The 68,896-nt window shown below is 52.6% G+C and overlaps 3 protein-coding genes across 4 annotated transcripts in view; 2 read left to right on the top strand and 1 right to left on the bottom strand.

Annotated features, from left to right (window-relative positions):
* The window catches only part of Rab3il1 (RAB3A interacting protein like 1), a 22,060-nt gene extending 15,985 nt beyond the window's left edge, over nt 1-6,075 (top strand). For both annotated transcript variants that reach the window (XM_042676420.1, XM_042676422.1), the window contains exons 6-10: nt 148-276; nt 367-485; nt 1,293-1,392; nt 4,486-4,552; nt 5,041-6,075. In XM_042676420.1, the coding sequence (XP_042532354.1) occupies nt 148-276; nt 367-485; nt 1,293-1,392; nt 4,486-4,552; nt 5,041-5,123 (498 nt within the window). In that variant the 3' untranslated portion in view covers nt 5,124-6,075. The remainder of the gene's footprint in view (nt 1-147; nt 277-366; nt 486-1,292; nt 1,393-4,485; nt 4,553-5,040) is intronic.
* A 7,890-nt stretch (nt 6,076-13,965) lies between these two features.
* Fads3 (fatty acid desaturase 3) lies at nt 13,966-29,891 on the top strand. The gene is made up of 12 exons (XM_042676020.1): nt 13,966-14,208; nt 22,621-22,731; nt 23,205-23,402; nt 24,915-25,016; nt 25,138-25,260; nt 25,537-25,597; nt 25,920-25,996; nt 26,463-26,560; nt 26,899-26,995; nt 27,168-27,247; nt 27,446-27,571; nt 29,563-29,891. The coding sequence occupies exons 1-12, from the start codon at nt 13,981-13,983 to the stop codon at nt 29,612-29,614; spliced, it is 1,353 nt and encodes a 450-aa protein (XP_042531954.1). The 5' UTR covers nt 13,966-13,980; the 3' UTR covers nt 29,615-29,891.
* A 5,307-nt stretch (nt 29,892-35,198) lies between these two features.
* Nucleotides 35,199-65,831, bottom strand: Fads2 (fatty acid desaturase 2). The gene is made up of 12 exons (XM_042675871.1): nt 65,579-65,831; nt 60,436-60,546; nt 59,200-59,397; nt 58,993-59,094; nt 51,117-51,242; nt 44,100-44,160; nt 43,781-43,857; nt 38,339-38,436; nt 38,082-38,178; nt 37,728-37,807; nt 36,168-36,293; nt 35,199-35,949 (listed from the first exon to the last, which is right to left on the bottom strand). The coding sequence occupies exons 1-12, from the start codon at nt 65,789-65,791 to the stop codon at nt 35,898-35,900; spliced, it is 1,341 nt and encodes a 446-aa protein (XP_042531805.1). The 5' UTR covers nt 65,792-65,831; the 3' UTR covers nt 35,199-35,897.
* Between the last annotated feature and the right edge of the window lie 3,065 nt (nt 65,832-68,896).

The following is a 68,896-nucleotide window of genomic DNA, read 5'->3' as shown; positions in this document are numbered from 1 at the left end:
TTGGGTGCAAAGGCAGATGGGAAGCCTTGGTGTCCTTGTCTGCATGGCTGCCAGCCACACAGAAGGCCCTCCCACCTCTCCCCTTGACTGGCCCCTCGACTGGCCCTCGACCTTGACGGTCCCCACCTTTGGCTTACCTCCCCTTAGGTGGACACAACCCTATTTGCAGAGTTCCAGGCCTGGAGGGCATCGCCCACCCTCGACAAGACCTGCCCCTTCCTAGAAAGAGTCTACCGAGAAGATGTGGGCCCCTGCCTGGACTTCACCATGCATGAGGTGAGGTGGGTCGGGGTGGCTGCAGGGACCCCGCACACACCCAGAGACCCTAGTCCTCACCACCCCACTTCTCTCCTTGGTCCACCACAGCTCTCCGCCCTTGTCCGGGCTGCTGTGGAAGACAATACACTGACCATCGAGCCCATTGCTTCGCAGACACTCCCCGCAGTGAAGATGGCCACTATTGAGTGTGGTAGCTCCAGCAGCAAGTAAGCTCAGGGCCTTGTCCACTCCCTGCCCATGCACGGACGCCCAGCCTGGAGTCTGTACCCAGGGGTTGGATGGGCTGAGTCTCAGGGCTCCTGAGTCCTGGTGTGGGGCCCGAGGGTGGGCAGGTTCTGTGGCATTCAGCCCTGGGGTATATGAGCTAGCCTGGCAATGCTGAGACATAATGAGAGGGCCAGGTAGCATTTTTGGCAGAAATGCCTGCCCGTCCCCGCTCCCCCAGTCATGGACTTTCCTCTCCCCCCGCCCCCCCCACCTCTTCCTGCAGGCTTTCCAGAGAGGCTGGGAGATGTGTGTCTCTTTCTGACCAGCCTAGCGCATGTGTGTTGGCTGTCTCCCCGCTGCCCCCCCCGCCCCCCCACGCTCTGTCCTATGAGAGTTCTGGGCCCTAATTGTCAGTGGTTGGCTGTGTTTCCTGCCAATAAATATCCAATGATCCTTAGTGGGGCTGGTGGGCAGGCCATTGAGTACTCTGGAGGGGCTTGATTTAGAGTCAGCTGAGTATCTCAGTTCCTGCACGGGTGGGGAAAGAGGTGACCAGGTCTGAAGCTCCCAGTAAAAGAGGGGGAGACAAGGGGTTTGGCCCAGGGTTTAAGGTCTGCCACATGGATTCCTGAGACCACCCTTCAACTTGCCTGACCGTGGGCTCCTTCAGAAGCTGGGTGGGAAGGCAGGCCGGCCGGCCACCCCTTGGATGCCTGTTCTTGCTGCCATCTCCTCTCTGTGAACCGGGGAGTGGCGGGGGGGGGGGCAGTCTTGTCAGTTCCTGCCGCCACCTCTGCCCCCTCCAGCACGTGTGCCCTGAGCGGGCTGGCCCGCACCTGTCACCACCGCATCCGGCTAGGGGACTCTGAAAGCCACTACTACATCTCGCCATCCTCCCGGGCCAGGGTAAGTCACACTTTGGGGCCACACCAGGGTGGGTGACTCCGCCTAGATCTGCAGGGTGTGAGATTCAGGCTCAGAGAGGGACAGCGATGAATGTGAGCCACAGCGAAGTGAGGTGTCTTAGTCTGCTACTGCTGTGTGACAGACATAACGTCCTGGACATGATTGCTGTTCCAGATGCAATGGCTCTCTCACGGGCCCCCTGGGCTAGGAGTGGGGTTTTACTCAGTGACTCCATATGGCTGTAGCCAGGTGTCCAGCAGGGCTGGACTCCCTTCTGAGCTCATGTGGTTCAGGCTGGGCTTAGTGGTCAAATTCAGTCCCACGTGCTTGCAGGATGGGGTCTTCGTAGGGTAGCGACCCCTTCAGCTGCTGAAGGTTGCCCACAGTCCTGCCGTGTGATCTCTCTGGACAGAGAGAGACCCCAGCGTACAATCTGGGTGCTTCTAGCCACCACGTCTGCGCCCCTTGCCCCGTAGATGGCTGTCCACACCCTTGTTTGGGAGCCACAAGTCCCCTCACTCTTAGTATTTTATTTCTTTTATCTTTTGGTTGATGGTCCTAGGGCTTGAACTTTGGGCCTGGGTGCTCTCCCTTAGCTCTGAAGCTCAAGGCTAGCGCTCTACCACTTGAACCATAATGCCACTTCTGGTTTTCTGAGTGGCTTATTGGAGATGAGTCTCACGGACTTCTCCTACCAGGCTGGCTTTGAACCTTAATCCTCAGATCTCAGCCTCCTGAGTAGCTAGAAATATAGATATGAGCCACCAGTGTCTGGCTCTTTTCTTTTCTTTTCTTTTCTTTTCTTTCCTCCTCCTCTTCCTCCTCCTTCCCCCCTCCCCCTTCCTCCCCCCTCCATCCTCCCCTCCCCCTCCTTCTCCTCTTCCTCGTCTTTCCCCTCCTCCTCCTTCTTTTTTGGTTGGTCATATGGCTTGAACTCTGGGCCTGAGCACTGTCCCTCAGCTCTTTAGCTCAAGGCAAGCACTACCATTTGAGCCACAGTGCCACTACTGGTTTTCTGGTATTTTTTGTGGTTTTTTTTTTTTTTTTGGAGATGAGTCTCACAGACTTTGCTGCCTGGGCTGGCTTTGAACTGCGGTCCTCAGATCTCAGCCTCCACTTTACCCCACTCTCTGCCCTTGCATCTCTCATGGGTGTCCACTACCTACCTAGTGCTGGAAGTGACCCCACCCCACCGCAGCCTCCCCTCCTCACCTTCCCATGTGGCACTGGGCTCAGTCTCACACCACCGAGCCTTGCTTCTCTAGTCTGTGGGTGCCTTACACATAGGGGCTCCTCCTAGGTGTCCTGTGGGGGCTCTTGTGGGCCCAGCTGCCAGCTTCCTCCCACTACCTCAGCTGGATTCCCTAGAGCCAGCCTGGAGTGACAGACTTCCTTGTGACTCATTTTCTTTTTGTTTTCTTTTTTCTATTTTTCTATTATAGGACCAGAAACATTTTATTGTAGTCATGAACTGTAAGCGCTCCTTATTTAGAATTTTAGTTAGCATAATCTCTGACATATAGTAGGAGATTTTTGGGGGTGTGGGGATTGGTCGTGGAGCTTGAACTTGGCCTGGGCGCTGTCCCTCAGCTCTTCAGCTCAAGTGAGCACTCTACCACTTGAGCCACAGCGCCACTTCCGGTTTTCTGATGGTTAATTGGTGATAAGAGTCTCATGGACTTTCCTGCCTGGGCTGGCTTTGAACTGTGATCCTCAGATCTCAGCCTCCTAAGTAGCTAGGATTACAGGTGTGAGCTACCAGCACCTGGCTAGTAGATTTTTTTTAAGTTGGTTGACTATATGTGTGTTTTTTCATTAAAAATTTTTTTATTGTAAAGATGATAATACAGAGAGATTACAATTATATAAGTCAAGTAAAGAGTATATTCCTGGGCTGGAATGTGGCTTAGTGGTAGAGTACTTGTCAAGCATGAATGAAGCCCTGGTTCAATTCCTCAGTACCACATATAAACAGAAAAAGTACGAAGTGGCTCAAATGGTACAGGGTTAGCCTTGAGAAGTTTAGGAACAGTGTCTAGGCCCTGAGTTCAAGCCCCAGGACTGACCACCCCCCAAAAAAGATTATATTCCTTTTTGGCCAATGTCACCCCTTCCTTACTTGCTCTCAGTTTTTCCCTTCCATCCCCACCCACAAGTTGTACAGCTCATTTTCCACATAGTGCTCGGTGAGCACCACTGCTGCCTTTGTTCACCCTTTGTCCTCCATTTCTGTGCTCCCCCTTACCCTCCCAAAGGTAGATAAATGAACAAACAAGACAAAGAGAAAACGAAAATGGCAACAAAGTAAAAAAGCCTCTCGTTTCCATTACCTGGAGTTCATTCCTATACATATTATTTTATACCATCAGAGTCACATACGCATTGTGCCTTTGTATTCCTCTCCTAAGTATTCTTCTTTGGTCTCACTGAGTTTCCTGTAACTTTTTTTTTTTTTTTGCCAGTCCTGGACCTTAAACTCAACTCAGGGCCTGGGCACTGTCACTGATCTTCTTTTCTGCTTAAGCTAGCAACTCTACCACTTGAGCCTTTTCTGTACAAATTGAACCCAGGGCTTTATGCATGCCAGGCAAGCACTCTACCACTAAGCCACATTCTCAGCTCCTCCCATAACTCTTGAGAGAGCAGAAGAAGCCAAATGGGCACAAGGAAAGGAGCCAAGTTGTGCCACCTTGTCAGATCCCTAGGGACTGGGGCAGAGCTGGTGCCCCCAGGCAAGTTGGTGGCTTTGAGTTCCCTCTGAGTTAGTCGACTGTCATTGGCTGAGGTCTGCAGGGTGGGGGTAGGGGTGCAGAAGAAGGCACCTGTCAGCTAACACCAGCCTACCTTCTCAGCATCTGGATGGGGCCTTGACCTGGGGACAGGCTCCAGTAGGTCCCCATGTACCATAAGAGGTCCATTCCCATCTGCTTGGCATCTCTGCAGATGGGTCCTTCCCAGTAGCTATCAGAATGGTGTCTCACTAGCCTCTAGACCATGGGTGGACATTAGTGGACTTCTACTCCCAGGGACTCCTACTCAGGTCCCTGGGGCTTCCTGCTCTGGTATCAGGCCACACTCTCCTTCTGCCCACAGATAACTGCAGTGTGCAACTTCTTCACCTACATTCGCTACATCCAGCAAGGCCTGGTGCGACAGGATGGTGAGCGCCCCCTGGTGGAGGCTTCGGGAATGGTGCTGAGGGGCCGGGATGGGTGGAGAGAGGCGGAACAGGGAGAGGAGGGCAGGGACAGGGCAGACAAATGCCTTCGGGGAACACCTGCCCTGGACAGTGGCAGCACACTGGGGCTCCCCCAGGAGATGGTTAAGGTTGTGGGTTAGCTTTTAATCCTCGTTGGTGCCGAGTCCCATGGGGAGAAGAGTGGCGGAAGAGGCCTGCAGCTGGCATGGGAACTGGGGTACCTGGGTCCAGAGGTACTTTCTGCCAAGGAAGCTCTATAGAAACTTCCCCATGGCTGGCTGTCTCCCCATTATCACTGAGGAGTATGTGGCAATGTGGTCACTGCTCGAGGTGACCATGAGCTCCCTCTCCCTTTTCTCTCTCTCCCCCTCCTCCTCTCCTCTTTCTCTCTTTTCCCCCCTCCCTCTCTCCCTTCTCTCCCTTTCTCCCTCTCTCCCTTCTCTTCCCAGCCGAGCCAATGTTCTGGGAGATCATGAGGCTGAGAAAGGAAATGTCACTGGCCAAGCTTGGCTTCTTCCCCCAGGAGGCCTAGCACGCATGGCCTGGAGGGGGACTCTGAGCTGGAGCAAGACACCTGCCTCATGACAAACAGGATGACAGGGTCCTGAAAACAGCCCTGAGCCAGAAGCTGAAAAGGACAAACAGCCAAGCTATGAAGGCACCACTGAGCCAGGACCAAATGTCCTTCCCAGGACAGACAGAGGGACAAACTGGCCTGGACAGCACGAGATGACCCTTTATCTTCTCCACTGACTAAACCACCAGGAGAATTTCCAGAAAGCACCAAAGACCAAGGAGCCCTGAGCCATATTTAAGGGGGGGTTGGCCCTTGGGAGAAGACACCTGGAGACAGCTGCTCCCCACCCCCATCCCAGGAGCTGCTACTGTTACTGCCACAGCTCCACAAAGGGGCTGATGGTGATATCAGGGTATCTGCCATCCCAGTCCTTAGGCCCTGGTCTACCAGCGCCCTCTTGTGGCCATCCTTCAACCTGCTCCCTGGTGGGCTTGGGTGCTGGGACTGTCCCCAGTGGCTCTTGTTATTCTGAGGGCCTGTGTGCAAGCAGGGCTTCCTAACAGCTGTCTCCTCCAACCTGCACAAGTGCTGGTCCAGGCCCCTCCATCTTCCCTGTGCATACAGGCTGCCCTGTCCCCCTGACCTTTCCATCTCATTCCTGGCCCCAGGAGCTCCTGCTCCCGAAACAGCTGGTGGACTGAAGCCCTTTTCCTTCCAGAGTGTGATACAGAGGGGGCCTCAGGACATATTCGCAGCCACAGTGGGGGGGAGGGGGAAGGGAGGGTCCCTGTATGTGGGACCAGGAGAGGTGGGCAGGACCTGGGCCCAGGCCCACCTGTCACGGCCCACTCAGAACAGACCAGGGTTAGGGGCGCTAACCTGGACATGTCCCTCACCATGTCCCGATTTCCTCCTTTGGACGGAATGTAACACAATCTCTATTTAATAAAGGAAGGCTTTGTTGGTAGGGGCTGGACAGGGGTGGCCTGCCTTCACTCCTGCGCCCTGGAGCTCTGGTCAAGGCTTGGGCATCTGAAGGAATGAAACCAAATCCTTTCCCTGCCCGCCCTCGTGCTTGGGATTAACCCCAAATCCTGCTGGTCACTTTTCCTGCTGTTATTGAAGACTTTTGGAGTTCTCGGTATTGCAGGGGTGGGGGGCAGCCTCCCTCTCCCGATCCTTACCTCGGGGTCCCTCCACCCCTGAATGATGACCTCCAGTCTATGATAGCAGCAGCCTTGGGGTCCAGAGTTGAAGCATCCAGGCTGCCTGTGGGCAGTGCAGGATCGATTGGTTTGGTCTGCCGATACAGAGGAAGGGGGAGACTGACATGAGCATGGAAGTTTAGGATCCCTCCCGCCCCCCGCCCCCGAGTCTTGGGTGGGCTCTTTGCAAGGGACAGCAGGCACGGATGAAAGAGGGTGGGGGGGGGGTGGCTAGATTCTCCAAGGACGCACAGTGGGACGGAGGAGGAGGTGTCATGGTGCCTTGGCCCTTACCAACACCTGGAGGACTGTATGCCTTCCTGGGCAGCAGGACATAGCAGCTGTGGGTTGAGTCAGTGGGTGCTGGAGCTGGAAACACCTGAGGCCCAGAATAAGGGCTGGCAGGGCAGCCCGGCTGTGCAAGTGCTCTGGGCCCTGCCTCCTCTTTACCTGACCCTTGCTCACCCCTTTGTTCCTACATGCCATCGTTGCCCCTTGTAGGTTCAGTCCCTCCCAGGCCTGGCCTCCTGTCACCCGAATCCTCCTGTCACCCCAATCCCTTCCATACAGTGGACTTCTCTGCGCTGAACCAATTCCAGGGTGCCAGGTAAAGGAAAGGGCCAGGTGCTGGTGGCTCACGCCTATAATCCTGGCTATTCAGGAGGCAGAGATCTGAGGACTGCAGTTCAAAGCCAGCCTGGGCAGGAAAGTCCATGAGACCTTTACCTCCTCCAATTGAAAAAAAACAGATGGAGCAGTGGCTTGAGTGGAAGAGCACTAGCCTTGAGCAGAGAAGTCTAAGGGACGGTGCCTAGGCCCTGAATTCAAGCCCTAGGACTATGCTGCAGAAAAGTGGGGGGCATTGGGAAAAGCACATGTGCCATGTGGGGAACAGGGCACCGTCTGCACAGCAGCACTTCTTTCTGTCGGGCACCGTGTCAACTATGGGTCAGTTGGGGGCAAAACAAAAATACCAGAGCTCTGGAGCCTCAGATCCAGCCAAGACCATGAAGGCACAAGCAAACACTCCGGAGCCCCACACCCCAGACTAGTGGGGCATTGTCAGGCCCCCGTGAAGCCATGGTGAGCAGGGACCCACACGTTGCTTTACAACAACTGCTAACAGCAGCTCATTATGGGCTGGGCATGGCTGGCTCCAAGCCCTTCTAACAACTCATTTCAATATTAGAACCACTTTCTCTGAGGTTGGGAGACTGAGGCATGAAAGGTCAGGAAGCAGCCATGGTGGCCAACGGATAAGAATGGGTGTTATGGTCCTGTGGGCTTTTATGAAATGCCTGTAGTCTGGCTTTATACAGATGGCTAGAACTGTAGCTCAAAGGTAGAGTACTTCCCAGCATGCACCAGGCCCTGGGTTCCATCCTCCGCACTGTGAGTTGTATATGTACGTTCCAGTCCTGGGGTGTGAATTCAGGGCCTGGATACTGTCCTTTAGCTTTTTCCATTGAAGCTGGCATTCTGCTACTTGAGCCATACCTCCACTGCTGGCTTTTTGCTAGTTACTTAGAGATAAGCATCTATATAGACTTTTTCTACCCAGTCTGTCTGAGAATGTCATCAGATCTCAGCCACCTGTGTAGCTGGGATTACAGATGTGAGCCATCTACTGATGCCTGGCTTGGAAAAAAAGTTCAGAAATGGGATCAGTGCATAATAGTGGAGCTGGAATTCGAGTCTCTCTGCTTCCCACGTTCTACTCCAGTCCAGCTGTTCTCAGTGGCTCTTGGAGGTGGCTGGGAAGGGCTGGCTGACATCAGCTGCACAGTTGTTTTTAAGTGAATGTTCTCGATAATGCAGGTCTCTCAATGGGCCTGGCACATAGGAACCATTTGAATCCTCCTTAGCAACGTCTTAAGAGGCAGCCCTCAGCCTGGCCTCTGTGGATGGTGGCACCAAACCCACGCCCAGAGCCTTGTGCATCCTGAGCATTCACACTTGCCCGGATCCCAGAGCAAGCCACTTCTCTCAGCCTTTTGATTTATCAGTTGGGAAAATTGGGTTAAATGGCCTCTGCAGCGCCTCTTCTTTTCTTGTTTGTCGGTCATGGGGCCTGAACTCTGGGCCTGGGCATTGCCCCTCAGCTCTTCAGTTTAAGGCTAACTCTCTACCACTTGAGCCACAGCACCACTTCAGGCTCTTTCTGCTTATGTGGCGCTGAGGAATCGAACCCAGGGCCTCATGCATGCAAGGCAAGCACTCTACCACTGAGCCACCTTCCCAGCCCCTTCCTCCCTCTCTCTCTTTCTCTTTTTCTTCCTTTCTTTCCCTCCCTTCCTCCCTTCCTTCTTTCCTTCCTTTCTTCCTTTCCTTTTTTTTTTTTTCCCCAGTCTTGGGGCTTGAAATCAGAGCCTGGGCACTGTCCCTAAGCGGCTTTTGCTCAATGCTAGCACTCTACCACTTGAGCCACAGCACCACTTCAGGCTCTTTCTGCTTATGTGGTGCTGAAGAATCGAACCCAGGGCCTCATGCATGCAAGGCAAGCACTCTACCACTAAGCCACCTTCCCAGCCCCTTTCTTTCTTTCTTTCTTTCTTCTTTCTTTTTTCTCTTTCTCTTTTTCTTTCTTTCTTCCTTTCTTTCCCTTCCCTTCCTCCCTTCCTTCCTCCCTCCCTCCCTCCCTCCCTCTCTCCCTCCTTCCCTCCCTCCCTCTCTCCCTCCTTCCCTCCCTCCTTTCCTTTCCTTTCCTTTTTTCCCCCCCAGTCTTGGGGCTTGAAATCAGAGCCTGGACACTGTCCCTGAGCCGCTTTTGCTCAAGGCTAGCACTCTACCACTTGAGTCACAGCACCACTTCTGGCTTTTTCTGTTGATGTGGTACTGAGGAATCAAACCCAAGGCTTCATACATGCTAGGCAAGCACTCTACCACTAAGCCACATCCCCAGCCTCCTCTCCCTCTCCCTCTCTCCCTCTCCCCTGTCCCTCTTTGTTTTTTTAGTTGGTTGGTCACAGGGCTTGAACTCTGGGCCTGAGCCCTGTCCCTCAGCTCTTCAGCTCAAGGCTAGCACTCTACCACTTGAGCCACAGCACCACTTCCGGTTTTCTGGTGGTTTATTGGAGACGAGTCTCACAGACTTTGTTACCTGGATTGGCTTTGAACCACAATCCTCAAAGCTCAGCCTTCTGAGTAGTTAGGATTACAGGTGTGAGCAACAAGCACCTGGCTTTTTTTTTTCTTTATTGTGGTTTACAAAACGCAAAATTTACCATTGTCATGTTTTAAGTGTACAGCTGAGTAGCATTAACCTAATCCACTATTCTGAAGTAGATCTGCAGAACTTTTGCATCTTTTAGAACTAAAATGCCATGTTGCTGGCAACGAACATTCTACATATTACCCTTTGTGTGTGTGTGTGTTTGTGTGTGTGTGTGTGTGTGTGTGTGTGTGTGTGTGTGTGTGTACTGGAGCTTGAATTCAGGGCCTCTTGCTTTTGCTTGGCTTTTTTACCCAAGACTGGTGCTGTACCACTTGAGTCACACCTCCACTTCTAGTCTTTTACTGGTTAATGGAAGATAAAGGTCTCACAGTCTTCTCTGTCAAGGCTGTCTTTGAACCATGATCTTCAGATGGTAGTCTCCTGAGTAGCTAGGATTACAGGCATGGAGCCATCAGTGCCCAGCTTGCTTTTTGTCTCCGAATGCGAACACCCTGCAGACATTTTTAAATTGGGATAATAAATAGAGTCATTGTCTTCTATGCCTTGCATATAATGTCCTCAGTGTTCATGCATGTAGTACTGTGTGGCAGGATTTCCTTTTTAGGGCTATATTCCATCGTATATGAATAACATCCCATTCCAAAGTGATTCTAATGGACAAACCTCATCCGTGCGTGGGCGTGGGTTTCTTCTGCCTCTTTGTTCTTGTGAATCATGCTGTTATGAGCGCATATGAGCACATTAATACCACAAGAGACCTTGCTTCCTGATCTTTCAGATTCCCCCAGGTAGGATTGCTGGATGGTCTGGTAGTTTTCCAATGGACAGCCTCCATACAGTGTTCCATAGTGGTTGCAACGTTTTAGAGCCTCAGCAACAGTGCACAAGGGCTTCATGTCTTCATATCCTCATCAACACATTACTTTATGGGGGGGGGGGGCGTGCGCTGGTCCTGGGGCTTGAACTCAGGCTGCTGTCCCTGAGCTTTTTCATTCAAGGCTAGTGCACTGCTATTTGAGCCACAGCTCTAATTCTGGCTTTTTTAGTAGTTAATTGGAGACGAGTCTCAGATTACAGGCATGAGCCCCCAGTGCCCAACACTTTATGGGGTTTTTGATCGCAGCCCAATCAGATGTGAGAGGGTCCCTCACTGTGGTTTTAACCTATAGCTCTGTTCGTTGGTTGATCATTTTTGCACCTTTGATGCCCATTTGGGTGCAGACCCTTTCTGCCAAGAAGTGTTCTGAGGAGGCCTACCTTTTTCTGCTTATGTGGTGCTGAGGAATTGAACCCAGAGCCTCATGCAGGCAAGGCAAGCGCTCTACCACTGAGCCACCTTCCCAGCCCATCCAAACCTTTTATATAATTCTGTAGTCTCTGCCTCCCCTCTCCCTGCCTTCCCAGAAGGGTCCTGTGTGGAGCTGATAACCAAGCTCCCCTTGGGCTGAGTTGCAACTCAAAGCAAATAGGAATGCTTTGGCTCGAGTCCCTTCTGTGTCTATGTGGAATAATTCTTTTTTTTTTTGGTCAGTCATGAGGTTTGAACTCAGGGCCTGGGAACTTTTTTTTTTTTTTTTTTTTCCTTCTCAAGGCTAGCATTCCACCACTTTGAGCCACAGCTCCACTTCTGATTTTCAGATGCTTCATTTGTGATAAGAGGCTCACTGACTTTTCTTCCCCAGGCTGGCTTCGATCCAGGATCCTCAGATCTCAGCCTCCTGAGTAGCTAGGATTTTGAGACCACTCTTTTGGATAGGCCCAGAGCCTTTTCTCAAATCTGCCCTGCCAGACTCTGGCTAGCCTGATTAGCTTGCCCAGCCTTCCTGGCATTCCATGAATATCACCTGGCTCCAGGACCATAGTTGGTAGCTCTATGTGGGGCAGTGATTTCAGTGGGTCCAGGAAGAGTTCTCCATGGCGGGCAACTGGGGGCAGAGGCTGCATTCAAGGAGTTCTCTCTCGTATCAAGCTTCCTCAATTCCCTCCCCTCCAAAAAACCAAAAACTACAGCTGGCCAGTCCCCTCCTCCCTCCGTGTGCGCCACACACACACACACACACACACACACACACAGCCTGGCCCCAGCCCAATGGCAGCTCAGGAATGTTGAGTGACGCCTCTCCCTTTCCAAGTGGTCTGAGAGGCTCAGGCTGCCCTGCCTGGAGTCCCACGTTGTCCCTGCTGTCCTGGGTTGGAAGCAAAAGAGTTTAAGGCGGTCTATGGAAGCCTCCGAGGCCTGTAGAGGACTAACACGGGAGAAGACGGTCACAATGTAAGCCGCAGGTAGACCGAGGGCCCAACCACCTGTCACTTCATGCGGGACTGATGTGGCCAGAAGGGTGGCGTGGCCTAAGCCCTGCTCTTGGCTTAGCTCCTGGGGAAATCTGTCTTCACCTTCCCCATCTCTCATGGTGTGCTAGGACACATGGAGTTGTAATCTATGCCAACCCCTGACCACTACCCACATCTAGGTTGAAACCAGGCCCGAGCCCAGGGAAGGAGCTTCAGAAAGCCACATCTGCCCAGCAGGCTGCTGAAGGCAGGGCCAGGACTCCCTCAGGAGTCCGCTGCTTCATCCCCTGTGTGCAGTGGGAACAATGTATGTGAGGGAGAGGGGGGAACAGAAGCTCCCATCATCCCCTCCACCCCCACTGTGTGCATGGGATTCAGCAACTCCCACCAGTGGCAGCTTCCCAGATCTCTCTGATGGTCCTGGCTACTCAAGGCAGGTGTTCTGGCATGGGGAGAAAAGCCCCAGAGGTTCTCCCTGCCCTTCTTCAATCCCTGCTCTGTCTGTGGCACAAGTAACTGCCAGCCTTCCGTTTCCACATGTATTGCATCCATCACCTGCAGATTCAATAGGCATCAACTGGAAATGTTCAGAAGAAACAATTCTAAAAAGCGACACTAGAATTTGCCAACCATTCACCCAGACACGGTGAATCCATATAAATGCAATAAACATGGTGCTAGCCCAGGCTCTGTGCAGTTAGGCCTAGGATAGTTGCATCTCTACTGAGCTCATACAGAGCAAACAAGCTAAGAGCACTCAGGCCCTGAGTTCAAGCCCAAGAACCAGTACAAAATAAAAATTATATACATATATACACACACACACACATATATATATATATCCACACACAATATATACACAGAAGCATATGTGCCTTTCTATACAAGGAAATTGAGCTCAAGGGGGATTTTGACAACCACAGAGTACCCTAGAAACAACCCCTCACACAATAAAATCGCGGGACCAAGATGTTATGCCTATCAGGGAAATGTGCTTCAGATTCTCGGAATTGTTTTCTCCCCACAAACGTTAGCATCACCTGGGAACTTGCTAGAAATGGGCCTCTGCTCCCAACCTGACCTCTTAAGTGTGGGGCAGCTGCTGTGTGTTAATAACTAGCCCTGAAGGCGGTTGCAATGGGTGCTCAAGTTTGACAAGTCCTGCCCGGGAACACAATGTGATTCTTAATAGGTGTGACTGCTTCACTGTTAGCACCAGGCACCTATGTCACCGAAACCCAACCATGTGGGAGTCTGTCCACACTCAGAGGCGGACTCACGCCTGTAATGCCAGCCCACCCAAAGACTCCCATCTCCCATTTACGCGGCCAGGACAAACGCTGGAAGCGAAGGTGTGGCACACGTGGTAGGATGCCAGCCTGGAGCGGAGCGGGGTGGGGTGGGGAGGCCCAGAGTTCAAGTCCCAGTCCTAGCACCAAAAGGGAGGGATTGAGTAGAGGGGGAGGGTCGGAGGGGGGGAGAATGAGAGGCGGCGACAAGCCAGCCACCGGCCAGAGCACCGGCCAGCGCTGGCTCGGGAGATGCTGGGGAGCCCTTTGTTTGAAACCTGTTTACAGTCACCCCCTAAATAATGTCCCCCTACGTCTGCGGCCGTCCAGACTTAGAGAGTTCCAGGAAGGGGCGTGTGGAACCGCATCCCGGGGCCCGAGGTGCGCGGGCCGGGGCTGGGGGTGAGGGAGGGAGGGATGGAGGGAGGAAGGGTCCCCCCAGGCGCCGCCGGGGAGCCCCGGGGAGGGGCCGGTGCGGCGGCCGGAGCCGGGCCGGGCGCGGTGGCCGCGGCCGCGCGCGGAGGAGCCAGCGCTGCCGGCGGCCCCGCCCTCCGCGGGCAGCCAATGGGGATCGGCGCGGGCGCGGGGCCGGGGCGCGGGGCGGGCGCGGCGGGGCGCGGCGGGCGCTGTCAGCGCGGGTGGGTATAAGAAAGGGAAAAGTTGCCGGCGCCGGAGCCGGGCAGGCGCACGCTCGCTCGCTCGTACGGCGGCCGCGGCGGCGGGGCGGGGCTGGCCGGGGCCGGCAGGGGCGGCGGCGGCGAAGGCGAAGGCGGCGGCGGCGCGAGTCCCCGGGGAAGGCGACCTCCTCCCCGCCGCCCCCTCCTCCTCCGCCCGCGGCGCGGACGCGGCACGCGGCAGCATCCCCCTCCCCGCGCCCCGCTCCCCACGCCCCGACCCCCGAGGACGCAGCCATGAGCGGCGTCGGGGAGCCCGGCGGGGGAGGCTCGCGGCCCCGGGAGGAGCCCCCGCCCCGCGCGGCGCCGCTGCCCGCCCTCCGCTGGGAGCAGATCCGCCCGCACCACCTGCCCGGCGACAAGTGGCTGGTCATCGAGCGCCGCGTCTACGACATCAGCCGCTGGGCGCAGCGGCACCCGGGGGGCAGCCGCCTCATCGGCCACCACGGCGCGGAGGACGCCACGGTAAGGCGCGGGGCCGGGGCCGGGGCGGGGGGCGAAGATCCGGCGCCGCCGCCGCCGCCGGGGTGCGGGGCCCCGAGCATCGCCGCCTCTTCTACCTCGGGGGCCTTAGCATCCTTCCTGCCCTGGCTGACCTTTGACCTCCGTGTTGGGATGGAGTGGGGGGGGTCGGTCGGGGAGGGGGCCGTCCGAGGTGGGCGTGCCGCGGCCTGCCCTAGGCGGGGCCTTCCCTGGAGCTCCGGGTACCCCCCCCCCCCGCCCCGGCCCCCAGCAAGGCAGGCATCGCGCCTGGTGCTGGGAGCTGGCCATGGGGGTCCCCAGAGCCGAGGCAAGGGCTGGGCCAATCCGGAGAGGCTGGGAGCTGGCAGGGCCTGGAGGTCTGTGGCTTTTAACCTCTGTCCCTCCCCCACATCTGCTCCCCCCCCCCCCCAACTGCTCTCAGGGCCAGTGACTCACCTCTGCTGGGCTGGCAGCTCCACGTGGGAAGATTTTGCCAGCCAGGCTGGGTGGGCCTCCTCAGGAAGGACAGTCACCCCAGGAGCAGGACGGTCCCCCGGGACCCTGGCTTCCCATTCCCAGCTCTAGTCATAGACCAGAAGGGGTGTGGCCAGGCTCAGCGCTGGACCGGCTGGCTGGAGCGCCCCCCTCCCCTCCCCCTCCCCTCTCCGTCCCCTCCCCTCCCCCCTCCCTCCCCCCTCCCCTTCCCTGTGGAGGGGGCCTATCAATAGCAGATTTAGCAGCCTCCCTTTTCCTCAGGCCCCTATCTGGGCAACAGGGGTTGAGGCTACCCTGCTCCATCCTTGATCAGCAAGAATTCTGATAAACCATTATACACACACACACACACACACACACACACACACATATGCCCTGTAATCTTAAGTATACAGGAGGCTGAGATCTGAGGATCCTGTTTCAAGAGACTGTCCAAGAGACTCTTGTATCTCCACTTAACCAGCAGATAAAGCTGGAAGTGTGGCTCAAGTGGTAGAGTACCAGCCTTGAGGCAGGGAAAAAGTTAAAAGGAGAGCTCAAGGTCCTGAGTTCTAGGTCAATCACCCTATGGCTTTGAGACCGGAAAGAATGAGTCTCAGGGGAGCTTTGGCAGGTGAGCAGACTCTGCTCCACCCTAGGACTTCCGCGTCCCTCTCTCTTCTCCCTTCCTCCCAGGTTGTTGAGGGACTGGGTGAGAAGGTTCTTGAACTCAACAGCATGTGGAGTCTGGAGTGTGTGTCCATATGCATTTGAGTGTGTGTGTGTGTGTGTGTGTGTGTGTGTGGTTCTACTGGGGTATGGCAGGCATTCAATGTGGCATCTCCTCACCCTGAGCCCTAGCTGCTCTGTGAAGGTTTTAGGGGAGATCACCCTGGCATAGGACAGAAAGGGGGCGCAGGCCGGGGGAGGGGCTTCAGACTGTATTTATCCATCACTTTTCCTGCTTGGGGAGGCAGGGGGCTCCCACGTGGCATTCTCAACTTTATATTTAGCTTTTGATTGTCATTGATCCACTGTCAGTGAGCCCCATTAGAAAATGAAAAGCAAGAGAGAGATCTCTTGTTTCCTTCCATATCTTGGAATTCGCACACACACACACACACACACACACACATGCACGCACACACGTATGACCTTTTTAAACGGTTTTTTTATTTTTTGATGATTTTTTTGCCTTCTTTATGTATGACGTATTCATGTCAGGAGCGTGGGGGGAGGGCACAGAACTTGAGGGAAAACCGGTGAAAAAGAGCGGGAGCTCGCTGGACATTGATGAAAGTGAACTACACAACTCTTATGGGTGGAGACAGGAGGGAGGCTGGGAAAGAGCGAAGGACAGAAGATACTGGATGGAAGGAAATGTACTCATTACCTGACTCATGTAATTGTAATCCCTGTGTACACCACCGCTCTGATAACAATAAAATAAATTAATTATTAAAAAAAAATCTGTTCTCTAGGGCTGGATCCTAGCTCTCCCACTGCAGGCTCTACATGGCCGTAAGCAGGCATGCCACTCCTTGGAGCCTGAGTTTCCTCATCTGTCACGTGGGGAGAGCAGGGGCCAAATGGCAAGCTGGCCTCGTTGGCAGGAACATATCTAATTATGTGGCCCTAGGCCGGCCATGTTGTCGATGTGTAGTAAATGTGGCTAGCCTCTCAGTATGAGTGCGTCTATGCAGTGCACTGGGCCACCTTGTCTGGCCCTAACCCAGTGTAATAAGAAGGACTACTTAGCTTCTTCAAAGCTCCAAACACTGGGCTGGAGTAGCCAGAAATACCTGGTCTGCTCAAGCCACAACGACAGGGAGGTGGCTGGATATATAACCCCCCCTGGCTTCGTTCATTACGGCTTCACAGGCATACTAGGAACTAGACTAGCCAGACACTCTGTATGATCAAGCTCAGATGCCAAGCACCTCATCCCAGGCCCTGGAATTCAGGTGTGTGTGGGAGGGCGCTCAGCCCCCTCTCACCAGCTGTTCTTATGTCCAGGCAACAGAAGCCTTCCTGCCAGGAAACGCTCTGAGTTCCTGTGCCATGAAGTCAATCTGTGACCATCCTGGGATACAAAACCCAGTGCCCTGGGGAGAGCACTCTGGGCCTTAGGCCAGGTTTGTGTAAGATCCTGAGACTAACAGGACCAGCCAGCCAGGCCTAGCCACTGCTGGCCTAAATATATATAGGGGCCACACACTGAGCATCTTCTATGTGCTTGACTCTAAATTCAGTACTTGTTATTGCTAATCTTTCAATTCTCAGGGTAGCTGGACATCTGTGGCTCATACCTGGAATCTCAGGAGACTGAGAACTGAGAATTGTGGTTCAAAGCCAGCCCACGCAGCAAATTCCAAAAAGCCAGACACACATACACACACAGAGGAGGAGATCCCTAATGGAGAGGGCAAAGGTAGAGAGCCTCCCAGGAGAAGGGCAGGGATGGTAGTAGCCTGTTTTCCCTTTGGGGAGGCCATGCATAAGGCGCCATTCTCCTGGTCCTCAAAGTGTGAGCATGGCCAAGAAAGAAGATTAAGAGATGCTGTGGACACAAGGACACTGGTGGGAACCATTCCCTATCAGTTTCCCTATCAGTACAGATCAGAGTGCTGTCATCCTCAATGACTTGGTTGTCATGAGCAACCAAGACCATAGAGAGGGGGAGGATTTTCCCAGCACTCTGCAGTGTCCTTTGGGCTGAGGCACCAAGAGTTGTGGGAGGATCCAGGATCCAACAGACCCCTGAGCCACCCATCCAGGGAGCTTCCTGCCAGTCCCAGGATGGAGGTGTTTAGTCAGTACCACCATCCCAGGCCATGCCATGGTGTTAGATTAGTCTTCGGTTTCGGATGCTGTGATGGTTATCGTTGGCCTATTTTGCAAATGAGGAAACGGAGGCCAAAAAGAATAATGAGACCTGCCTTTCTTGGGACCCTGATAGGATGCGACCTTCATCAGGGGGGGCTTGGAAAGTGAGATTTGTGTCTGGATGAAAGCTGAGGAGGGACAGGGCAGATCTGAGGCCACGTGAGAGCACAGAAGTGCCAACATCTGGACCCAGTGACCTGTTTCTACCTGTCACATTGGTGGCCTTCAGCCACTGTGGGCCTTTAGCAACCTTATTCCCCTCCTACCCGCCTCATGCTGCCATCTAGCCTGGCTCTTTTCCCCTAGCAGGCTTCTCCAGGGGAGGAGTTGGGCTTGTCTGGCGCTGGCAGGAATGCAGTCTGCAGAGGTGGGAATGCTGGTGACCTCAGCGTAGGGGACAGCTGTTCCCATTCTTCCCCCAGGGTGTCCGGGCTGCCACAAGTTTCTGATAAAGCAGTCCAGGCTCCAGTGGTGGAGTGAGGACAAGAATGCCAGAGTGCCTGGCTGCTTTGGTGAAGCCAAGGGTTTAACGCACGTGCTCACCCTTCATTTGGACCCCGGGGATGCTGGAGCCAAGGGCAGCTTCCTTCGGGGCATCTGCCTGTAAGCTGGGCTCCGTTACTAAGGCTGGGATTGGATGGGCCCTGTTCAGCGTGTGCCTTGGTTTCCCCCTTGGTTCTCACCTCTGTAAAAAGGGCAACTTTTTACATCCCTATTCTCCCCGCTGGAAGGGGTCGCAGGGAGGAAAATGGCAAAGCACACTTACATGCAGGGCCTGGGTTCCTTGCTTTATACACCAACCTGGGAAGAGCAGAGAGGAGGGGATTTGCTGGGGGTTTCCTTGGAAACCCAGTGCCCACCTCCCCCTAGCAAAGGTGCCGGGAAGTAGCAAAGAACACACCACCTGGGCCTCAGCAGGGCCTTTGTGGCCCATTCCAGGTCCTTCCTGGCTCATCAAGAACACTCATCATTCTTTGGCCAGTGACCAGAACTCCCTCCCCGCCTCCTCCTCCATATTTGGGGTAGACGACGGCTGCTCCCCCTGCCTGTCCCTCCTGAGCCTGGACTTGACTGACAGATCTGCAGCCACTGACTTCTAGGGTCACATCCGGGCCGTGGGACTCAGATGAGATCTTGGCTATGGGGCACTTGCTGGCCACTAAGGCCCCTTTTAAGCGCTTTACCTCTGTGACTCAGGCTTCCCAGCAGTCTGCAAGATGGCCATTAGTGGCCTCCATTTCACTGATGAGGAAATGCGGAGTAGATGGAGCAGGAGTGGCATTGTCTGGGGCTCCTTGGCTCCTAAGTGGCTGCTCAGGTTCCAGCCGGGGCAGGCAGGCTGATTCCAGTGTGTCCCTCTCTCTCGCCCCTCCCCGGTAGGTCCCCCTCCCCCTCTGCGCTAGCCTGCAGCTACTTAGTGAGAAGCAGGGGCAGTGATGGCCAGCCCAGCCACTTGGAGGTTTGCAGGGACCGAGATCCCTGCAAAGACTGTAGCTATCTTCTGACAGAGTTTGAATGGCGTGTGAAGCCCAATTCTGACATGACAAACTCTCACTAGCAAATGGGGCTGCAGAGATGAGTCTGGTCCACTTCTTTTCTTTTTTTTGCCAGTCATTGGGCTTGAACTCAGGGTGTGGGTGCTATACCTGAGCTCTTTTGCTCCAGGCTAGCTAGCACTCTATCACTTTGAGCCACAGTGCCACTTCCTCTCACTTTCTTCTTAAAGACCTTCACCACCTTAAGCAGAGGTCAAGGGAGGACTGGTCACATGACCCTAGCCAGGAATATCCCGCTCAGTCTGAACTCAGTGTCCAGGAACCTACTTTACCAATGCTCCTTGCCAGCATGAGAACCCCGGCTCCATTCACAGTGCCCCCTCAGCCCCAGGACTGTTGGACAGCCCCAGCCTGTTGCCCCCTGCCTGCCCCTTACCACTAACTAGAGCCCTGACTGCATTCCTGAACATTTCTGGCCAGTCTTCCAAGGCCAGGGGGAGGGGGGTGGAGGGAGGGAGGGAGGGCTCACATCTTTCTTTGTAAGAGACAGACTCAACTGGAAAGACGCTTGGGTGGGCCTTGCTCTGCGTCCTCCTCTGGGCTAGTGCATGAATTCAGCACTGGGGAGAGGAGGCAGGGCTGTCCTCCGTCCTGGTGCCTCCGTTTCTCAGATCCCCAAACAGACACAGGGGACAAGAGAGGGAAAAGCTGGATGGGAGGAAAGGTTAGACCTGTATCATGTACCTGTGTGTGTGCAAGATTATGTCCTAAGTCTAGATTGTGTGTGTGTATGTGTGTGTGTGTGTGTGACTGCCTGCCTGCCTTCCTGTGGCTCTGTGTGCACTTGGGTTCTGTGTAGCACACCTTTCACGAGCACTCAGCCTTAAAAGAAAGGCACTTCTGGCACAGGCTACACTACAGAAGGGCCCGCAGGACACGAGGCTAAGTGAAATGAACCGGTCACAAAAACATCGTATGAGCCACTTAAATGCGGTTCCCGGAGTGTGGAGAGAGTGGCGTGGCCAGTGCCAGGGGCTGAGAGGGAGGGGAGGGCACAGCACAGGGACTATAGGGTTTCAGCTGAGAAACTTCTGGAAATCAGTAGGGGCGATGAATGCTCAACCACATGAAATTATTCAATGCCGGGCTGGGAAGGTTCGGCTCAGTGGTAGAGCACTTGCCTTGCATGCTCGAGGCCCAGGTTCGATTCCTCAGCACCACATAAGAAAAAAGCTGGAAGTGGCGCTGTGGCTCAAGTGGTAGAGCACTAGCCTTGAGCTGAAGAGCTGAGGGACAGCGCCCAGGCCCAGAGTTCAGGCCCCACGACCGGACCCCCCCCAAAAAAAATTTAATGCCACTGAATAGGATACCAGAAAATTATTCATTGAGATAGTTTATCATCCCAACAGTGGCTCCCGCCTGTAATCCCAGCTAACTCAAGAGGCTGAGATCTGAGCATCGAAGTTTGAAACCAAGCCCGGGCAGGGAAGCCTGTGAGACTCCTTATCACCAGTTAACCATCAAAAAGCTGGAAGTAGAGTTGTAGCTCAAATGATCGAACGCCAGCCTTGAGAGACAGCATCCAGGCTCTGAGCTCAAACCCTGGTACAAAAGAAGAAAAAATAAGTTAATGCTTAACAGCCTAGAGCGAGCAGGGCTCTGAACTCTCTGACTTGGTTTCCCCAGGAAATGGAAGCTGGTGATTAGGTCAGCAGAGTCCCCAAGACTAATCTTCCCTTGTGGCTCCTTTGCCCTAACCAACCCCAGCTCCTGAGGAGCTTCCTTGGGCCCTGGCTCCCCTCACCTCTTCTTTTCTTCTCCTTCAATGTTCATTTCCAAGTTTGCCTCTATTGAGACCCACATTGGCCTGGATTATTCTAGAAGCTGCAACTTCCAGCCCCATCCTCCAGTCCCTGGACTGCACCAGGCCAGGAAGTAAAGAAGTATTGGGAAAGAGAGCTCTAGGTGGGTCCCCCGGCAGGAATGATTTCTAAATAGTGGCCTAGGGCCAATGCCCCAGTGCTCCCTTCACCCAGGACCACGCAGAGACTACAGGACTGCCGTCACGGCCTATTTTAGTCTGTCTTTAATAGGCAATAAAGCAGGGTGTTTGTGGCTCATGCCAGTAATCTCAGCTACTCAGGAGGCTAAAATCTGAGGATTAAGATTCAAAGCCAGACCAGGGGAAGGAAAGTCCGTGAAACTCATCACCAGAAAGCTGGAAGTAGTTGTAGCTTAAGTGGTAGGGTCTTCACCTTGAATGAAAAAGCTAAGGGACAGCACCTAGGCCCTGAGTTCAAGTTCCAATACTGGCAGAAAATAAGAAAATAAAAATGGATGAGAAGAACCCATAGTCCTAGGACCTAGCAGATAGCCTAGTGCAGGAGTCTGGGAACTGACTGCGGTAGCATAGTCCTTGGATAAGCCATGTCATTTTGTGTGTGTGCCAGTCCTGGAACTTGAACTCAGGGCCTGGGTGCGATCCCTGAGAGCTTCTTTTGCTCAAGGCTAATGCCTTACCATTTGAGCCACAGCTTCATGTCCAGAGTTTTCTGAGTAGTTACTTGTGGCTTCAAACCACAATCCTCAGATCTCAGCCTCCTGACTAGCTAGGATTACAGCATGAGCCACCAGAGCCATGTCACCAGAGCAATGTCACTTTTAAACAAGCTGCTAGGCTCCTCAGGAGAGAACAATAGGGGCTCCTGGCCTTCACCAGCCTTCTTCAAAGACATTTCCTCTAGCAGCCAGAAACCCCTCAGTGACCTTTCCCAGACCCATGGGACAGGACAGGAGGTCACCGCCCAGCCTGTTTCTATAGTCCTGCTGTGTTCACCTATTCAGAAGGGGGAACCTCTGAAATTGATGGCAACAATAAAAATGAGGAACAATTAATGGGCCCAATTCATTGTCATGTGAGAATAAAGCGGTGCCAAGTATAGTACCCAAACCACCTCAGGCAGAAATCAGGATGGCTGAGCCCTGAGGTGAAGTTCAAGTGGCCTCTCACGATTTGCTGCTTTCTCCTGGCTCCTGATCTTTCTCCTTTCCTCTTGTGTCTTCCCACCCCCTTTCCTTTATCTTCTTTCTCTTGCCTTGCACCTACCCTCCAGCCCTATCACATACACACACACACACGCATGCACGCACACACGCACACATGCATACACACCAGCACGAGACTTGAACTCCAGGCTTTGTACGCTCACTTAGCTTTTCCACTCAAGGCTGGCACTCTACCAACTGAGCTACACTTCCACTTCCATTTCTTGGTTGGCTGATTGATTGGAGATAAGAGTCTCACAGACTTCACTTCTGGTGGGGTAGGGGTGGGGGTGCCTTTGAAATGTGATTCTCAGATCTCAGCCTCTTCAGTAGTTTAGGATTACAGGCATAGCCGCCAGCACCAGGCTCAAACAGCTGATGTCCTGTTCATCTTTCTGTCTGCTTTGTCCATCCATCAATGGCCCTTCTTGCCCTGTCTCTGCTGGTTGCTTGCAAGTGCAACTCCAGCTGTCTGTCTGTCTGTCTGTCCACCTGACTGTCCACTCTCCTTCAGGATGCCTTCCATGCCTTCCATCAAGATCTCCATTTTGTGCGCAAGTTCCTGAAGCCCCTGCTGATTGGAGAACTGGCCCCAGAGGAGCCCAGCCAGGATGGACCTCAGAATGTGAGGGGGTGCGGGAGGGGTTGGGGGGCCTTGCCCACTAGCAGTAGCAGATCCATCTGAATCCCACACACACACCGGGGAAGCAGAGCCAAGACTGGTCTGCCAGCCCCAGCTGTAGCCATCATGCCCTGTGGGAGGGGGGGGGGCAGATCTAGCTTGGGGTCTCTAGGCAGCCCCCTACCCTCCTCTGAATCCAGGAGCCCTATCTGCCCTGAGGATGTTTGGTGAGCTGGCTCTGGCTCTGTTAATCACACTGTGCCTTTTAGTCATCAGAGATTTGGCCATCAGCTAGTCACCCAGCTCAACCCTAGTTGTAGACTCTCACTCCTACAACTGTCACATCCTGTCCACAATTCTTGGGCCTGACATTGGGCCCTGGAAGGAGTAGCTGGGGTTCTGGGGAACTGTGGGAGGCTTCTGGGGACAGCAAGAGGCCTCGCTTCCTCTGCTGACTGGCCACTCTCCTGTGATAGACCCAGCTGATCAAGGACTTCCGAACTCTGCGCCAGGCAGCTGAGGACATGAAACTCTTTGAGGCCGATCCTGTCTTCTTCGCTCTCCTGCTGGGCCACATCTTGGCCATGGAAGTGCTGGCCTGGCTTCTCATCTACCTCCTGGGCCCTGGCTGGGTGTCTAGCACCTTTGCTGCTCTCATCCTGGCTCTCTCCCAGGTGACTCTGGGACCAAGCAACACACAACAGGGCCAGCACATGTGGGCACTGGAAAAATATCTGCTGAATGAATGAATGAATGAATGAATGAATGAACAAATAAGAGAACAACCAGATGGCCCCAAAGGTATCCCTATGGGTCACAGTGGATTCTGATGGAGCTAGGGAAGTTTCTTCCTTATTTAATAAGCTTTGAGCAAGCACAGGTTGGGGAAGTCACAGCAGAAGGTCACAGCTCCATGTCAAACTTGTGTAAGGGAAGAAAGGTCCCAGCCCATCCCAATGACAGATGACAGGTTCTCAGAGGAAAGCATGGCATCATAGTTTATTCTACCATAGTTTTATAGGACACAGGCTCCTGCAGATTGAAGATCCAAAGACTCCAGTAATCTCTCTCTCTCTCTCTCCCTTTCTCCCCTTTTCCCCCCTCCCCCTTTTTTTTTTCAAATCCTGGGGGCTTAAACACAGTGCCAGGACAGTCCTGGAGCTTCTTTTGCTCAAGGCTAGTACTCTACCATTTGAGCCACAGTGCCTAGTCTAGCTTCTTCTGTTTATGTAGTACTGAGAATCAAATCCAGGGCATCATGCATGCTAGGCAAGCACTCTACCACTAAGCCACATTCCCAGCCCTTCATCTATCTATTTTTTTGTTGTAGAGCTTAAACTCAGGGCCTGGGTGCTGTCTCTGAGCTCTTTTGCTCAAGGCTAGTGCTCTACCATTTGAGCCACAGCACCACGCCACCTTTTTTGGGGGAGGGAGGTAGTTTCTTGGAGATAAGAGTCTCATGGACTTTCCTGCCTGGGCTAGTTTGGAACCTCGATCTCAGATCTCAGTTCCTGAGTAGCAAGGATTACAGATGTGAGCCACCAGGCCTGGTTTGGCCTGTCCTTATTTATTTATTTGTTTGTTTGTTTATTTTTGAACACTAAGCCACATTCCCAGCCCAACCTATTCATTTTTATACTTAGGTTCATGAAGCCACCATAATATAAATATGATGACATGAAAAGGGCCAGAAATAATGACTAGACAGGAAACCTAGTGAGGTCTGTCCAGATTCTTCTGTTTGTTCCTCCCAGCTATGTGGGGGAGGGTCTTAGTATCTGCTATCATGTAGGAGAGGTGTGAGGATTTATGGCCAGCTCCAAGACAAATGGGAAAATTAGAGTCAAGATTTTTCGGCCTTTGGCTGGGTCTTGGGAAAGAGAGGCTGTGGTTTCCATGACACACCCTGAGGAAGAGATTGTCTTGAGGGAGGAAAGGATGCAGGAGTTAGGAAGCCTAGGGAAGATTGGAGATGTGCTTGGCTTTGGGGTATGTATGTCCCAGCACTTGAGATTTCCTCCCTCTCTGACTCACCTGCCCTGATCTGTAAAACGAAGCACTGTCCGCTCGGACTTGGAGTGGGGCATTAGCAGTGGGCAGATCCAAGGATCTGCAGAGAGCCTGGAGCTCTTTGCCCTCCCTGCCTGGGCTCCCTTCACCAGCTCCTGACCCACCCCTCTCCCCAGGCCCAGAGCTGGTGTCTACAGCACGACTTGGGCCACGCCTCCATCTTTAGGAAGTCCCGCTGGAACCAGGTGGCCCAGCAGTTTGTGATGGGGCAGCTGAAGGTGAGCAGAGGTAGATGGGTGGGTGGGCAGCCAGGGGCTTAGCCGGGGCACTGGGCTGGGTCTGTCCCAGTGTGGGGGCACCCAGTGTGGGTGCACGGCCTGAGCTTCCACCTCCCCACAGGGCTTCTCTGCGCACTGGTGGAATTTCCGTCACTTCCAGCACCACGCCAAGCCCAACATCTTGAACAAAGACCCAGATGTGACCCTGGCGCCCGTCTTCCTTGTGGGGGAGTCATCTGTGGAGGTGGGTAGGGAAGGGCACAGGTCCCCCCCCCCACACCCAGGCCAGGCCAGCACCTCAGGGGACATGGCAGCGGCCGAGCTACCTGCCCATCTGGTCCCCAGGCTTAGTTCCCACTCTAGCTCTAGCTCCAACCCCTGGCCCAGTGTGCTTTCTCCCCATCTCCTTAGCCAGGGCCTGGTTGCTAGAATCTAGAGTTGCCCTTGACCTTGGCCTCATCAGCCCCTTGAACTTGGCCTGGAGGGCTGTTCTCCCTTAGCCCACCGCCTGTCTCCACAGTACGGCAAGAAGAAACGCAGATACCTACCCTACAACCACCAGCACCTGTACTTCTTCCTGAGTGAGTGCCTGCCAGTCCTCCGGGGGTAGGGGCCTGGAGGGGCCACACCTGAGCCTCTACTGCCCTCCCCATGGTCCTGAGGGACCTCAGCCACCTCTGGCACTGTGAGGTTTCCCCCAGGAGCGGGGGGCGGGGAGGGGGGAGGGCGGGCGGTGCAGGACATGGTGGGACAAGAGCGGGCCTTGTGGGTGATGAGGGCTTGGCCCAGGCCCAGCATCAGTAATGATGCGCACTCCTGGAGGAACAGAAGCCTCTTCCCGCTCCATGCCCACCCTGCCTTGGCACCCTAGCCCGGCTCCTGTGCTCTCGCTCCTTCTTGCAGTTGGACCCCCACTGCTCACCCTGGTGAACTTTGAAGTGGAAAACCTGGCATATATGCTGGTGTGCATGCAGTGGACGGTGAGTGACATGTGGCTGTGGGCGGGGCCACAGGGACAGCTTTGTCCCTCCATGAATGCAAATAGGTGCCCCTGTGTACACCATGGGGGTATGGGTGGGTGCAAGGGTGCACGCGGCTGTATGTGGGACACGGGGGTGGAGCATGGGTCTCTGGGAGGTTGTGACTCCATAAGAAATCATTGAGACACTGACTGTGCCAGGTATCTGAGACCCTGGTTGGGGCTACTCCAATGCACCCTTCATGGTCCGCTCTGAGCTAATGTGTCTGGGACCTTGTCCATTTATCCAGCTGGAAAAAACAAACAAACCCAGAAGCCTAGGGAGAGCCAGTGGCCCGGCCAGGGCCCTGAGACGAATGAAAACAGAAGACTGGGTGGCCCTAGATCCTCTCAGTCTCCCCGCCACCCCTTCCCCCCCACTCCAGCCACCTGGAGGCCACTCAGCATTTCCTCTACCCTCCTCGCAGGACTTGCTCTGGGCCACCAGCTTCTACTCTCGTTTCTTCTTGTCCTACGTCCCTTTCTACGGTGTCCCTGGGGCGTTGCTTCTCTATGTGGCTGTCAGGTATGGCCAGATGTGGAATGGCAGGGAGTGTGTAGGTCACACAGGAGCCTCTATTTGCCCCTCTCAGAGTGGGCACCAATGGTACTTCTCTGGGTGGCTAAGGGGAAATTGGGCCCAGAGGCTGGGCAGGTGACCTCTCTGAAGCAGGGTTACTCCGCCTTCAGGCTCCTGGGGGACAATCCGTTCAGTTTTTGTCAACACCAGGAAGGGAGACTTGCAGAGTCCTGGTTTACAGATCAGGGCGCTGGGGCTCAGGTCTGGGATAGCCACACTGGAGTGTCCACTCAGGGGGCTCAGTGTGAGCTGGGTGTGGGGGAGTACCTGAGCCTCCCCCTTAGGGTCCTGGAAAGCCACTGGTTCGTGTGGATCACACAGATGAACCACATCCCCAAGGAGATCGGCCATGAGAAGCACCAGGACTGGGCCAGCTCTCAGGTGGGCAGCAGCAAGGGCTGGGTGGGCACTGTGCTGGGTGGAGGGCTCCTAGCTCAGAGCTAGCAGGGCAGGGCTGGGTGGATCCTGGCGGGGCTGCCATGTGTGGGAGGGATGGTTGGGGGTCCGGATCAGAGCCGGCTTCCCTCATCGATGCCCTGCTTGCTCCTCGCAGCTGGCAGCCACCTGCAATGTGGAGCCGTCGCTCTTCCTTGACTGGTTCAGCGGGCACCTCAACTACCAGATTGAGCACCAGTGAGTATTACCCAGAGGACCTGATGGGTAGGGGCTGTCCCAGCATCCCCCTCTCCAGTTTTCCCAGAAATCCAAGGCAAAGTCCTGCACTGGCCAGGGACTCTGGGAGAGGTAGGAAGGGGGGTCCTGGAGGTGAAGAGAGGGTACGGCCCTCTACTGCAGGTGTCAGCTATTCCTGACACACCACCCCCTTCCCAGCCTCTTCCCTACCATGCCAAGGCACAACTACCACAAAGTGGCCCCGCTGATCAAGTCGCTGTGTGCCAAGCATGGCCTGCATTATGAGGTGAAGCCCTTCTTCACCGCCCTGGTGGACATCATCAGGTAAGGCTGCATCCAGCCTCTACTTTGCCCTACTCAGCACCTCCCCACCCCCAGGCAGCTGGCCTCTGAGCCATGTGGGGGCCTTCCGAAGAACTGGTGTTCCAGGCCTTTTTAGATCAGCACAGGCCTTCCTTCCCTCCCCTATGACTCATCCACACAGAGAATTCATAGAGCACCTACAAATGCATCAGTGTGTAATACAGGCCAGAGGTCCTGCCTCCCTGGAGCTGACTTTCCAGGTGGGGAAAACACAGCAAGCAGCTTTGGAAGAAAAAAAAAAAAGAAGAGCCAGGTACTAGTGGCTCATGTCTGTAATCCTAGCTGCTCAGGGGGCTGAGAGCTGAGGATCATGGTATGAAGTCACCCTGGACAGGAAAGTTGGTGAGACTCTGACCTGCAATTAACCAGCAAAAAGCCAGAGGTGGAGCTGTGGCTGAAGTTGGTACTGTGCCAGCCTTTAGCAGAAAAAGCTAAGGGAGAGTACAAGGACCTGAGTTCAAGCAAAATCCCAAATCCCCATGACTATTGGTACTAAAAAAATAAGTACTGAAAATGTGGGAATTGCTTTGACAAAGCAAGAAAAACCTAGGGTAAGCTGAACACCCATGACTCATGCCTGTAATCCTAGCCAATCAAGAGGCTGACATCTGAGGATCATGGTTCAAAGCCAGTCCGAACAGGAAAATCCGTGAGACTCTTATCTCCAACCAACTACAAAAAGCCAAAAGTGATGTGGCTCAAGTGATAGAGCACTAGTCTTTTTAAAATTTTTCTTGGTCAGTCGTGGGCTTGAACTCTGGGCTTGGGCGCTATCCTTCAGGTCTTCAGCTCAAGGCGAGCGCTCTACCACTTGAGCCACAGCACCACTTTCGGTTTTCTAGTGGTTTATTGGATATAAGAGTCTCACCAACTTCCCTGCCCAGGCTGGCTTTGAACCATGATCCTCAGATCTCAGCCTCCTGAGTAGCTAGGATTACAGGCATGAGCCACCAGCGCCCAGCTAGAGCACTAATCTTGAGCACAAAAGCTCAAGGACAGTGCCGAGCCCCAGAGTTCAAAGCCAAGGACCAGCATACACACAAAAACACCCCAATAAAGCCTAGGGTAGGGCTAGGAATGTGGCTTAGAGGTAGAGTGCGTGCCTAGCATGCATGAAGCTCTGGGTTCAAATCGTCAGTACCATATAAACAGAAAAAGCCGGAAGTGGTGCTGTGGCTCAAGTGGTAAAGTGCTACCCTTGAGCAAAAGAAGCTCGAAGACAGTTTTCAGGCCCCGAGTTCAAGCCCCAGGACTGGAAAAAAGAAAGAAAATAAAAGCCTAGGTAGGGTCAGGTGAAGGGAAAGAAGGCCAGGGAGAGACTTAGTTGTTAACAGGGTGACAGGTATAAGCAGGGACAGGAAGCTGATCATTGGGGCACCTGGCAGAACATTCCAGACAAAGGGTACAGAAGTTGGAAAGGTTCTAAGGTAGGCATGGGCTGGGATGTGGGAGAGCCACTCAGCCAAGGGGAGACTACCAGGTTTACATGGAGAGAAGAGCGGAGGCTCTGCCCCTGCATAGATCTCCCTCTGCTGAGCTCTGCTCGGATGTTCTTCCATCCATCCTGCTATTTCAGACTCAGGCTTCTCCTTCGTGATCTTTCCCAGCCTGATCCTCTGAGCCGTAGAGCCTTGGCTCACTCCATCCAAGCACCTGGCACAGGGTTTCCTTGTACAATTTCTGGTCCTCCCTTCCCGCACTGACTCCAGGCTCCTGGTGGGCAGATTCTGTGCACTTCCTGTATGTCATTGGCTCACAAGACTCCTTGAGTCTTGGCTGGCTGCCCTCACTGCTAGTCTAGCTCATACTCCCACCAGTGAGTGCCTGGCATCCTCTCCTGACCCCTCTCCCTGGCCCCACAGCTGCCTCCCCACGAGAACAGGGCGCCATGAGGGAGTGGGAATGGGTGAGTATCTTGGAATAGAGTCCTGATCCCTGCCTTTGCCTCCCAGGTCCCTGAAGAAGTCTGGTGATGTCTGGTTGGATGCCTATCTCCACCAATGAAGGCAGGACTTGCCCAGGTGGAGAAGTGGGGGAAGGGCCCCAGCCCCAGGACCATCAAGCCACTCCAGGCAGGCTCTCCAGTGCCATCCACGCTCGCTCCTGGTCCTGCCTCTTCCCTCCTCAGCAGCCCGATGGCCTTGGCTTTGCAGCGCCCTCAGGACCAGGGGTGGAGGGAGAGTACTTAAGGCCCTTCTGCGAAGTACAGCATGTTTTCCTAGATCAAGGATTGGGGAAAACTGATATTTTTTATATAAAAATCAACTCTATATATTATAGAGAGGTGTCGAATGTGTGTGAGTTTGGAAGCTGGCGTCTGCTGCAGCCTCCCTAGTGGGGCATTGTGTGTAGGGCGGGGGGGAAGAGGGGGGGATTGAGCTGCCTCCTCCCCAGCACATCCACTCCTCAGGATCCTGGGGTGAGTCATGGGACATGGGGTTCTGGGCCCATGGAATGCTGGAGAAGTCAGCACACCCCATCCTGCGCCGTCTCCCTCCTACAGCCCTCCAGGCAATGGGGTCCTCAGGAGGTCTTGGGGGTGGGGGCAGCACGTGGATAGTAGCGGTGAAGCCTGTGTCTGGTGGTGCCTATTCCCCAGCCCCACCCTGGGCCAGGTACTTGCTGGACAGTAATGCACTGAATAAGCCCAGCCACTTTGCCCCCTGGTATTAGAGGATTCATCCTCAGAGCAAGCACTGCCAACTCATCGGGGTTCAGCCTCCTCATCTGGACAATGGGTACAGCTAGGCCAGGCCTGGGTATTTTGGGAAAACAATTCATTTTGTTTGTCTGTATCAGACAATTCTGTATTACACAATTCATTTTGTTTGTCTGGGTGGAATTTAGGGCCTCCTCAATGCCAGTGAGTGCCACAGCCCCAGTCCCAGAAGCTGGGGACTGCCCAGAGCCCAGCGCAGAAGGCCTCAGTCTGTTCTCAAAGGATGACAGCCTGGATTTAGCACACTGCTTCCCTGAGCCCGGTCCAGAAGAGCACAGGCCCCCACCCCCAGCTCTACCTCCTATAATCCCAGCTACTCAGAAAACTGTCCAGAAGACAAAGTTAAAGCCAGCCTGTACAATCTAACAAGACCCTGTTCCAAATTTTGTTTCCAGTCCTGGGGCTTGAACTCAGGGTCTGAGCATTGTCTCCAAGCTTCTTTTACTCAAGGCTAGCACTCTACCACTTGAGCCACAGCACCAGTTCTGGCCTTTTCTGTTTATTTGGTACTGAGGAATCGAACCCAGGGCTTCATGCATGCTACGCAAGCACTCTACCACTAAGCCCATTCCCAACTACCCAAAATAACTTTAAAAAATTACTTTTAGGGCTGGGAAGGTGGCTCAGTGGTAGAGCACTTGCCTTGTATGCATGAGGCCCTGGGTTTGATTCCTCAGCACCACATAAGTTTAAAAAAAAAAAAAAAAAAAGCTGGAAGTGGCACTATGGCTCAAGTGGTAGAGTGCTAGCCTTGAGCTGAAGAGCTGAGGGAGGGACAGCACCCAGGCCCAGAGTTCGGGCCCCATGACTAGATCAAAAAAAAAAAATTACTTTTAAACAGGGATGAATGTATATAGCTCAGTGGCAGAGCACTTGGCTAACATAATCAAGGACTTGGGTTGAACAGGAAAGGAAGGGAAGGAGGGAGGGAGGAAAAAAGGGAGGGAAGAAAGGAAGGATGAGAGGGAAGGAACAAAGAAAGGAGGGGGAAAAGGAAGAAAAAGAAAAGAGAAGGAGGGAAGGGAGGAGAAAAGAAACCCTGGGTACTGGGTCTCTGCATAGGCTGTTTCTCTGGGGGAAGTCTACCACTTGCCAAGGCCTGACCCCTGGTTGCCACCACACACAGTGCTAGAGGGCTCAGATGGGATTTACCCATGCTCTGGCAGGCAGTCACCAGAATTCCAACGGTGGCTCTCATGTGTTGGGGAAGTATGTCCCCGCCACCCCCCTCCTGCCCAGAGGAGCCACTGGACCTGCAGCGCCCCCTAGGAGCTCCCAGAATGCCTGCACCTCTGTGCAGCAGACTGTGCTCTATGCTGTCCCTGCTGGTGGCCCAGGGAAGTGCACTCTCCCCTAGGCAAATCAAGAATTTCTCAGTAACTTGTTTGACTTCCCGGAGGTTTTCTTCCTTTGCAGAGTAAAGACAGGCCATGTTTCTCAAAGGAATAGAGAAAGGCCTCTGAGAAACATGGTGTCCTTTTTTTTCTTTTTCTTTTTCTAAAATCCCTGCACAGAAAACAGCAGCAGCAATAAAAACTACTGAAGGGGGAAAAAGAAACATGACTGTGTGTTGATTTGTTTTTTCAATCAACCAACCTGAATCTCCTGTGGCCAGGACAGGAGAGCCAGCTCTTCCTAGCATATGGGAGTGGCTGGTGGACAAACAAACAACATGCTCATGACAGGATAGACCGTGAGTCCTGGAACTGGACACTAACGGTATTGGCTCTTGTTCTTTTTTTGGGGGCGGGGGGTGCAGGGAAGAGGGGAGGTCAGTTGTGGGGCTTGAACTTTTAGGGCCTGGGCTCTGTCCCTGAGCTCTTTTGCTCAAGGCTAGTGCTCACAGTGCCAGTTCTGGTTTTCTGGGGGCTAATTGAAGATAAGTCTATAGACTTTTCCTGCCTGGGCTGGCTTTGAACCATGATCCTCAGATCTCAGCCTCCTGGGTAGTTAGAATTACAGGTGTGAACCACCAGTGGTTGGCCATTATTAACCCTTTCTAAACTTATGTCACTAGCTCTACCATTCATTCTTGAGCCAGATGACGAAACTTCCTTCAGCGTCCCAAGAAAAGTGGGGAACAGAGGGCAGGAGGACCATGATGGTGAACTCATTTATGTGTTGAACCAGTTTGGTTAGCAAATGTAAAATACTATCAAAATAACACTCAAATGCTGGGCACTTGAAGCTCCCACCTGTCTTCCTAGCTACTCAGGAGGCTGGTATCTGAGGATTGAGGTTTGAAGCCAGCAGGGTCAGGAAAGTTAGTGAGACTCTTCCCTCTAATGAACCACCAAAAAGGCTGGAAGTGGATCTGTGGCTCAAGTGGTAAGAGTGCTAGCCTTAAGCAAAAAAGCTCAGGGACAGTGCGTAGGTCCTGAGTTCAAGCCCCAGTACTAACACAATACACACACACACACACACACACACACACACACACACACACATACACACACACACTTACTTGATGGCCAGGATCTGGACTAGCCCTCCCCATCTGCCTGTTTAGAGAAGCCACCAGAAACCCTGTTGAGATCCACAGCTGACCCACCACCTCAGACATTTGCATGGCAATTCCCAGGGACTCCTTTCTAGGGGACAGCACAGTGAAGCCAGCTGAGGGACCTTGATAGGCACATGCATGATCAAGCACAGGCCACATGGCTGCTCCTTCTACCTCACCCCTCCTTGTAAAAGGCCTCCTCTTGCCCTCCAGAGAGCCCGGTTGGGCAGCTGAGGAAGTTGTCAGGCTGCTTCTGGGCCTCCAGCTCCGCACGCAGCCCAGCCGCTCCACCCAGCCCTGCCTCTCAGCCTAGTGTTCTGCAGGTGTCCACACCACCACAAGGCTGACTGGACTATCTCAGTGGGAACCCCACTATGGGTGTGAGCGTATCTCCTCCACCTGGACCAGTCCCTTACCTCCCTGACTCTCCCACACTGCCTATATCCTCTCTCAGGCCAACTTCAGGGCCTCCAGCAAGTAGCCTGATATTTGATAAGAGGGCCAGGCAGACGGGTCAGGAGCTGAATCCCCTGTGCTTGTCCTGATTCAATTGGTATCAGCCTCCAGCTAGGCCTAGGCCCCGCTCCTGGCCTAGGAGTGGAGGTATCAATGGTTGCTCACGAATGACCTTGAATATTAGAGCGACACAGTTCGGGCAGAGCGTAACAACTCAATTCTAAAGGTGCTGGTTAACCAAATACCAGGAGGGGCTCATGCCAACAGCAGTTCCCAGCTCCTTGACCCGAATGCTATTCAAGGGCAAGTCAAGGACTTGTGTGTGTGTGTGTGTGGGGGGGGGGGACAGGTGTCCAAAGATCTAGATCTAGATTTGCCTGATACCCCCAAAGCTAGGCACGAGTCTCACCTTCCCCTCCACCCTATCACTCTCTCCCTTAGTCCCTGGCTATCACAGCAGATGGGCCCTGGATTCCCAGGGCAGGCAGAATAGTAGTTGATTAAGGATATAAGGATAGATCTCCAATGGGGCACAGCTGGAGGTTTTCAGTACTGAAATACAGAATGGTGGTCCAGTGGGTTGGGAGGCCCCAGGGCCTCAGGGGCCTCCAGGGGCGTCCTCCCTAATCCTGCTGGAAGGAGCCACCAATGGACAACCCCTGGGGTGCTGGCTTCCCTGTGCCTCTTGGCTCTTCTTGTACATTGGAGTGACCTGTCCAGGCCAGTCCGTCCAGAGCCAGCTGATCAGAGAAGAGCCTTGGCCTCTGGAAGGCAAGCTGTTCAGGTGCCCGTGGTTCATCCATTCACTTGTTCCAAGATCTGGGGGTGAAACCAACCTAGGACCCAGACCCAGTCCCTCGGTATAGAAGCAGGTGACTGAGGCTGAGATGGTATCGGCCCCCTTCAGGCCATGAGGACTGGATGAGCCACTGCACAGAACAAGATGGAATCAAGTGTTTTCCTTGGCAGCGTCTTTGAGGGAGGACAGCAGTTCCATTCACCCCCAGTACCTTATAAATGAGGTTCTCATCCCTCCTGGGAGGGCTTTCCAGTCCCTGCCTCCCCAGAGCCAACCCCCCCCAACCCCCCCCCCCACACACACACATTAGCATCCAAGAAGCACACTAACCAGCCAGCCATTGGACTGAACCACAAGAAGTGAGAATAAAATTACTTCTTTTATTTCCCCAAAACTTCAGGGGCGAGGAAACAGCACGTTAACAGTTACGATTGGTCCCCTGTGGACTCACTCGGCCTCTGGGGGGAGGACATACAGCAGCTAGTTGGTTTTTATTTATTTTGGGAGAGTGTTTCCATGGTAACCTGGAGGTCTCTGGAAGCCAGCTGGTCTCTCCTGGCTGGCCAGCCAGAGCTGGGAGGAACTAGAAGGCTCCCTCAAAGGTCCCCAGAGTCGTTCACATCTGAATCTAAATATTGGTTAGTGGGTTACATCTGAAGACCCAGCTTGGGTCCTGTCCCTTCCAATGGGACAGCTGTCCCCTCTTCCCCTCCTACTTTTCCATTACTACCCAGCAACCTCCCACCCCCACATTTCTCAGATCCTGTTTGGTCCTCACTGGGTCCCCACCCACACGCGGGTACCCCATGGTGGCTTCCTTCCCCTCGTCTCCCCTACCCTTCCTTCCGACAGTTCCAAGCCAGTGTCTAACGACGGATGGTCTCAGCAGGTGAGCCCAATGGAGCTCAGGGAAGCCTGACCAGAAACATCTAGAAAAGGCAGATTGTCCTGAGACCCAGTCTTCCTGCTACCCTCCCTGTAAGAATACATTCTGGTTAGAAAAAAGAAAGGTTAAAAAAAAAAAAAAGTGAAAAAGGAGAGATCAGGAGAGGGGCTGAGGAGCTGGCCAGCCCCACTCAGGGGCCCAAGTGGCTAGAGACTGGCTGGGGGGGGGGGGGGGGGGGGGGAGGGGTCCTTCCCTAACCTGCCATCGCCTCTGCTGAGCTCACCCAAGGCGCTCTCCCTTTGGACCCAAGGCTGCAGCCTCTGGAGTTAGGAAGAGGATGGAATAGGGCTTTGCTCCAGCGGTGGGAGAGGGAAAGCGATTTCTCTGGGCCTCAAGGTCAAGTTCAGGGCTTTGCCGCAGGCTGAAGCTCTCCAGAGCGGGAGGGAGACTGCATCCATCCCAGCCACAGGAAAGAGCAGAGCACAAAGATGCCTCCCTCCAAACAGGCGGACCCCTTCAGCTGTTGGGGTGGGCTGCAGGGCTGGACCCTCCCTGCAGGCCACTGAAGTTTATGAGGGATGAAAGGAGGGAGTTTGGGGGTGAACGAAGGGGAGTGCCAGGCCAGACTCTGGGACCTCTGATCTCAGATCTTGAAGGGTAGAAGCTGGAGGGAAGGAGCCACCACCTGCAGCCAAGGCTTTTCCTGGGCCTGCGCAGAAGGGGGCTGAGGCAGAACGGAGAAGACTGGGTGATTGGGAGACGGAGGAGCAAAAGGAAAGGGGGAGAAAGGGAGACAGAAAAGTGTGTGTGTGTGGGGGGGAATCTATGAACTGCTGCGTACCCTCAGAATGAAAGTCCGCCCCTCCCTAGTGTCGCAGCACCCACGCCTTCGCCCCTCCCCCAGGGTGCCCCAAGGGCTGCGCTTCATTTGTGGAGGTAGGCATCCAGCCATAGCTGCCCGGACTTCTTCAGAGAACTGCAGAGAGAAGGTGGGGGGGGGGGGGGGGAGGGAGGGAGGGAGGGTCAGATAGAGTTCAGGCACCAAGGAAGGACATGGGGAAGACATGCTTCCCACTCAGAGCAGACAGACAGTGGTCTCCGTACTGTCCACGGTGAGGGATCCCAGCCTCTCCATGGCCTTCACCCCCCACCCTAACCCCTTCCTATATCCCCAGAGCCTCAAGGACTCCATACCTAATGATGTCCAGTAGGGCCCTCAGCAGCGGCTTCTCCTGGTACTCGATGCCATGCTTGGCACACAGAGATTTTACCAGCGGGGCGATCTTGTGCAAGTTGTGCCGGGGCATGGTAGGGAAGAGGCTGGGGAGAGACACAGACAGAGGGAGCGTGAGGATGCTGGAGGCTCAGCCACTTACCCCCACCCCTTCTTCCCACCGACCAGGAGGCCCTGTCTGCAGTTAGGACAAGGCTGTGTGTGGCTACAGGAGTTATCTGGGTTAGCAACTGGCACCATGCTGAGGGTAGGAAATTGGAAAGAGAAATAGATGGCCAGCATAATTTTCAAGAAAGGAAAGGAAGCTGGGTGCTGGTAGCTCATGCCTGTAATCTTAGCTACTCAGAAGGTCAAGAGCTAGGACTGTGGTTCAAAGCCAGCCTAGGCAGTAAAGTCCCGGAGAGCCTCTTTTTTTTTTTTTTTGGTCGGTTGTGGGGCTTGAACTCTGGCCCTGGGTACTGTCCCTGAGCTCTTCAGTTCGAGGCTAGTGCTCTACCACTTGAGCCACAGTGCCACTTCCGGCCTTTGCTGTTTATGTGGTGCTGAGGAATCAAATGTAGGGCCTCATGCATGCAAGGCAAGCACTGTACCACTGAGCCACCTTCCCAGCCCCTCCATTAACCAGCAAAGAGTAGAAAGGGGAGGCATGCCTCAAGCAATAGAACCACTAGCCCACATGGAGAAAAAAAAAAACAAAAAACACTAAGAAACAGTGCCAAAGCCCTGACTTTAAGCCCCAGTACTGGCACAAAAAAGAAGGAAGGAGAGGGGGAGGAGAGAGAGGAGAGAGGAGCAGAGGGGAGAGGAGGGAGGGGAAGGGAAGGACAAAACCCGAGCGTCAGTGGCTTATGCCTGTAATCTTAGCTACTCAGGAGGCTGAGATCTGAGGATTGAGGTTCAAAGCAGGAAAGGCCATGAGACTCTTTTCTCCAATAAACCACCCAGAAAACCGGAAGTGGCGCTGTGGCTCAAGTAGTAGAGAGCTTGCCTACAGCTGAAGAGCTCAGGACAGCGCCCAGACCCAGAGTTGAAGCCCCACAACCGACAAAAAAGAAAAAAAGTGAAAAAAAAACCCCGAAAATGAGAGAAAGAAAAAAGATGGAGGAGGACAGGGACAAGAGACCAGAGCAAGGACAGTCCCTTGTCCACCGGTGCTCCAAGCAAGCTCTCTCGCCGGCCTCAGTTCACCAGTCAACCAAGTGGGAATGGTTTTCCCTGCCTTGCTTGCATCCTGGCATCACGAGATGCAGGTACAAGCTCTAAGCACAGCCAGTGCCTAGGCCTCGTGTGGCCTGCCACCACGCTTTGGGGTGCGTTCACAGCCCAAGGGACTCCTTCCTTCCTGCGCAGTCGTGCTGGCCGCAGAGCCATGCTTTCAGGATGGGATAGTAACCTTGCTAGTGGCAGGTGGAGAGCAAGAACGCATATCCCATGGTGCCTTGTTCTCCCATTCCCCCCCCCCCCCATTGCCTCTTGTCCCGCCCCCCCCCCCCCCCCCAGCCTGGCCAGGTCACACTCACTGGTGCTCGATCTGGAAGTTGAGATGCCCGCTGAACCAGTCATTGAAGAAGGACTGCTCCACATTGCAGGTGGCTGCCAGCTAAGTAGGAGGCAAGGGAGCAAGATCAAAGGACCAGGCCTCATCCGCACAATGGCGAGCTTTACGCAGAGTCCCAGCTCTGTGTCCCATCGTTCTGCCAGTCAGCCTCAGCCTACCCGCCCAGATTCCCCACTGGTCCCTTTCTTGCTCAGCCCTGAGGCTGCCAAGCAGAAGGGCACAGGTATCTCTAAGGATGCCCAGCATATTCCTGGGTCCCCCTGGCAAGCCACATCTGGGGACAAGGATCCTGGTTCAGGACTCTGGCTTCCCTCACCTGGCTACTGAACCAGTCTCGGTAGTGGTCCAAGTCGATCTCCATGACAATATGATTCATCTGTGTAACCCACACAAACCAGTGGCTCTCCAGGAACCTGGAAGAGAGCACAGCTCTGAGCTGGAGCCCCCAGCCATGAACAACACAGCCACATCCCCCGCTCCCCTGCCTGGCTCAGAGCAGGAGCCAGACGGCCTTCCCTCCTCCTGCTCACACCACAGCCCCATGGATGTTCCCAGGGAGGCAAAGCTTACTACCTGATGAAGTTGAGGAAAACCAGAGCTCCTAGGATGCCGTAGAAAGGGACGTAGGTCCAGAAGAAGCGAATGTAGTAGCTGATGGCCCAGACCAAGTCCTGACAGGAGAGAGAGGATTACAGCCACGCCCCACATCTCTGGCACTGAGAAACTAGATGTGTGCACACACCTTCCAGTGCTAGGCACAGGCCTCTAGGAAGTTGAGGATCAGAGAGGCAATACCTCCCTAAACTGCCTGCCTGCATGGGTTTGTACAACTGCCTTGGCCTCCAGAGAAATGGAGGGAGGAGGGGGAAAGAGCCTATCAGCTGAGGGGCAGCTATAGGCAGGGATTGGAGAATCTGAGAGTGTACAAAATCCACACGTCTTCCCACACACGAGGCCCTGTCCCTGTGCCCCAGCACCCTGGCTCTCCAGCGTAACACTGGCAGGCCAGGTGCTCTCCAGAGTGGACCAACGCTCTCCACTTCCTCTCCCATCCAAGCCCAGTATGTCCTGTCTGGACCACAACAAACATGTGCATTGGTCTCCTGCGTGTTCTCATGTATCCATGGCAACCAGTGCCCTGAGCTCCCAGCATCCTTCTGTGGCCACAGAGCTCAGGATTAGGAAGCTCTTTTGCCTCAGCATCCTGGCCCAGCTTGCTCCTGCCTCAGGGCCTTTGCATGGACAGAGCATTCTCAGCCAGGAGTGCTAAGTGTACTTCACAGGGGACTGTCCTGTCACAGGTAAAACATGAAAGAAGGGCTCATATCATGGATGAAGAAGTGACAAATTGCAGAACAATTTAGAAGACAAATGTGGCTGCATTTAGTGATTGCTTGGTTGTGAGGAATCTGGCTTTGCTTCTGCTTTTGGCCTAATGGTCAGGACAGAGGGAAGGGCTGAGGAAGGGAGATGAAGAGCTACCAGCTGGACCTCTAGATCCAACAAAACGATGATCTAACTTCAAGGGGACAAGGGAAGACTGATTTCCTAAGTTCTCCTAATTTTCTTCATACTCAATGAACATTTATTATTCTGCAAGGTGTACCAGTGGTTCATGCCTGTAATCCTAGCTACTCAAGAGGTTGAAATCTGAGAATCATGATTCAAAACCAGCCCAGTCTGTGTGACTCTTACCTCCAATTAATTACCAAAAAATCTGGAAGTGAAGCTGTGGCTCAAGTGGTAGAGTGCTAGCCTTGAGCTGGAGAGCTGAGGGACAGTGCCCAGGCCTAGAGTTCAAGCCCCACAATGGACCAAAAAAACAACAACTCTGGAACAGCACCTAGGCCCTGAGTTCAAGCCCCAAGACTGGCACAAAAACAAAAACAAAAGGAAGAAAGAAAAAGAAATGGAGAAAAATTATTCCTTTCAGGGTTAGAGATAGAACTTAGGCTCACATGCACTCTAGGTAAGTGCATTACTACTGAGCTATATCACCAGTGCCATTTTAATGGTTTTGTGTAGTTGTAGTGCAGAAGTATGTGTCTGTGTATGTGTGCATGTGTATAATACTATATATAGTAGTATATTATAATATCATACATGATGTCATAGATAGTAACAGGTATACCACACACGTGTTTGGGAGTGGATGATGATGTATTTATTGTCTGTCATGGGGCTTGAACTCTGGGCCTGGGCGCTGTCCCTGAGCTCTTCTGCTCAAGGCGAGAGCTCTACCACTTGAGCCACAATACCACTTCCTGTTTTCTGGTGGTTCATTGGAGATAAGAGTCTCACAGATGTTCCTGCCCCAGCTGGCTTTGAACCGCAATCATCAGATTGCAGCATTCCCGAGTAGCTAGAATTACAGGTGTGAGTCACCAGTGTCCAGCTTAAGGTATTTATCAACATAGAGCTACACATTTCTTGGACTCTCCTACACCACGGGCAGGGGTGAAGGAGACACAGCAACACCTCAGAGCGGGGCAGGGAGAGCAGGGAGGAGAGCCCGAGAGGTGGGGGTTGGGAAGGTGACAGGAAGAAGGCCAAGAGGACAAAGCTCCAGTATGAGATCCAACCCAAGGCCAAGTGAGGCCTGGGGAGTAGCCCAGCTGGCCGTGGGAGCCTGTGGGGATCAGTGAGCACTTCCCTTCGGAACCTTCATCTATGTGTGGGGTGTTTCAGGATCCACACTCAGGGCATCTGGACCGGCTGGGGCTTTGCGCATTCTCATGAGGGCAGAGTGTCTTTTGTCTTCTTTTTGACAGTTGTGGGGCTTGAACTCAGGGCTTAGCTTTTTTGCTCAAGGCTATTGCTCTACCACTTGGAGCCAAAGTGCCACTTTCTGTTCGTGGATGATGATGTGTTTATCTTTTTTTTTTTTGTCTGTCATGGGGTTTGAACTCTGGGCCTGGGCGCTGTCCCTGAGCTCTTCTGCTCAAGGCCCAAGCTCTACCACTTGAATCACAATACCACTTCCTGTTTTCTGGTGGTTCATTGGAGATAAGAGTCTCACAGATGTTCCTGCCCCAGCTGGCTTTGAACCATGATCCTCAGATCTCAGCCTCCTAAGCAGCTAGAATTACAGGCATGACCCACTGGCGCCAGACTAGCAGAATGTTTTAACACAACTGCCTCTGGCTAGATGCCAGCCCCACCTGGGGATGATCCATGTCTACATATTGCCAAGTGGCCCAACAGAATCGGAGCTGTTGGGAGCTCTGGCTCTGCCATCTGAGGATGTGAACAGAGTCTAATCTCCTTGCCTGCTTTTTCCCAGCCAATGCTTTGCTCCTTATGGAGCAAGCACTGTAAACAAAGAAAACACAAGCACACACGCATGCGCACACATACATACACATGCCCTACTTTCTATAACACTGGTTAAAACACCTCACCCGGTCCCCTGACATCCCCCCCTTGCTATAACACTGGTTTAAGCTACCCACCCGGCCCCCTAATCAGCACATCAGCACCCAGCTCCTTTTCAGCTATACCTTGCCAAAGCCTAGCTAAATCCTGCAGGAAGCAGAAGTCCTAGTAGGGAAGGATAGGAGATCGATGTTTCATGTCTGTTACTCAACTGACTCAGAAACATTGTCTTCTATCCTTCCAGGGCTGACAGGGTCCCACCTCCTCCCCTCACATCCCCACCAGTTCCAGTTCTATCTTAGAAGCAAAATCCTGTGCCCAGTCCCCACAAACAGCACAGAACTCGCCGTAGTCCGGAGCCCTTCAGTGCTCTGTGAACAGGAGGTAGGCTGGGACTTGGGGGGCAATGGGGTACAGAATGTAGGTGTCAGGAGACCACACCACCCTTAGTTGTCACACTGATCAGCCTTCATGATATTCATGATCGAGACAGTCTGGGAGGGTTTTGTTGTTTAGAAAGGCCAATCGTAACTAACAGGGGACTGTGAACATGTCTGTTCTTTCTGAGACTAATTGCTAGGCTCCCGTCCCAGGGAACCCTTTCTGCTTGTGGTGACCACTTCATATAGCTTACCTCCCCACAAATACACTGCCATCTTGCACAAAACCATGACTGCACATCTACAAAACCCAAGGTTGGGCTGGGAATGTGGCTCAGTGGTAGAGTGCTTGCCTAGTATGCATGAAACCCTGGGTTCAATTCCTCAGCACCACATACACAGAAAAAGCCGGAAGTGGCGCTGTGGCTCAAGTAGTAGAGTGCTAGCCTTGAGCACAGAGAGACTCAAGGACAGAGCCCAGGCCCTGAGTTCAAGCTCCAGGACCAGCAAAACAACAACAACAAAAAAAACAAACAAGGTCCCCTTGAGCACCACTCTGAAGTCTTCTCCAGAGACCCTTCCTCTTCCTTTTGTCTTCCTTTCTTTCTCTCTCTCTCTTTCTCTTCTTTCCTTCCTCCTCTTCCTCTTTTTCTTCTCCTCCTCCTCTTTCTCCTCTTCTTTCCTCCTCCTCCTTTTCTTCTGGACTGGAACTTGAACTCAGGGCCCAGGTGCTGTCCCTCAGCTTTACACTCAAGGCTAGTGCTCTGCTAGTTGAGCCACGACTCCTAGCTTTTTCCTGGTTCCTTGGTGGTAAGAGCTTCTCTGACTTGTTTCCCAGGCTCACTTTGAACTGAGATCTCACCTTCCTGAGTAGCTAGGATTACAGGTGAGTCACTAGCACCTGGCTTCCCTTTCTTTGTCAGAAGCAAAATCAGCAGACTCCTCTAAGTCTGTTGTCTGAGGCGAAACTGCATCATCCAGTTTCATTACCCTGAAGTTCTAATTACCATTAACTTCAGAAAGTGACCTTCGGCTCCTTCAAGGGGGTGACGAGCTAATAGGAGGTCATTAGGCTGAGCCATGAACCCAATAGGACTGGTGTCCCTTTAAGAAGGGAGATATTTAAACAAAGATGGGGGGGGGAGAAGAAGAGGCAGGAAGGGCAGGAAGGAGCCCCACCTCCTAGGTGGGAGAGAGGGGAGGGGCCTGGAACAGGTTCCTCTGAGAGACCTCCCAAGGGCTGGTTTTGGACTTCCGGCCTCTAGCTTAAGACACCCAATTTGGAGTACTCTTGATGCAGCCTTAACAAAGGAACCTGGACCCTCAGTGTTCAAATGCAGAGGTAGCAGCTGCCCTTGTGGGATCCCCATGTATATATATATGGGGGGCGGGAATCTATAGGATTATTTTACTGTAGCTTTCTTAGCTGTGGGGACCCCTGAAGGAGAACCTTCTTAATAGCAATAATGGGGTGAACCAATCCAACAACAGCAGTCACTGGACACTATGTTGACAACAAACTATACAATTTATGGGTGGGAATGGGGGGGGGAACTAGGAGAGAGCAAGGGAAGGGGTGACATTGTCCAAAAAGAAATATACTCCTACCCAGGTGCCAGTGGCTCATGCTTGTAATCCTAGCTACTCAGGAGGCTGAGATCTGAGGATCATGGTTCAAAGCCAGCCCAGGCAAGAAAATCTGTGAGACTCTAATCTCCAATAAACTGGGAAGTGGTGCTGTGGCTCAAGTGGTAAAGTGCTTGCCTTGGGCTGAAGAGCTGAGGGACAAGTACCCAGGCCCAGAGTTCAAGCCCCATGACCACCACCACCACCAACAAAAGAAATATACTCCTTATCCAATTTACCTAACTATAACCCCTCTATACATCACAGTTAAGCCAGGTGCTGGTCTCTCAAAGCTGCAATCCTAACTACTTAAATGGCTGAGATCTGGAGATCGTGGTTCAAAGCCAGCCCGGGCAGGAAAGTCCATGAGATTCCTATCTCCAATTAACTACCAGAAAATTGGAAGTGATGCTGTGGCTCAAGTGGTAGAGCGCTCGCCTTCAGCTGAAGACTGAGGGGACAGTGCCCAGGCTCTGAGTTCGAGCCCCACAACCAACAACAACAAAAAAGAGAGAGAACAATAAGGCAGATACCCCCCCAGGGGAGGTGATTGAGACCCCTCAGGCCCCCTGCTGCCCACGCCCCTCCCCCCATCACCCTCCCACACTCCCAGCCAGCACCCCTCCCGACTCACCACCCAGTCCCTGCGGATGATCATGGTCATGATGATCTGGTACTGGAAGTACATGGGGATGAGCAGCGGAGGCCCAACTGTGGGGGAGAACAGAGTGTTGAATGAGCGACCCAGCCGGGCCCAGCCAGATAATCGAATGCCAGATCAGCTCGTGGGCCAAGAGAGGTCTGTGTGGGCTGTCTGCTGTGGCCTCTCCTTCTGGGACAGGTCTGATGTCACTCTTAGGGTGTGGAAAGGTGGGGAGGGGGGTGGTAGAGGGAGAGAGGCACTCTGTGGGGAGAGCAGGGTCAGGGGGTGGTATTGGATGCTTAGTACTTACTCAGGAAGAAGTACTCGTGCTGGTGATTGTAAGGCAGGTATTTCAGCTTCTTCTTGCCATACTGAGGAGAGAGAAGAGATGGTAAGTAGCCGCCTCCCACCCAGGCCCTTCACCCATTTCAGATCAGCCGCTGTCACTCCGTCAGTTGGCACCCAGGCCTGCCAGGGACAGCAGTGGCCAAGATCCTCAAGCCCTGCCTGTGTGTGCCAGCATCAAGCAGCCGGAATCCTCTCAGGGTCTGTGGGTTAAGTACTGTTGAAGTTCAGGCTTAGGATTCAATTAGTGCCCAAGGCCACGAGATGGGAGCTGGCTTGGCTATTTTCATTTGTGTGTTCGTGTCTTGTTATTTCAAGGGCTGCAACCCAGGGCCTGACATGAACTAGGTAAACGCTCTACCACCAAGCCACACTTCCAGCCCTGTGAGCCTGCGTGGCATTTAAATCTTCACACAGGCCTGGATATTTGTAGAGGACCCCTGGGCCTGACTCTAGCCCTGTGGGACAAGGAGAAGAGCCCTAGGTCCCTCTCAGGTGCTCTGGGGAGGGCCACAGCCGCTGGGAGAACACAGGTGAGGGCCTGGGGATTACAAATAGTCCTTAGATGAGGAGTATCTGCTCCCTGGAGTCTTCTGGAACTTTCTAAGCACTAATCAGCCCTCCCCAGAGAGGCATGAGCAGAACAGAATAGGCCATGCACAGCCACCACATAGTTGGTCATCTGACACCCTGAAATTCCAAGGCCCGGTTCCCCAGTAACACAGCTGGCTAAGAGGCACCTGATCTCTCCTGCAATGCCAGAGGGCTGTGAAGGGAGCCTGGGCTTGGACCCAACCTGGCCTCTCCTAGCGCATCTGGCATGTAAGTCACTATTTTTTGTCGGTCATGGGGCTTAAATTCTGGGTCTGGGTGCTGTTCCAATTGAGATCCTCAGATCTCAGCCTTCTGAGTAGCCAGGATTACAGGCGTGAGTCACCGGCACCTGACTATAAGTCACTGGTTTTCACTTCAAGCCCTGATACACACACACACACACACACACACACACACACACACACACGCACACACAGCGCCAGCATCCTAAGGTGACAAAGTGTTAGTCATTTCACCTGTGTGCACATATGAAGTGACAAACCACTGCACACCTGTGTCTACTTCAAGGATCTTTAATGGGACAGGTGCAAGGGCGCTGTGCCCAGCATACAGTGGGACCCAAAAACCAGAAAAGACAAGCATGGGCTCTCAGGAAAGGGATGAGAAGAAGTGTTGAGTGAGCCCCTGGCTTCTTCATTGATGACACAACCAGAGTCACCCAACCAAGTTCCAAGTGCCGGTGAGGTAGCTTGGAGAGAGACAGTCCCAGTTCGGATGTGGGCGCTGTTGTTTTCTGGCTCTAACTTTGGGCAAGTCATTTCCTGCCTCAGGCTCAGTCTTTCTAGCTATCCAAGGGCTGATAACTGCTCCTGCCTCCTGCGCTAAATAAAGATCAAGTGGCACTGCGCATGCCCAGGGCTCCTCACAAAAGCTCAGCTGCAGGGTCTAGAGGGCAGGAATCAGGGGATCCCACTCAGCTCTCCATTCAGGAACGCCCTTGTCCACACAAGAAGAACACTTAGGAGTCAAGGCAGCAGCTTTTTGTGGCTGAACCCTAAGAAGGAGACAGTGGCACGCCCAGAGCTCTCCTTGAACAGGGACAGCTCATTTCCAAAGTCAAGCCCGTAATGAGGACACAGGCCAGGCCAAGCCAGCCCTGGCAGCTGGCCTGACCTTCTTGCACTCTGCCTCTCCCCAAGGACCATAGGCTGGGCAGCAGGATGCTGGGCCTGTGGGAGGGACTTTGTGGAGTTGAAACGAAATGTCTGAGAAATGAGACAAGGGCTTTCCTTGTTTGTCTAGGGCTGGAAGGAGAGCTGTCTCAAAGCCTGGCCACTGTCTCTGGCAATCCTAAATTCATGGGGGTGGGGGGAACAGGGGGGGGAGAGAAAGAGGGAGAAAGGGGGGAGGGGAAGGGGAAGGAGGTGCATCATGGCTGCCTTCAGGTGTGGATGAAATGGCAGGATCCCCAACCCAGGGGGGCCCTGGTTCCTGGGAGTCATTCATAGTCCGCTAGAAGCAAGAGGCCTAGGGTTCAGCTGTAGAGAGGCAGACAGCAGGAACACATCTGGATGGGTTGAGGGGTGCTCTCAGGCAAGCACACCCCAGGAACCCATTTACAGCACTCCAGCAAAGCAAAACTACCACTACATCATCATATTTAATTCACCTCTGGGCAGCCCCATCAGTGCACTAAAAACCCAAGCGGAAATGAGAGAGTGGATGGAGCCATTAGGAAGAGATTAAATTGTCCTTATTTTTAAGACGATCATCTACCCAGGAAGCTTGAAAAGAATCAACTGGAAAAACTGGAACCATAAACCACGAGCTGGACGTAATTGAGCCCTATATTGATAGTTTTTCTGAATACCAAAGAAACCCCAAGCACATGGCAAAATAGAAAATTTAGTATGCACCAGGCCTATAAAGAAAAGTAGAATAATCTTAAGAGAAAAGAGAATTTCGGTAAATGGAAAGGCCTTGCTGCTATATGAGAAGGAAGAGTATAATGATACACATCCTTTCAAGAATGGGAAGTCAGTCACTTGCCTGTAATCCTAGCTACTCCGGAGGCCAAGATCTGAGCATCACAGTTCAAAGCCAGCCCTGGCAACAGCAAAATCCTTTAGACTCTTTTTATTTTGTTGTTGTTAGTCGTGGGGCTTGAACTCTGGGCACTGTCCCTCAGCTCTTCAGCTCAAGGCTAGCACTCTACCATTTGAGCTACAGGGCCACTTCTGGCTTTTTCTACTAATGTGGTGCTGAGAAATTGAAGCCAGGGCCTCATGCACGCAAGGCAAGCACTCTACCACCGAGCTACGTTCCCAGCCCCTTAAGATTCTTATTTCCCATTAACCTCCAAAAAGCCAGAAGTGGAGCTGTGGCTCTAGTGGCAGAACGCTAGCCTTGAGCTCAGAGAAAGTGCCCAGGCCCTGAGTTCAAGTCCCAGGACAAGAGGGGGGGGGGGGGGAGGGAGGGAAGCAAGTTACTACACTACCCCCAGAAGAGGAGTTAAGTGCCAAGGACAGATAAGAATGACACCTAGATCACCCCACATGTACCTCAGTACGACATCCAGAGCAGACCCCAGGATCCATCATTTAGAAAGGGTAATGGAACCAGGCACCAGTGGCGCATGCCTGTAATCCTGCGATCTGAGGATCACAGTTCAAAGCCAGCAGGAAAGTCTGTAAGACTCTTATCTCCAATTAACCACCAGAAAACTGGAAGTGGCACTGTGGCTCAGGTGGTAGAGTGCTCACCTTGAGCTGAAGAGCTCAGGGACAGCACCAAGGCCCACAGTTCAAGTCCCATGACCGACAAAAACAAACAAACAAAAATGGTAATGGAGCTAGAGAAATTGACTTGTGCCAATTCCTGGATAAAAGCTAAACACAAGCCCGGTGCCAGTGGTTCATGCCTGTCATCCTAGCTACTCAGGAGGCTGAGATCTGAGGATCTCGGTTCAAAGCCAGCCCAGGCAGGAAAGTCCATGAGACTCTTATCTCCAATAAACCACTAGAAAACTGGAAGTGGTGCTGTGGTTCAAGTGGTAGAGTGCTCACCTTGAGATGAAGAGCACAGGGACAGCACCCAAGCCCAGAGTTCAAGCCCCACGACCAACCAAAAAATAAATAAATAAATAAGCTAAACACAGAGACACAAAGGCATAAGACTGATGAAAAACTAGCTGGGATAGAGGTGCACACCTATCATACTAGTTTGTCAGGAGGTGGAGTTAGAAGATCACAGCCTCAGGCCGCCAGAGCAAAAGTACAGACCTTATCTGAACAACAACGGAAGCAAAAAGAACAGGAGATACAGCTTAAATCGTAGAGCACTTTCCTAAAACAAGAATGAGATCCTGAGCTGGAAAGGTGGCTCAGTGGTAAAGCGCTGGTCTTGCATGCATGAGGCCCTGGGTTCGATTCCTCAGCATCACATAAGCAGAAAAAAAAAAAGCCAGAAGTGGCACTATAGTTCAAGTGGTAGAGGGCTAGCCTTGAGCTGAAGAGCTGAGGGACAGTGCCAAGGCCCAGAGTTCAGGCCCCACAACCGGCAAAAAAAACCCCAAAAAACAAAAAAACAACTTCCTTTCCCTAAAGCCTGCTTAAGTCCCTGATGCCTGGCCACAGAGAGGCTGGGTAGCAGATCCTGCTGGGGCTTGTGGATTCACTGTCACCCGTGAGGAGACCCAGCCCCTTCCAGAGGCAGCAGTGGGCAACCAGGAGCCTTGGAAACATAGGCCCTTCTCTTCCTGAACTCCAGGGAGGTGGAGGTGGGAATTTCCATGAGCTCCACGACACTGGACTTAAAGTCTCCTAAACACTACTGGCACCTGGACGTGCAGATCTCTGTAAATTCACACCCCAACAGCCACCCGGGAGTACACAGGAGACACGCTTGCCAGCAGCAGAGCTGGTAAGACTGGGCTCTGTGGTCAGGGATACAGAAAAACATGTGTCTGAACAGCCAGGGGCTCGCCACAGAGGAAAGGAAACCTTTGTCCTCACTATCAGGCCTAGTTAATCAGCCCTGCTATCTAGACACCTCCAATTAAAGCTAGCTGCAAGCTGTTTCCTAGAAGAAAAACAAAAGGCATGTATTTGGGCCAAAAAAAACCCCCAAACCCAAAAACCACTCTGCTCAACCAGCTGGAGAGGCTCAATGCTTTTCCAGAGTTAAGAACTATAAGTGATTTCCTATGAACGTACCATGTCAACAAAACTGTGCCCCTCTCAGAGCCTCCCTCAATGGGGAGGGGTCCACTCCCCCCCCCCCCCAGCCACACAGGGGAAACTGCCCGTTCACGGTGCCACTGTTTACAAGGGTGGATTGGCTTCGTTCACAAATGCTTTTTGTGCTCCTACTCTGGGTCTGACACTGTGACTCCTTTTGTCCTCTTCTTCTTCCTCCTCCTCCTCTCTTCCTTCTTTCCTCCCCTCCTCCTTCCTTCCTCCTCCTTTCTTAATCTAGTGAGTCTTTGTTCTTTTTTTTTTTTCTTTGTCGGTCGTGGGGCCTGAACTCTGGGCCTGGGCGCTGTCCCTCAGCTCTTCAGCTCAAGGCTAGCGCTCTACCACTTGAGCCACAGCGCCACTTCCGGCTTTTTTCTTTTTGCTTATGTGGTGCTGAGGAATCGAACCCAGGGCCTCATGCATGCAAGGCAAACGCTCTACCACTGAGCCACCTTCCCAGCCCTTGGTTCTTTTTTATTCTAAGGAGGGAAACTGCTGGGTGCCCTGGTCTCCTCCTGGGGCTGGAACCCAGACTCCTTGAGCAAGCTGGGCAAGTGCTCAGCCACTGAGTCCAAGCCTGACTGCCATTCTTTCTTTCTTTCTTTTTGTTTGGATTGATCATGGGGCTTGAACTCTGGGCCTGGGCACTGCCCTTTAGCTCTTCAGCTCAAGGCTAGCGCTCTACCAGCTGAGCTACAGCACCACTTCCAGTTTTCTAGTGGCTTATTGGAGATAAGAGTCTCACCAACTTTCCCATCTGGGCTGGCTTTGAACCGAGATCCTCAGATCTCAGCCTCCTGAGTAGCTAGGATGACAGGCGTGAGCCACTGGCGCCCGGCATGACAGCCAGTCTTAAGATGTGGATAAAAGCCCACAAGGATATTCTGATAACTTTCATCATCACTGTATGCACTTGCATATGTACTTATTCTTTTATTTTTGTAAAGGAAACAATATAAAAACTCCACTTAAAATAGGGGCACACAAATGGAGAAGCAAGGGTGAGCAAAGGTAGTTGTTGAATTACATGACTTGAGGGAAGGGCGAGAGGGTGACACGGATCAGCATGCGTCCTACTCATAACCTGATTTTTAAAAATTAAAATAAAAAATATAATTAAAAAATTAAGTTAAAAAACCCTCTTTTTAAAAAAAGACACAGGGCATTTTTAAGAGTAGTTTTTTTTTTTATCGTTTTGGTTTGTCATTTTTATTAATTTTTAAAATTCTGGTGCTGGTACTGGGCTTTAACTCAGGGCCTGAGGCTTCTCCCTTAACTTTCTCACTCTAGGATGATATTCTACCACTGGAGGCACCAAGCCACTCCCACCTTTGGGTGATTAATTAGAGATAAGAGATAACTTTTCCCCACCAAGCTGGCTTGGAGCTGTGATCCTCAGATCACTCCCTTCTGAGTAGCTAGGATTCCAGGTGTGAGCCCCCAGTGCCTGGCTGATGACCACCCTTCCATTTTGTATCTCCCTGCATTATTTCAACATTTATACAGAGCATGTTCAGTTTTGTTTTGTTTTTTGGATCCGGTCGTGGGGCCTGAACTCTTGGCCTGGGCGCTGTCCCTCAGCTCTTCAGCTCAAGGAGAGCGCTCTACCATTTGAGCCACAGCGCCACTTCTGGCTTTTTTCTTTTGCTTATATGGTGCTGAGGAATCAAACCCAGGGCCTCAGGAATGCAAGGCAAGCGCTCTACCACTCAGCCATCTTTCCAGCCCACAGAGCATGTTCTGGATTTACACTGAAAAAAAAAAGTGACTATAAAAATAAAGCAGTGTGGGTAAGTGGAAGGAAACGGCCTAGCAATCAGATTGGAGGCAGATAAGGGTGGCAGTCCTGATGCTTCTGGTCCCCTCTCCGAGCTTGCTTTGTGATCTGCAGGTGAGCAGCGTGGACCCGGCCAGGCTGAGGACCCGGCCAGGTTTAACATGACCTAGCCCAATTGGGGACCGTGCCTAAGGCCTAGGACTCCTTCCTGTTGAACTTGAACCTGACCTCTACCTCCCCCCAGCAGGAGGTATGTACTGAGGAGAAGGAAGACCATAGAAACAGCTTCTGGAATAATGCCGGGTGCCTAGGAACGGTGGCAGCAGATGCCAAACAGCTCTGTAGCATGCTCCCTCTCCAGGACCCCGGCTCTCCTCCCAGGATGCCTGATCTATCGCCATGGCTTTACCCTTACCTCGAGGGGCTGCCATTCACCCAGGACAAACACATGGAGCATCTTCACATCCGGGTCCTTGTGGAAGATGTTGGGTTTGGCGTGGTGCTGGAAATGGCGATGGTTCCACCAGTTGGCGGAGGCACCCTGTGCGGGGAGAGGAATCAGAGTGAGCTGTGCACCTCATGAGAGAGCTCAGCTTGCCTGGGGCCCGTCCTGCTCAGCCCCAGTTCCAGGTATATCTCCAGCACGCAGGGTTGACGTTTCCTTCACACTTGGGGGACAGGAAAACCTGAGCCTCTGAAGAGTTAGGAGATGGCCCGGCCACTTCTGAGTCCTCAGTTTCCCCTATCAGATGACTATGGCAGGTAAAAAGTGCAGCTACATGAGACTGCAAAGTGGGTTCTTAAGCAGGTGCAGGGGGTGACCTCCGCCTCTCTACCAACCCCAGAGGGGCAGAGTCTCCTGTGCCTGTTCGCCCACCGCCTGTCTTCCTGGGTGCTATAGTGGAGCAAGGGAAATAGACACTAAGAAGTCTTCCCTACCAGAGAACTAGTATACAGCCAAGAAAAAGAAAAATGCGTCCACACAGTAACTTGTAAAAACTTCCCATGTTTTCAAAGCAGAAGCCTTAAAAATACCCAAAAAAGAGTAGAAACAACTCAAATGTCCACCAACAGAAGAACAGGGAAAAAGAGCACGGTGCAATGCTGCAGTAGGATAGTTGGGTCATGCTATAAAGGAATGCTACACGGACACGCACTATAAACACAGATGAAGCTGGAAACAGGCTGCTTCACAACAACAACAAAAAAAAGCCAGGCACAGCGGGGCGCCCGGTGGCTCACGCATGTAATCCTAGCTACTCAAGAGGCTCAGATCTGAGGATCATGGTTCAAAAAGCCAGCCCTGGCAGGAAAATCTGTGACTCTCATCTCCAATAAACCACTCAGAAAACTGGAAGTGGTGCTGTGGCTCAAGTGGTAGATCGCTAGCCTTGAGCTGAAGAGCTAAAGGGCAGTGCCCAGGCCCAGAGTTCAAGCCCCACTGACCAAGGGGAAGAAAAAAAACCAAAAAGACCCCCAAGCACATATACCCCACAGTACGTGGTTCCACTGGGGCAGAAACTTTGCCAGGTGCTGCTGGCTCACGTCTAAAATCCCAGCTACTCAGGAAGCTGAGATCTGAGAATTGAAGTTTGAAGCCAGCACAGATAGGAAAGTCCATAGTCTTTGCTTCCATGAACCAGCAAAAAGCCAGAAGTGGAGTTGTGGCTCAAGTGGTACTGAATCAACCATGAGCAAAAAAGCTCTGGTAGAGTGTGAAGGCCTGAGTTCAAGCTCTGGTACTGACACACACACACACACCACACCACCACCACCACCACCACCACCACCACCACCACCACCACCACCACCAAGAGACTAAAAGTTAGTAATGGCCCTGGACTAGGGTTGGTGGGCAAGGAAGGATTGGAGGTTTGGGTCCAATGGCTTAGGATGCAGGGCTTATAATAATGAAGGAATAAATACAAGTATATACAATGATTTGTACACTTTGAATGAGCGAATGGTATAGAATGTGTATTATATTTCATGATAGCCTTTTGGTTTGGTTAGGGTTTTGTTTTTTTGTGCCAGTCCTGGGGCGTGAACTCAGGGCTCAGGCATAGTCTCTGAGCTTTTATGCTCAAGGCTAGTGCTCTATCACTTGAGCCATATAGCTCTGCTTCCAGCTTTTTGGTGGTTCAGTGGAGATACGAGTCTCAAGAACTTCTCCTGCCCAGGCTGGCTTCCAACTGCAATCCTCAGATCTCAGCCTCCTCCTAAGGAGCTAGGATTACAGGTTGAGCAACCAGTGCCTGGCTTAGCTTTTTTTCTTTTTTCTCTTTTTTTAGATAAGTCTTTATAACCTAGGTTGGCCTAAAATCTGTGATGCCCTTGTCTCTGCCTCACAAGTGCCGGGATTACAGGTGTGTACAGTACAGAACAGAACCCTTCTTTTCCTTACTGCCATGCTGCAGATTCCTGTCCTATCAGAGCCTCCAGAGAGGCCTGGATAAAGTCACTATCAGGAAAGAGCAGCCCGGAACCTGGCACTTACACTAAACTGTGCTTCTACAAGACAAGGAACACAGCAAGAACCTGCCTACCTACCTACCTACCTACCTACCTACCCACCCACCTAACTTCCTTCCTTCCTTCCTTCCTGTCCTGGGGCTTGAACCCAGGGCCTTGCATTCCAGATTTTTTTTGCTCAAGGCCAGTGCTCTACCACTTGAGCCATGCCTCCACGTCCAGTTTTTCCCTCTAGTTAATTGTAGATCTCTTTAATGTATCTGCCCAGTGGCTTCCAACCATGATCCACAGATCTCAGCTAGGATTACAGGCGTGAACCACCGGTGCCCCCATGGCCAATGTATTTCAAGGCCGCAGAAGGTGGTGTCACCAGCTCAAGTTTTACAACTTGAAGCGTTCTGTGGCCTTCCACAGTAGAGCATGAAGGAAAGATAGAAGAAAGAAATCAATCTTTTCTGCTCATTAGGAAGCACTCAATTGTGACCAGATCATATGTAAGAGAGGCACTTCTGGTACACACACAGCCCTGGGACACAAAGAGATGGAGGTGGGGACAGCTAGGGACAGCTATGGCCCCTCGAGGCCGGCGGACTCCCACACACCTCACAGCAAAAAGCAAGATAACGCCAGAGTCAGGCTAAAGCGATCGGATGACACATTCATACTCAAGGCCAAGAGGAACAAAATTCCCGGGAAAAGAATTCAGTGGAGAAGTCTGACACCCAAGCACATGAGGATCGAGGCAGAGGAAGAGTAAACACTATTCACTATACTCCAACCTAGAGAGGCTTGTTGAATGACTCCTTGAAGGCACCAAAGAAGGACTGTGGACAGTCTTGTGAAGTGGGATAGTCAGGCTTTCCAGGAGCTTGAAACAGAACAAACGACTATGTTTGCGTCTGCTGATTCTTTTCTGCTCTTTACCAGGCAAAGTTCTCCTCGTTCTTCAAAAAAAAAAGCCTTCTCTAGTCAGGAGTAGTGGCTCAATCCTCTAATCTGAACTACTTCATAGACTGAGATCAAGCAATCATGGTCTGAGACTAGCCCAAATGTAAGTGTTTAAATGACCCTATCTCAATCAATGGCTGGGCATGGTCATACACATCTGTCATCCTAGCAACAAAGGGAAGTGTGGATAGGGGGATCATAGTCCCTGTTGTGCCAGGTAGAAAGCCAGACCTTATCTTGGTAATAACAAATGCAAAAAGGGAGAAAAGGCCTTTGTCCTTGGGGAGCTGAGAGGGAGGGTGCGAGGATAACACACCACACAAAGAAAAAGGTACTACCACTCTGGGGAGGAGGCTGAGGCTGGCCTAGCAGGACTATCAGAGAGCCCTGGGAGGAGAGGGAGTGTCAAGAATGTTCCAGAAGCCAAAGAAAGGCCTTTTTTTTTCTTCTCACAAGACAAGGTGTCATTATGTAGCCCGGGTGGGGTTCTAACTCTCCATCCTCCTGCCCCGGCCTTCTGAGTGCTGGGCATGCACCAGAGAACTGGCAAGAAGGCTCCTTGGTACAGGGTAGCCAGAGTGCTGAGCAAAGTCATACTGAGCCTGAAGCAAAGGGACACTGTGAGTGACTGGCCTTAATGGAGGCTAATTCACCAATAATACTTCCAGAGTTTCCTTGGGGGTTTATTCTGTTTCCAGTTGAGGGAAATGCTGAGTTTGACAATTTCTGCCCACTGACTAACACAGCTAAACCATTTTTCACTGCCTTATATTGACATAAGATAATGTAATGGCAGGGCTGGAGCGGTAGCTTGGTGGTAGAGCATTCACCTAGCTTATGCTGAAGGCCCGGGTTCAATCCTCAGCATTGAAGGGTTAAAAAAAATTAATAATTAAAATAACTTTAATGAAGTGAAAGCACAATGAGCTCTATTTTGGTGTAAGTTAATACACTTAAGCTTAAAATAATATTGGGGGTTTTGAATACATTGACTTCTCGGATTCTTTTTTTTTTTTTTTTAATCAGTTGTGGGTCTTGAACTCTGGGCCTGGGTGCTGTCTCTCAGCTCTTCAGCTCAAGGCAAGCGCTCTACCACTTGAGCCACAACTCCACTTCTGCTTTTCTGGTGGTTTACTGGAGATAAGAGTCTCATGGACTTTCCTGCCAGGGCTGGCTTTGAACCATGATCCTCAGATCTTACCCTCCTGAGTAGCTTAGAATTACAGCTGTGACCCACCAGCTCCCGGCGACTTCTCAATTTTAAAGCACTTTACAATTGTTCTGGGGGGAGGGGAATAAAATATTTTTAAAATATGGCCTATGAATGCATACAGAAGAGTTTTGTTTGTAGTGCTTAATTAACCATGGGGTTTGAACTTAAGGCCTTTGACTCGACTGGCTTGCTTGCTCAGCTAGCATTCCACTATGCCTCCAGCTTGGCTTTTTGCTGGTTATTTTAGATGTTGAGTCTGTGGGACTTTTCTGCCTCAAATCAAGATCTTCCAGCTCTCAGCCTCCAAGTAGCTAGGATTATAGGTGGGAGTCACTATGGATTGGCTTAGGAGCACAGGCTTTTCCCCCCTCCCATGTGACTCAGTTCAGCCCCTACCTTCATTAGAAATTTGGGTATTTTTTTGCATTAATTTTGATTTTAAAATACGCATTGAATGTTTATTTATCTTGATTGAGTACATCTGGAGACTCCTCATATTTTGCACTCTTGGTGGTCTGACATGAGCCCTGGAGGTCTGAGATGAGACCGCAGGAAGGTGAGTAGATTCCTGCGTCCAGATGTAACTTCCAGCTGATGCCCGAAGCTTGAGGTATACAGTTCCACCCTCAAGGCAACACTAGATGCAAAAGGGTTTGTGTAAAGCAGGAGCGTGCCACCTGTAAGCCATCCTTGCAAAAGACAATCCTTAGAGGACAATTTCTATAGAAGAAATGCCCACCGGAAGCAGCAGGGGCTACAAGGAAAGAAGGGGTGGTCAGGACATAGAGACCCTGATCCAATTCTACAGTGGCACAGTTATGGTTTTACCAGACCTCCTACACCTTGCTTACTGGCTACACCAGCTGGTGCTAAAACACCCAAGTTGGCAAGGCCAACTCCTTGCAAAGAGACCAGAGGAACAGATGGACCTACCAGCAGCTGTGTGTCTGCTAAGTACCAAGTCCAGATTTCAAGCAAGCCACCAGCCCTCACCCTGAGACAGCCCTGGTGAGCCATCTGGCCACGTGGCCGGCTCCACTCTGGGCCACAGCACCAAGGACATGGCTGTCAATTGTGCACTGAACGTATGTCCCCAAGCCTAAGGATGCTCTTTTTCTGTCGTGCTAGATTTGCGAAGCAAACATCTCACATGGGAGCCGGTCCTCTGCCCTGCCCCTGTCTTCAAGGACTCAAGGCTGGATTGACCTGCCATCCCCTGCCCAGAATCTGGAGCCAGGACACAGCTCATCTTTGTTAAAAGCATGGGGCCGGGGGTGGGGGAGGGGGGGATGGGGGGTAGGGAAGAACACCGGTGGGATGAAATGTTACTTTCTGAAACCAAGGAGGGTTTTATCCAACAGAAAAGTGCAAACATGGAACAAAAGGCTCCACTATGCAAACCTTCTCCCTTCACCCCTGAGCTTCTGGAAGGAGTCCAGATTCTCAGAGTTTTGGGGCTTCAGGCCAGGGAAACTATTGCTGAAGAACTGGCAATCAGCTCACTGCTGGCTTGTCCTAAACCCAGTCTGTAACCAGCAAGCCAAGGAAGGATCTAGGATGATTGTGGTCCTGGAGATGAGTTGTTTAACCCAGACCCAGACTCCAGACTCCTCCCTCAACGGGGGAGGGAAGGGGCGGGGGAGGGGGAGAATGGAGATCTTTAGGACCTAGCTTTTCTTAGGAAGATGCTGTAGAGCTCATGGAGGGGACAGTGAGTTGGGAAGAAATTGTTTTCTGGGCTGGGAATGTGGCTTTGTGGTAGAATGCTTGCCTAGCATGCATGAAGCCCTGGGTTCCATTCCTCAATATCACATAAACAGAAAAAAAGCTGGAAATGGTGCTGTGGTTCAAGTGGTAGAGTGCTAACCTTGCTGAGCAAAAGAAGTTAAGGGACAGTGTCCAGGCCCAGAGTTCAAGTCCCAGGATTGGTAAAAATGTCTTAAGGAGATAAGGCTTATCACATTCCCACCCCAGGCCTCTGGCCAGTGGCTCATCTTTACACACTTGCTGAATGGCCATGCTTCTTCCTGAGGGTCTGCCTCTTCCATAGGGCCCCCTGATCACCTGAGCTTTCATTATATAGTTTGATGTCCCTTTTATCCTAAGGATTTATATACATGACGACGGTAGGGCTGGTCCCTAAACTGCAATGGTTGGACTTCAATGATTCTTTCCTTTTATGATAGTGGGAAATGGACAGACATTCAAGAGACAGCATGTCCGAGTTTTTATCTTTTCCTGGGCTAATGATTCACAGTATGATAGCCTCTCGAGGCTAAAAAGCAGCAATAGCCAAACATCTCGAGAAGCAGCCCACAGCCCACGCTGCATTGTCTTGCTGAGCCGTGCTGCTTGGTAAGTTTGATGCATTTCATGTTCTTCCAACTTATATATTTAATTTAGAACTGGTTATCTGGAACTACCCCCATCGGGAGGGGAATCAGTATCCACGTCTTTTTTTTTGTACCCCACATATGTCCAAAGAGCATTTCAAAAACGTGGCCGGCTACTAGTGGCTCATGCCTATATAATCCTAGGTACTCAGGAAGCTGAGATCTGATGACCCTGGTGTAAAGCCATTCTGAACAGAAAAGTCTATGACACTCTTACGATTCCAATAATCCACCAAAAAGCCAGAAGTGAAGCTGTGGCTCAAATGATAGAGCGCCAGCTTTAAGCAAAAAAGCAGTGCGAGAGCAAAAGGCCCTGGCCTTTTGCACCGAAGAGAAAGGACTCATTTAGAACGGAATGGTTACAATGAAGATAAAAGCATAATTCAATGAACTCCCCTCTGTATAGCTAATGTGCGCTAAAAAGAAAGAAAAAAGCCTAACTACCATTTGAGGAAGGGCAGGATGAGTACACGGAGAAGCGAGAATGAAAGAGTAACTGCTGTTCCAGCTGCTGCTTTGCACTTCCGGGGACTCAGTAAGAGAAACTCCCAAAGGAACACAATGTATGCAACCGCTCCCATCACAGTGAAAGAAAGCATCAAACTCCTTCAGACAGCCATCTCCTTCACCTTTGAATTCACAAGGAATGTCTTAGGTAAATCTATAGCTAAAAGATCAGCAACAATATAATCAACTGAGCTGCTAGACAAAAGAAGGGTGTATCAGACCTGCACTGGTGTCTCACAACTGTAATCCTACCTACTCAGGAGGCTGAGATCAGAAGATTACAGTTTGCAGCCAGCCCAGGAAGAAAAGTCTATGTGACTCTTACTTTCAAATAATCAAAAAAAAAAAAAGTTGGAAGTATAGCTGTGGCTCCAGTGTAGAGTAATAGACCTTGAGCAAAAAAATAAAAGCCAAGGGAGAATTGAGGTCCTGAATTCAAACCCTAGTACTAGCACACAAATAAAGGAGAAATAGGGAGAGAGAGAGAGAGAGACAGACAGACAGACAGACAGAAACAGAAAGAGAAACAGAGAGAGAGACACAGACAGAGACAGAGACATGTCTGTTTCTACAGTTCAGATACAGTGGCTTTGTAGGTCTCACTGTACAGTGGCAGGGCTCAGGAAGTGAGAGCCACCTCATCCCAGAAATGAACTGCTCAAAGAGCCCTCCCTTGTTACCCAAGATGGCAACACAGCAAAAGGACTCGGCACTGTCCACTGTGCAATGGACTATCAGCCAGGGTTGCTAACATTTACCTTTAAGTGGCCGATGACAAACTTGTGGACAACGTGGTTCCACTTGGACTTCTTGTAGACAGAAAGGTGGCCGTAATCGTGTTGAAGCCATCCAGCTTGGGCCTAGGGAGAGAGAGAGCCATGGATGTCATCATAGCATTGGCAAAAAAGACGCCAGGGGAGCTGGGGGCGGGGCTTCAAATGCCAGGCCAGGGGGCCATGCCTCACCTGAGAGGTAGCAAGTACAAAGGCCGTGATGAGGGTAGGAATCCAGCCATTGCCAAAGTAATGAAGGATGAGCCATGCAATCATCTCCATGACAATGATGTGCCCCAAGAGGAGGAAGAAAAAGAAGTGGTTGGTCTTGAACAAGTTCATGTTCTCGGCCGTTCTCTTCAGGGCCCGGAAGTCCTCGGTGATCTGAACCTGTCAAGTCAGAGTACAGAGGGTATAAGCCACCAGCTTCTTGTCCTCAAAAGAGACTTTTTTTGGTGCCAGTTCTGGGGCTTGAACACTGCTCCTGAGCTTCTTTTGCTCACGGCTAGTGCTCTACCACTTACTAAGCAACAGCTCCATTTTTGGCTTTTTTGTGGTTCATTGGAGATGAGATCCTTATAGACTTTTCTGCCCAGGCTGGCTTCAAACCACAATCCTCAGAGCTCAGCCTCCTGAGTAGCTAGGATTATAGACATAAGCCACTGGCACTTGTCAAAAGAGAACATTTGTCTTTTTCACACACACACACACACACACGCACACACACACACACAGTGAACCCTCTAAAGCTACAGCAAGCAGGGGCAATTTACACCCTAAATCCCAACTACAACAGCTGTTTTACTATGTGCCAGAGCCCCAGGAAGTATTTGTGTCTGGCTGGAAAAGTGGTAAAAAAAAGAATTCAGAAGTTTACACCTTGTATCCCAGTGTTCTTAGTGGCATTCTTCACAATAGGCAAGAAAGTTAAAAAAAAAAAAAAACTTCAATGTCCATGGATGGATGTGGTCTACGCACATGAGGGAATATTATGCAGCTTTAAAAAGGAAGGAAAAGCCAGGCACTGGTGGCTCACACCTACCATCCTAGCTACTCTGGAGGCTGAGATCTAATCCCAAGCCAGCCTGTGGACAAGAAAACCCATAAGATTCTTCATCTCCAATTAGCTACCAAAAAGCTGGAAGTGGAGCTGTGGCTTAAGAGGTAGAGCACTAGCCTTGAGCAAAAAAGCTCAGGAACTGTGCCCAGGCCTTGAGTTCAAGCCCCAGTGCTGATGCACACGTGCACATGCATAACAGAGCAGCTGGGAGAGAGAGGGCATCACGGGTCCTGGCCAAGACCTGGTTCTCAGTCAAGGCTCTGCAGTCCTTGCTGATCCCAGTGCCTTCTCCTCCTGGGTTGGCCCGCGTGAGGCTCCCAGCCCAGCCCCATCCTCTCACCTTCACCCAGAATGCAAGCCCCACTCACACTCTTGCCACGGTCCAGGCTGGGCTCCTCCGGGGCCAGCTCACCAATCAGCAGGGGTTTCAGGAACTTGCTCACGAAGTCAAGGTCAGGGTGGAAGGCACGGAAGGCATCCTAGAGAGCAGAGAGCCGGTGGTGGGGTTGAGCCTAGGCCTCTAGGAAGGGAAGGACAGTGCCCCAGCAGCACCTCCTGCCATCTGGTCCCAAACACCCCAGGACAGACTCCCCCGCTTCCGTGTCCAACTCCCAGGGTCAGGCAAAAGGGACCCTCTGAGTTAATCCAAGAGTTGTGAACAAGTGTTTTCCAGGGATGTGTGTGCTTGAGGATGACTGAGCTTAGGACTCTGCACAACACAACAAACTAAACAACACACTACCCAGAGAGATCTTCACCCACAAACCAAGAACTACCCATGAAAAGAACAAGGCCTGGAGGCTTAGCTCAGTGGTAGAGCATTATCATTACAAAAGGACAAAAAGGGAAAGAGAGAGGAAGGGAGGAAACAGGGGTAATCCTAGCATGTGAGAAGCTAAGGTAAAAGCGTTGGGAGTTCAAGGCTAGCTTGAGCTTCACAGGAAAAACCCTGCTGCAAACAAACAAACAAAAAACAAAACAAAACAGGGGAAGGTGTGGAAAAAGCTACCAAGTCCTAATAATCTTTTCAGCCAGGGAAAAGCATCTCCCAACAGTGACCGCCAGTCTCCTGGTGCTTAGTCTCTGTGTCTCTGGCATCGAGTCTTTGTTCTATTTGTATCTACAATAGTCTAACAAAGCAACACTTTTGGCAGAGGAAGGTTTAAAAAAAAAACAACCTGTGTGTCTCCCCTTGGCTGAGTGGGAATGGATAGATCAGATCAAAGGGTCAGGCAAATTGAGATGTTTTTGGTTTTGGGGGGGAAGAAGAGACGTGGGGCTCCAGGGCCCTGCGCAGGCGTTCACAGCACTGACTGGCTGTCTCCAGCCTCTCCACAAAGCAAGCAAGGCCCAGCAAAGATCTAGCCAGCCTAAGCCTAAGGCTGAGAACATCCTCTCCTGGACCCCCCACCCCCACCCCACGGGATCACTGCCCTGTTGAGAAACAAACAGGAAGTTCTTGGTAAGGCGATTTCCTGGGGAACAAGGCCAATGGACCATCACCAGGGAAAGTCAAGTTCCACAGTTCGAAACTGCCTTCACCTCAGAACTTCCTGCCTGTGCCCCGTCATCGGAGCACCCCACCCCCATCCCTACCCTACAACCTGTTGGGGGAAGGAGAGAAAATGGGAACCCTGCTTTGATTTTGGCTGTTGGTCAGCCATTTCCAGATGGTTCCTGGGCAGCCTCACCTCCCTAGAGCCCGGGGAAAGGAGCAGCCACGTGCCAGGCAGGGAGCCAGGGACTTTGTTTACGTGACCTCTCTTCAGCCCCAGAGCCCTGGAGGAGAGGGGGAAGAGTCCTGTGCTCCAGGTGGCAGAGCTAGGCTCAAATCCAGGTCCAGCTGCCTCCAGGGATTTCTTTTTCCCATGGAAAACCTTCTGACATTTGTGGGGGGGGGGGGGGGTGGAGGGGGGGGGGACAAATAAATAATTAAAGAGTACTTCCAGGAGTGGCCTCCCAACAGTCTTGGAATCCATCAAGTTCCTTCCCAGTCTGGGCTTGACCTCCATGAAGCTCTTCCCAGCCCACCTCACCCCAGCCCAGGCTTTCTCGGGGATACTGCCTCATTCCAGCTGCTGCACAGCACTTAGCAAGACCCCAAACTTGGGTTCGCTCCCCTCTGTAGAGGACCCCTGTACCTCACAGCTGTGCACACTCTTAGCCCAGCTTTCCACCCTGCTGTCCCCATTTGGGCTCTTCTGTCTTCTGTTCTAAACAACTCAGTGAGGCTTTCTGAGTACCGAAGTTCTTCTTCTTCTTCCCCATTGTCTTTTCTGGAATCCATACCCCTGAGGGTTATCTGGCACTGAGTGGCCTGGTCTACTCTACCTAACTCTGGTCCCTTCTCCTCATCCTGCCACAAAGACACCTGTACACTACCAAAAGTTCCCAATTACTATTAGGCTACAGGGACATTAGGGTTGGAAGGTGAGCCGTGATTTTTATTTTTAGGAACAAGAATTGGAACTAGGCTCTTTCCGCATCTGATAGGGAAAGAAGCCAATCTTTCCAGGAAGCTAGCCTGGGACATGGGGAACAGAAGGAAGTAGAAAACAGCTACCAATCTGAATGGCGTGTGTGCGTGTGCGTGTGCGTGTGTTATGGTGTTGGGGGTGGGGAGATGAAGAAGGGTCAGAACTGGATTCCCAAGTGTCACACTTGCTGCTCTTCACCCGTTCCTGCTTGCTCTATCACCCCGCTGCAATGCCAGCTGACTTGCTTAGGCATCGTTCCCTGCCCCTGTCTGCTCCAGGCAGAACTCACCAGTATCCCTGCTCTGAGCACCTGTTCCTGGCTGTGCCCAGATCCTCTTACCATGCAAGGCTAGACTTAACGACTGCATTTCACATCCCAGGGCTTGGGAAGTGTGAGATGAACAAACCTGGCTGGGACACACAAGTGAGCAGGAGGCTAATTCTAGGGAGCAGGACAATGTAAAAACTGGTGATTTAAGGGAGGAGAGGCAGAGCAGAAACTCCAGTCAGTCAGATGTGGTGGCTTCCACATTGAATCCCACCTACGCAGGAGTCTGAGATCAGAGAATCAAGGTTCAAAACTAGCCTGTACAGAAAAGTTCATAAACTCATCTCCAGTGGACCAGCAAAAAGCCTGAAGTGGTAGAATGCCAACCTTGAGCAAAAAAAAAAAAAAAAAAAGTGGTAGCGCAAAGCCACGTTCAAACCCCAGTACTGACACCAGCAGAGCAGTGGCTTGCTTTGTGTAGCTGAGAGGTGCAGGCAGGACAAGCATCCTTGTGTCAAACTCCCAAGAGGACAAGGTTCTAGAAGGAGGCAGTGGTCTCTTACCACTATTACCAGGAGCCCTGGATGACAAAGAATCCGTTAGTACAGTCCCATGTACTGAGATGCAGAGCTGGCCTGCACAGGTGGACCCCAACAAAGCAACTTGGGCATAAGGAATGGTTGGCATGGAACAATCTCAAGTACTACTTGGAGATGGTGGGGCTGGACACAGGGTCCTCCTATGGAGTGTGCAGTAGCCATGGGATGGGTGCTACCTAGATCTCAAGGAGGTGGAGCCTTCTGTACCCACTAACTCATAAAGCTGGGAATCAAACCCATCGTTTCTCCAGTATAGGGGGACAGAATTCCATGTTTGACTCCTGCTTCTTGGAAAGAGCTTCATAAGAGCAGGGGGCAAGGCTGAGTGCCCCAGCTTGTGTGTGTGTGTGTGAGAGAGAGAGAGAGAGGAGGGAAGCAAATCCAGTACCTTCAGAACACTGTCGGTGAATTATTCATCTTTTCGCAGAGGCCCAACACAGAACCATGGAGACACTCAATGAATGTTTTATGAATTGTTCCAGAAATGAAAAGTCCCAAATGGGGCAAGTTATGCACTGATGGGACCACCAGAAAAAAAAGCAGAACAAGTGACCCCTCTCAGTGCCCACAGCAAAACAAAGACAAGAAAGGCTGTGGAGGACCAGAGGGAGAGATCAGAGAGGTGGGAATAGGGAAAGAGGGAGAGAGACAGGAATGTGAACTTGTGCTAGCAGACCCAGAGTTCCAGGCTAAGTGCTGCCCAGAAGCAAGGCATTGACTCTCAGGACAGTGAGAAATAGAGTAAATGAGATAGCAGAGAGAGCAAATGCCCACTTAGCAAAAGCTAAGTGACCTTGTCTGTGTGTATATCCATAAGTATGTATGTATGCAACATATACATATATAACTTGCTGTTCATTGCTTTTCTATGTACCTAGGACCCTAATACCTTACCAGGGCAAGTGCTCTACCAGTGAACCACAGCCCCAACTTTTTTTTTTTTTAAATTTTCTGGTGATTCTGGGGACTGAACTCAGAGCTCAAGGAGCCGCGCCCACTTGCTTTCTTTAGAAACTAAGAAAATCCTCTCATCAGGTTGGATTGTCTCCATAGTAGTTTCTTGTTTCCCGGCCTCTCCTTCTAAGCCCTTACTATGGGGACCCAAACTCTCTCTGCAGATCCGTCCTTCCCGGAACTTTTGGCCGTGCCATAAATCCTTTGCCCAAGGGGCAAAAGCTATTAACTCAACAGCTCAATTGCTCACCTACACGTTTGCTGTAGTTAGAGAGGTGCAGCCCTGGCTCCAGAGAAAGTCTGGAGGTCCACAACCTCCGGGAGTGCAAGAGGAAGAAACGGAGGTCCTGGCAGGACTTTGCACCAGGGGGTTATTGAGTTGGATGTCCGAGACAGACCTGTTGCCCATCCATACTAGGGGCTGCTCAGGCAGGTTTCAGGCCTTCCTCTCCACCTGGGTTTTTATTAATAATAATAATAATAATGATAAAAAATACTCCAACCCTTTCTTCTTTCACCAACGTTTTTGCACTCCAGTCGGCCAGAAGGCCGCCACTTGCGCGGGATTCAGGTAATCCCGGGGAGCGTGGGAATCTGCCCGGCCTGGCGGTCTCTCGCGGGCGGCCATTGTGAACCTCCCTCCCACAGAGCCAGGCCGGGGCCGAGCTCGGGTCCCCCCTTCTCCCCACGCCCCGAGTCTGGCTTCGGGGAGTGCAGGACGCGCGCCAGTCCCACACAGCGCTGCCCCGCGCTCCGATCCCTTCCCGCGGGGCCCCGGGGTGGCCATCTTCTAGCCCCAGGAACCCCGAGCGCCCCCTTTGGGGAATCTCCCCGGGATCCCGCCGAGCCTGAGCGCCGCGCGCGCGCCGGGGACCCGCACGGTCCGCCCCCTCTGGGACTTCGTACCGACGTGCCACCCACAGGGGTGGAAGAGGGGGGACAACACGCAGCTCCCCGGCACCCCACAAGCCCGAGCCGACCCGGAGGAAAGCCGGCGCCACGCGCGGGAGGACAGCAGGAAGGAGGCACGCCGGCCTGCCCTCGTGGACGTCGCCAGCTCCATTCAGAGCCGGAGATCCGTGCGTTTGGCGCCCCGGGATCCCGCACCCTCACCCCCCAGGGCGCGAGGCCGGGGAGGGGTGGGGGGAGAGCTGCAGACCCCGCCTGCCACCGAGGGACGGCGATCGGCGTCCCCGCGTCCGCCCAGCCTTACCGTGGCATCCTCGCCCGCGTAGTGCGCGATGACCCGGTGGCCCCCCGGGTGCCGCTTGGCCCACGCGGTGACGTTGTAGACCTTGCGGTCCACCACCAGCCACTTGTCGGTGCGCAGGTTGTGCTTCTGGATCTCCTCCCAGCGGAAGGTGGGCATCGCCGCCTCGCGCTCGCCCGCCGCCGCCGCCTCGCCCTGGTTCCCCCCCTTCCCCATGCTCGCCGGGCCCGCCGGGCTGCGCACCCCACGCCCTCGCGGCTCGCCGCGCCCCGACGGCTCCCTCCCCGGGCCGCTGAGTGCGCTCGGCGCCCGGCTCGCTTTCGGCTTTTGTCTTCTCCTCCTCCCCGCCTCCCTCCTCCCCCTCCTCCCGCCGCGCCTCCTCCCCTCGCCTTTCGCTCCTCCTCGCCTTCGCCAGCGCGCGCGGATCCCCAGCTGCCCACTGAGTTACCCGGCTTCCCAGGAAACCCCCCCCACACACACACACACCCCGGAGCGGTCCCGGCCCTTCGCCCCACCCTCCACCCGCCCGCGGTGGACTTTTCCCTCCAGTAAAAAAAACTCCCGGGGTAGCTCAGGGCTCCGACACCTCCTCCTCCTCCTCCTCCCTCCTCCACCCGCCCCCCCTCCCGCCCGGGGCTCCGCATCCTCCCGCGTTCCCCGCCACCCCGGGTTTCCACAGTGATCAGCAGAGCGCCTGCACCAATCAGGGCGCGTCGCCCCGCCTGCCATTGGCCCAGGAGGATCTTTCGAAGGCCAGCGGGCTGGAGCGCCGGCGGTCCCCGGCCTCCCCACCCCCGCCCGCCCGCCCGCGGGGCGGCGGGCTACGTGTCCGACCTCCTCTCCACGGCCCCCTCCCCGGGCTGCAGCTCCGGGGGAGCCGAGGCGGATCCCCTCCGCCCTCCCTGCCACCCAGCCCAGCCAACTGGGGCCGGGGGTGGGGAGGGGGGGCGGCCAGCCGGCCCGGCTTGCAAACCCCGGCGCCTGTGTGCGCGCGCACCCGGTGCGCGCGCTTCGGAGATTTGCACCTGATGCCGGCACAAAGAAAAGGCTCAGTCGCCTCCCGGCGGTCGGCCACCCGGACGGGCTGGCTGGCTGGCCGGCCGGTGAAGTCCGCTCCAAGACCCGGGGCCCTGCTCGGCTGCTGGAACAGATACTCTTGGGGATGCCATTCTCAGAGCGGCTCACGTGGTCCGCGCGCTCCTGCAGCCTCCCCGGAGAAAGGAGCTTTGAAATCCATCCAGAATTGCGGGACCTCGGCTTTCTTCCTTGTGCTCAGCGGGGCGGGATCCCACGAGGAATCCCACGTCGTGGAGCGGGGAGGGGGACCAGGGGAGGGTCCTCTGCCCTGGAGTCAAGAAGCACACAGCTTGTTTTGAAAACATGGGAGCGGTACAGGAACCTCATACCACCGATCTGGCGATAGGTCGCGCGTGCAGACTGCTGGAACTAAAGACCTGGACTCTAAAGGGATTATTCCAAAGGGATAGGAAGACACGGGCGGGTTTTCTAGGTGTAGGACACAGAGTCCCCTAGACCCTGACTGGAGATACTTGTTTAGTATCAAGCCCTGAGATCAAGGGCTGGGCCAGAGCTGTGAAGAAATGGGTCCAGGAAGAAGCAAAAAGAATGAGCTGAGAGATGTGAGTGTACCAGGCCTTCATTGGTCAATGAGACCTACAGGTCCTACACGTGCCACCCGCTACCTACATTCTCATCCCAACCCTGTGAGGCTGACAAGGCTCATCTGGTTATATCTAACTTTAAAAAAAAACAGAAAGGCTGAGGTCCTGTGCAACCTTCCTTCACTCACCACACTGCAAGCAGGATCTTTCCAGCTTTGAGGAGAATTAGATATCCAAACAAAGGCTTTCCCACAAGGTAAAGTCACCAGACACAGATGAGGGTTAGTGAAGTTTTCCTTTAAATGTAGGAATGCTTCACTTAGGCCCCTTGACTTCGATCGCAGAATAAGAATTTCTGGACAGGTCACAATGGTAAGAAAACTTGGCAGAGCTTTATTGAGTAAATAAGCAAGCAGACAAACAGACAAAAAGTAGACAAACAGAAGGGCAGGGACATAACAGCTCCTTGGGCTGTTGGGAGGTATTTATAGGGTAAAGGCAGGGGGTCTGACTTCAAAGTTTGTGAAGGTAGGTGTTTTGTCTTTGCTCCAATCACACTTGGTGTTACTTTCTGGGTTTCCAGATAAGAATTCATCCTCCCATAAAAACAGATCCTTATCTTTGAGATAAGGATCTGCATTTTGCTATTTGCATTTCGGAAATGAGATTGCTTAAGTTTGGGGGAAACAATTTTCCTCCGGAAGGCAAAGTCCAGTCAGACAAGTGTTAATTCTTGGGGTGAGGAATGCATCCCTCAGGAAGGAATGTACCCTGGTGTCTAGCTTTGAAGTAAAGCTGGTACTTCTGTGTTTCTAAATACTATATTTCTGGGGCTGGGAAGGTGGCTCAGTGGTAGAGTGCTTGCCTAGCATGCATGAGGCCCTGGATTCCATTCCTCAGCACCACATAAACAGAAAAGGTTGGAAGTGGTGCTGTGGCTCAAGTGGTAGAGCGCTAGCCTTGAGCTGAAGAGCTCTGGGACAGCACCCAGGGCCAGAGTTCAATCAAGCCCCATGACATAAATTTAAAAAATACCATATTTCTGAGCTGCCTTCAGCAGGCCTCAGTTTCCTTAAGTAATCCTGCTTCATTTCCCCTAAAATGACTTTGTTCCCATAATCTAAAGGGAAGTACTTGAAGGAATGTCTCCTGTTTTTGCTACAAGTGTGCCGTACCTCCTTTTCCCTTGTCTTCCCCTAAATGGCTTTGTTCCCTTAATCTTAAGGGAAGTGGATGGACAAGCTTTAAGCTTGAGTCTTTGAATCCCTGCCAGCCATCTACCATGCCACATTTTCCTTAGGTAATCTATCCTGCCTCCTTAAGACATACTGACAGTGTCTGGTGACACTCGAAGCAAATACAGAAGATCCCAAGTTCCAGGCCAGGTTGAACTACATACTTTGCTCTGACACAAAGAGAATATGAGAGAAGTTTTACATCCCAGCTTTATTATATATTAAAGATTTATTGAAATGACTCAGGCACATGTGATTCACGCCTGTCAATCTTAGATACTCAGGAGACTGAGATCTGGAGGATCATGGTGTGAAGCCAGACTGGGCAGAAAAGTCATCAAGCCTCCACCTCCCAACAAATAATAAGCAAAACACTAGAGCTAGAGGTGTGGCTCAAATGGTACAACACAAGTGGAGTGGAGCAAATGTGAGGTCCTGAATTCAAGCTTCACTAACAACAACAA

The sequence above is a fragment of the Dipodomys spectabilis genome, unplaced genomic scaffold (genome assembly GCF_019054845.1).
Source record: "Dipodomys spectabilis isolate Male_0828 unplaced genomic scaffold, ASM1905484v1 ptg000030l, whole genome shotgun sequence".
Taxonomy (NCBI): Eukaryota; Metazoa; Chordata; class Mammalia; order Rodentia; family Heteromyidae; genus Dipodomys; species Dipodomys spectabilis.
The sequence above is the reverse complement of the archived record's forward strand: the minus strand, read 5'-3'. Positions and strand labels throughout refer to the sequence as shown.

Coding starts and splice junctions, on each gene's coding strand:
- Fads2 (XM_042675871.1), bottom strand. CDS start 65,791: ATGGGGAAGGGGGGGAACCAGGGCGAGGCGGCGGCGGCGGGCGAGCGC. Junction 60,547..65,578: donor ACGCGGGCGAGGATGCCACG/GTAAGGCTGGGC, acceptor TCTGCTCTCTAG/GATGCCTTCCGTGCCTTCCA. Junction 43,858..44,099: donor GCACGAGTACTTCTTCCTGA/GTAAGTACTAAG, acceptor TCTCCCCCACAG/TTGGGCCTCCGCTGCTCATC.
- Fads3 (XM_042676020.1), top strand. CDS start 13,981: ATGAGCGGCGTCGGGGAGCCCGGCGGGGGAGGCTCGCGGCCCCGGGAG. Junction 25,017..25,137: donor TTGTGATGGGGCAGCTGAAG/GTGAGCAGAGGT, acceptor ACCTCCCCACAG/GGCTTCTCTGCGCACTGGTG. Junction 26,561..26,898: donor CTTCTCTATGTGGCTGTCAG/GTATGGCCAGAT, acceptor CCTCCCCCTTAG/GGTCCTGGAAAGCCACTGGT.